This window comes from Phocoena sinus, chromosome 5, assembly GCF_008692025.1.
Source record: "Phocoena sinus isolate mPhoSin1 chromosome 5, mPhoSin1.pri, whole genome shotgun sequence".
NCBI classification, from domain to species: domain Eukaryota; kingdom Metazoa; phylum Chordata; class Mammalia; order Artiodactyla; family Phocoenidae; genus Phocoena; species Phocoena sinus.
Window position 1 is genome coordinate 122,559,461 of NC_045767.1, and position 72,089 is coordinate 122,631,549.

General features: G+C 36.9%; 1 protein-coding gene across 1 annotated transcript; it reads left to right on the forward strand.

Moving 5' to 3' along the window:
- Positions 1-7,155: 7,155 nt before the first annotated feature.
- Positions 7,156-54,994, forward strand: EIF4E (eukaryotic translation initiation factor 4E). Its single transcript, XM_032633029.1, has 7 exons — positions 7,156-7,209; positions 39,095-39,201; positions 45,966-46,061; positions 48,296-48,359; positions 50,051-50,164; positions 51,639-51,778; positions 53,897-54,994. The coding sequence occupies exons 1-7, from the start codon at positions 7,192-7,194 to the stop codon at positions 54,009-54,011; spliced, it is 654 nt and encodes a 217-aa protein (XP_032488920.1). The 5' UTR covers positions 7,156-7,191; the 3' UTR covers positions 54,012-54,994.
- Positions 54,995-72,089: the final 17,095 nt, after the last annotated feature.

A 72,089-nucleotide genomic window follows, 5' to 3' on the forward strand; every position in this document is an offset into this window, starting at 1 on the left:
CCCTCCTTACATTTTGAAAAACGAAAGTTTAATTTATAGATCCAAACCAGCTTAAGCTGTTGTCCCATCCCCTAACATGAAATGTTTTGCTGAAGTCCAGCTCCAAGTTAAAAAGCAAATAAATAACAAATTCCTCTCTGGGTATGGGTGTGATTTCTTTTTTTTTTTTCTTTTGATGGAGCTGAACACAAGGCTTTTAAGTAATACTATCTTCTATCAGATATCTAGTTTAATCTCCCAAAATAAGAACATAGTTCCGAGTTTCTTTATGAGTACTTTAAATACTTTTACCCCCTAGGCAGTTTCAGAAAATAGCATGAATTTCCTATATTTAACATTACCTTTTTTCAGCTCTTTGAAAAAAAAGTTTTATTGTGGTACAGTTGACATGCAGTGTAACATTCCTTATTTTTTTGGCTGCGTTGGGTCTTTGTTGCTGCACGCGGGCTTTCTGTAGTTGCAGTGAGCGGGGGCTACTTCCTTGCGTTGCGCAGGCTTCTCATTGCGGTGGCTTCTCTAGTTGCGGAGCACGGGCTCTAGGCGCTCAGGCTTCTGTAGTTGTGGCTCGCCGGCTCTAGAGTACGGCTCAGTAGTTGTGGCGCACGGGCTTAGTTGCTCCTCAGCATGTGGGATCTTCCCGGACCAGGGCTCGAACCCGTGTTCCCTGCATTGGCAGGTGGATTCTCAACCACTGCGCCACCAGGGAAGCCCAACATTCCTTTTTAAGACAAAAAAATAAACAAAAGTTAATAAGTTAAAATATTTAAATATTTTCAGTCAAGTATCGCTCTGCTCTTCAAGTATTAATTACATTTAGCTAATCCTTTTTGTAACTAACAAAACAATAATTTCCCCTTAGTTTTAAAATTTCAACAATGACTGCTGACATTTTCCTATATATTGCCCAAATCTCTTTCAGAATGTAAAAATTGAGCTCTAATAAAGGGATAAGATCGTGTTTACTTATCTTGCCATCTTATTTTACTGTAAAATAAAATAGGTATTTAACTCTCATGTGAACCTATTCTCTTACCTTTCAGGGAGGAAAAGCATATAAGCCTATATGGAAAAACATTTAAGCAAGGTCAGATTTTTTTTTTTAAGGTTCTGTTTCCATAAATTGCCTGGCAATTAAACTAAGTTTGTTTCATAAATCTGCCCAGCATAGTCATTTTTTTTCATTTTCCAGAACTCACTTTTTATAAGCTAAGTACATCCAGTCTGCTAATATGCATATCTAGATCAAACTCTTTTCCCCTTCTTAAAACCTGATAATCTCAGGCACTGATATGATAAAAGTATAGACCCGTTTCTTAACGTTCCATTTCAGAGCTGTGAATGCTGTTGGTCAGTTTGTACTAAATGCATCCACAGACCTGACAAAAGCTCTCCCCAAATAGTAAGTCTTTAATAGTGATTTGTCATTTTTTAAAAAGATATAAATGGCTCTCTTGCAAGTATTATTACCATTATTTTATTATTTATTTTTAACAAAACAATAATCACGGTTTTCCATTAGCTACTTGAAACACATAAGGTGATATCTGAGAATTTTTAGTACATCCTATGTTTCTGAGCAATGTCTTGAATGAGGATTGGTATCTCTCAAACTCTGAACTTAAAATAAGAGTTTAGAGGCAGGTGAATCAAAAATTTCTAATTCACAGGTCTCCAAAGATGCTGTTGGAGTAGAAAGGCACATGGCAAGTCCTGGGGAAGGTAGCCAACCAGACCATTCCTGTAGATTGGTGTTTCCTCAGAGAATCATCACAATCTGAGGACACAGAGAAAATCCAGTCCACAGGGGTAGTTTTCTTTTAGCCAAGCTCATAGAGCGTAAGTAAAACAAACTAAAAATTTAGTGCCAGTTAAGATGGACTCTGAGCAATATAACTAGTCTAGACATTCATGTATCCATATCAGCCCTACATATATACAAATCAATACCAGAAGATATGTTCATCATATGGTCGCTTGGTAAACCTGGAACCAAACAAGGAGAATTAGTTCTGGTGTCCTCAAGAAACCATTCCCAATGAGGGCCAAATGGACCAGAGATCCATATTTTTGCACCAGGGCACTCTGTCCTCAGAACAAAACTAGGTGGTCAAATATTGTCATTCTGGATTCCTCTTTTATAGATGGTAAGCAGACCAGCTCCCACCCATTAACATATTTCTTTAGACAAGTTCAATATAAGCACTTACTCATGTATGTAACAATGAAAATCCAATCATGCTTCCCTGAAGTTCCACCCAAATCTCTGAATTTTGGGTGTTTACAGTCTTGTGGGTTATTTCTAAAAGCTACTGATCTCATCCCACTACATTAAAATTTTTTTCTAATTTCAATTTTAAAAGGTAAATTACATTTACTTATAGTATCTTATTGTTGACCCAGCATACTCCTTAATTTTTCACATACTCTTTGCAGATTATTTCAGACAATTATCTTTCTTATTAGGCAGTCCAATTACAATCTAGTCAATATTATATAGTGTTAAGAGCCCTGAAGACAGAACTGTGTTCTTGGGAAAGTTATTTAACCTGTTTCCTTATCTATCTCAGAATGTTGTTTTGAAGATAAAATGAGGTATTATCAATGCACATAAACTGTTTAACATGATACCTGGTATATAGTAATTTTCCTATTACATTGTTCGTCCTAAGGCTGGAATTCTGTGAAGTTTTAAAAATTTTGGTTTTTCCCAAATATTTGTTGGCATTCTACCTACAAATCATCAAGGACCTAACATTTTGCTAGTGGAGGCAACCAATGATTAATTGAATAATATTTAATATAATACTGGGTTTAGAGCTAGAGTTATAAAGTGGCCTGAAGAAAAATAAAGCAGGGTAAGGAGATAAAGAGTAATGAGCATGGTAATTTAGATAGGGTGGTCAAGGAAGCCTTCCCTCAGGAGATGGCATTGGAACAGAGATCTGAATGAAACAAGGGAAGAAACGAAGTGACTGTCTCAATCGTCAGGTGAATGAGTGCTTGTTTTGGCTTGTTAGCTGCACCCTTTCTGTTCTTAGTCACACTTCTTTATATGAGTAGTGAACTATTTATATATCTATGACTTAGGATGCCAAACAGAACAGTCCAGAAAGGAAGTGCCTGGGCTTCCCATGTCCTTTAAATATCCTTCAAATATTACACATTTCCCATTACTAACTTAGTACTTCTTGAATTGTCAGTTTTGTAAATGAACTTAGTATTTTAAGTCCTTCAAAGAGATACAGGCATTTTGGAAGACGCTATCAGAGGAAAGCAGCTCTGGTATGGAAGAAAGAATCTTGGAGTCAAGAGAACTGGGTTTGAAGTCCAGCTCACCCATTGGCTGTGTGGACTTGCCTGTGTCCCCTACTTTACTGAGTCTGTTTCTTTATCTATAAGATGGGGGTGATAATTTTTAATTCACATATTTGTTATAAAGGTCAAATGAATTAATTGATATGAAAAATATGTGGTATGTTATAAGAAATCAATAGTTGACTCTGAAAGCTTGGAATATCCTTAAAGATAATGGGCGGGGGTTGGTTCTCTGCATAGAAGAATTCTTAAGCATATTACACTATACAAAAAGTAGAAATAATAAATTTATGTTAATATAATATTACATCATGGTAATTATAGTTACATTGAGTGCTTACTATATTCTAAGAACTATTCTAAATAAGTTACATGGATTAACTCATTTCTCACACTAACCATGCAAGGTAAGTACTGTTATTGTGCCTATCTGATGACAAAATGAAGCACAAAGAGACTAAATAATCTGCATGTGGTCACAGTAAAGGGGAGAATTGGGATTATGAACCAAGAAAATTGGACATTGGAGCTCATGCTCTCACATACTAAACTATATAATTGTAATTTAAAGGATTATTTATCCTGTTTGAAGCCATCATTTTAGGTCTTTCCTAAAGTAACATCACTGTAGAAAGTGACAATAACAATTTAAAAAATAGAGTATAAAGTATAACCAAGTTTAAAAAGAGAGTGAAAAAGGTTTTTAAAAAAGTTAGTGTTAACTAGAGGTTGGTTTAGATTATATCTAAAGTTAATACCCAAAATGAAAATATTAAGGATCATTTACTTTATTATGCGATTTCATATCTTCAGTCTCAAAACATATTCATTTTAAGAAAAAACGATTGCTTAGTACTAATCCAAGTCTAAGAAATGCAGCTAATTTAAACAGAATGTCTAAAATTCCAAGGCCTGTTTTTTTTTTTAATCCTAGACAGTGTAGTAGTAATATTTTTGAGGAATTGATCATAGCAGGTGTGATCAGTTTGAACCACAGTTGAACAATGCCCAGCAAAACAATGATTTTGATTATCTAGGAAACCTAAATAAAATTCCAATGACAAAATACATGATAAAAATGATGTGCTGTTTTTATTATGATGTGTTCTATTAAATTATTTAAAGTCTCTTTACCATGAGTTAGATCTATAAAGACTAGTGTTATACCAGCTTCAGGATTATATTATGTAGAGAAAAGATCATGACTATTTACAGATGCTAAATGATAACCAATCATTCCAGGCATTTATTTATTATTTATTTTCCAGGATTTTAAATAATAGTTACCATGATACTATGCTGGGCCATTAGTTATGTATGAACTAGATAACTCCAACAAGTAGAATAGTGTTTCAATACCATATCCCATTTCAAATATCTTTTTTATTACTCTTTCCTTTAAGTACAAGCACAAATATGGTAGTAATGTAACAAATGTACTTTTTTGTGCATTAATAGATTAATAAAGAATAAAATATTTCGCCCATGAGCCATGGCCGCTGAGCACGCGCGTCCAGAGCCTGTGCTCCACTACGGGAGAGGCCACAGCAGTGAGAGGCCCGCGTACCGCAAAAAAAAAAAAAAAGAATAAAATACTTCAGATTGGCAAAAGCAAAACAACCATATACACACATAGATAAAAACCTAATCACCAAGTCTTTGACAGGGTAGAGTCTAATGGTAATATTAGGAAAAGACACATGAATGTGTCATAAAACACATGCAACAAAGCTCATAGAAAATGGAGAGAAATTAAGCTCCAAAGAGGAGTATATATATATATATACTTCTACTATACATGTATAGTAGAAGTACTAGGATGATTGAGAAAAGTGAGGTGTGTTTTGATCAAGAGAAAAGTTAAAAAAATGGAAGCTATTATTAAAAGGAAGTTTTAAGAACATCACTGGTTTTCAGTCCCACTGAAATCTCTTTAAATCTCTTTTGTTCTATTATCTAGCAGCATTGGGAAAATAATACATATATACTATCTCTTCAAAGAAGATAACAGGATACTACTTTTAAACAACAGAAAGTATCACTGAGGTCGACTATAATTACTTTGGATAGGTTAACTAAGAGTAGATAGTCTAAATAGAAATTCATTTATCCATTTATTTTATGTTTTCAGAATTCTTTCTACTTTAAACCTACTAGAGCTAAGTTGGTCAAAAGCTTTTATTAATCGTGTCTGACATCCAGGTAAACCAAAGCATATGATCAGGCAATGGTTTTGAGTTATTACAGCCTCAATTATGTGTTAGCCAACTCAAGCGACCATTATGTAGTCAGTAATAGGTATGACACAGCTCTGGACATCAGCAACACTGTAAGCAGGCAGGCACAGGCAACCTGCTTATACTGATTTTTCTTGTGTTAACATTCTTAAGAAGCATGGAAAACAGTAATCGTATGTCTTCCTCATTAAAACCTTACAGTAGCGCTCTACTAGATTTCTTTACCTCTGTTTTTTGTATTAATAACCGTGCAGAATAACACTGTCTTGAGAAATGACAACACAGCATCTTACAGGGAAAGGAAATATAGGATGCCACTGTAAGGATAAATTTCTAATTACCAGTGATTATTGTGAATATAACACTATTTTCCTGAACATTAAAGTCTCCATGGAGGGTAGCTACAGTTCAAAACAAAATTGTTTTGAAACTTTAAAATTGCATTGGTGTACATGATAATGTAAGAAAGTGCACAAAAGAAAAAATTTAAACATTGTTTAAAAAAAAAAAACAGGGGAAGCCGCTGATCCTTAGGAAGGCACGAGGTTGACTATTCTGAAGCATTTAGGGAGTCCGATTCATTTTCAAAGCTGGTTACAATCATTAGCATAGCACACCCTTGTGAGGGAAGTGTATTATCATCTGTGGTTCATAAATGAAAAAGCTAGGGCACTGAATGATTAAGTCACTCGCCCAAGAAGAATGAGTCAACGTCGAGTCATAGTTGACCCGGCCTAACGACTCCTGACAGTCAATCCAGGGCTTAGTCAGCGGGGGCCAGAGTGGCTTCCCTGGCTGGCACCCGGACTTGGGCTATTTCCGATCACGTTAAAGCAGAACAGTGGAAGCGAGAGGACCCAACTTGCAAATGATTTTTACTTCCACGGAAGCCTTAGCCTTGAGGTCTTAATCTCAGGAGTTGGAACAGGAAACGCTGTCGGGTGCACTCCCCTCCCCCAACCTGTGGCAAGTGGGTACTGTGGGCGGCCCCGCCACCCCTTTTGGCAGTGATGGCCATGAATGACCACCAGCGTTAGCGGAGCCGGGGGACCGGGGAGGGTTGCCTGCTTAAACGATTCTCCATCGCCGCCTCTATTTGAAACTAAGAGAAAATGGTGTGCAGTCAAAAGATAATTAAATGAACACACAGGCAACTTGTTCTAGGACCTCAACTAAGCAAACGAAGCCTTATTGTGCGTGCTGAGCCTACGGTTCCCAACCTTTCGGGAAAGATGGGAGGACAGGGCGACAAAGGGTACAGCAGGCATGCCTGGCAGTAAGTGCGACAGTAGCTATCCAGGCGGAAGAGCAGAGTACTGAGAACAACCCTCCAGCACGCGTGTGTCCGCCGCGCCGAGAACCGCGCACGGTACCCATCGACCACGTGACCAGTCCTTTTTTTTTTTAAACTTCTTTGCCTAAAAGAAAAAAAAAAAAACGAAAACGAGAAAGACAGGAGAGAGACTCCACTTCCCAGAAGCCTCTCGTTAAACACGCCGCCGCAGTCTTGCGCAGGCGCCGCCAGGGCCAAACGGACACGTCCGTCACGTGAACAGAAGCCGGCCAATGCGGTTTGAATCTCATTTTTTTCCTCTCACCCCCCCCTTCAGGAGCGGTTGTGCGATCAGATCGATCTAAGATGGCGACTGTGGAACCGGTGAGTATTGCTTTTGGCCCCCACCCCCACAGGCCCGCACGCTCCGTCTCCCTTCGGACTCGGGGACCCCGCGGGACCGCGTTCCCGGTGCGCACGCTACCCCTTGCCGCCCCCTCCCCCTCTTCGTGGGCCTGACCTCCCCGCGGACAACTGGGGGCGCCCCGGAGGTTGGCCGCGACGGCGTGTAGAGCCCACGTTCTGGTGGGGGCCCGAGAGCTCGCGGAGAGGTGTGGGGGAGGGGCGGCGCCTCAGGCGGAGCCGCGAGGGGGTTCGAGGGTAGAGGGCGACCTGGGCCCTGGGCTAGGTGTGTGGGAATTGTGTCTTCGGGATAGGAGGGCGCTGGGCCGTCTCCGAGCTGGCGCCCGGATCCGCAGGGAGGGTGGGCGGCGAACCGGCCTGGAATGAGATGGAGGGAGCCTTGGGGCAGCCTTTCTGTGTCTCCCTCCCTCGCTCTAGCCCAGGGGCTCGGGTGCGGGGCGCGCGCCGGAACTCCTTAGACTGGTGGGCCAGGGAGCCGGTGGGCGCGCGTTGCCCTAGGGTGAGTTGGGCGGGAGTGGTGCCGCGGCGTGCGCGGAGAAGCTTCGACCTCGCCTAGGGGAGCCGAGAGCGGCCAGCGCATGTTACGCCGGCGCTTCCGAGAGTTGCCGGGGTGGGCTGCAGGGGAGGCGAGAAGGGTTTGGAGTGGGAAGGAGAACCCCGTGTCACAGGGTAAAGCTCTGCGAGTAGGATGAAGGGTGGTGGTGGTGGTTAGCAGGGGGATCACATTGTCCTCGCCCCTCCATGCTGGAGGCTGGGCTGTCATGGAGGAGGGAAGGGGGAGGAGCGAGGCCTACGGATAGCTGCTGCTGGTCTGGTTGCCGGCCGGACCTGCTGCATTTCACACGCGCCCGTCTCCCATTCATTCATCGTTTCCGCGCAGTGCTCACGCCTCAGAGAATGCGAGTGGGTGTAGATCCGTCTGTTCTTCCGAGTCTGTCTTTTTCGTCTGGAAGGTTCCTCAGGCACAGTTTATTGGAAATAGGAACTTAACTTTTAAAGTTACTTTTCCATTTGATTTTCTCTTTTTCCGTTCTACTGGTTTCTCTCCCAGTTTGGGCACCATCTTAAACTTCTTTCAAGCAAGCTGATCCCAGAGCACCAAGTTGATTGATAACCGTCCAAAGGAGGGAGTATTTTTGTCATAGTTTGGGTTTGCCGGCAGTGGCTCACTGAAACTTCTAGGTCTGTGTTGCCGTTTCAGGAATGTCACATCTAAGTGATATTTTAGAGGCATAATACATTAACCAGAAAACCTTTGATACCCTGGAACCAGTTCTGGACCTTGGTTGCCGGATATTTTCATATATCTTTAATGGTAGTTTGTGATTTTGATAATGGCTTCCCAATTTGCTTTGACTTTTTAAAGACTTTTATAACTATTAAAAAATTAGTTATGAAAAGCTCTATAGAATACAAAAATGCTTATTTTTCATTACATTGATGTAAACACTATCCTTACCTTGTTGCCAGAACTTAAGGCACATTTCCTGCTTGGTTACTTATTCTTTTATTGGTACCAGTGTTTATTTACATTCCTGGAAATTAGATTGACTACAGAACTTTATTAAGTTGCTGATACAGTTAAATGATTTTTAGAACATTAATGTTAAATAGATAAAAGATAAATATGTAAAACTTGAACTAAAAACCCTTTAATGGGCTCTGATATTACTTCTGACTGGATCAGCTCTCCTACCGACCGTACCAGCGTCAGTAAAAGCATTACAGCTGGTAATAAGGGCAAGGCTAAAATCTCTAAACAATAAAACAATGTAGTCTGTGAAGTTTCAGTAACATTTAGGGCCTTTGGGTTTTGCAGGCTATGCTGTTTTGTTTCAACAACATGGAACAAAACTAAAAAGTGTTGAAGGACTGTTTTGAGTCAGTAAATATTTATAGCTCCTGATACGTTTAGGACCTTGTACCAAGTGTTCTTTAGGATACAGAGTTATACAAAATGTGATTCTATACCTTGTTCAGTGTAAATTTTAGGAACTTAATTTCCAGTGATCTAGTCAGTGATTCAGTATAGCATTCCTTCTAGTGCTGACCCCAGGGAGATATCAATGCTGCATTTAAATTTGGGGAGTAGGGAACCTAAAAACTTAGTGTGTGAAAGTCAAAAGCCAGATTGAAGCTATAATAGAGTGAGGATGCATGTAAAATAATCTTGTGTTTATTTTTAGTGAATAATGCAACTTTAAAGTACTTTTAATGCACCTTTGTCCACAGGTTAGTCATTTAGAATTCTTTTTGACAATTTTAAATAGTGGTATATATATATTTTTAAGCAGCTGATTAGTATTTGCTGCAATTGAAGTATCCATGTATAAGCCTACAAAAAGCATATTTGTTCATTGCTATTTCAGCTAGCTTGTGAGTTTCCTTATTTTTTGCTGAGCATAATCAGAAGCACCTAGAGTTATGGGTTTTTTCTGCTTGTCCCACCTTTGAAGGCATTCAGGGAATTTTTATTTATGGAAATTAAGTAAAATATCAGTCATTTTCAGTTTGATATTGTGCGCTTCTCAAGTGTGTGTGTATAAGATCATTTAGATTAAGAAGTGGCTTACATGGAATCTAAAAAAATTATACAAGTGGACTTATTTACAAAACAGGAATAGATTCACAGACATAGAAAACAAATTTATGGTTACCAAAGGGGAAAGGGAGGAGGAAGGGAAAAATTAGGAGTTTGGGATTAACAGATACACACTGTATAAAATAGATAAACAACAGGGACCTACTGTAGAGCACAGGGAACTATATTAAGTATCTTGTAATAACCTATAATGGAAAAGAATCTGAAAAAATATATACGTACATATATACACACGTGTGTGTGTATATATGTATATAACTGAATTACTTTGCTAATACGCTGGAAACTAACACAACATTGTAAATCAACTATACTTCCAAAAAAAACAAAAAACCCCACAACAAAACACACACAGACACATAAAAGAAGTGGCTTACATATACTAAACTTGTTGACAAGCTTGATAGGTATATTAAAGGAAGCATTTTACCTCTTAAGAGGTAATATGGCAAAGTTTTGAACATTGGGATAAACAATACTCTCCTATTCTGTTGGCATTTAAATTGTGGTTAGGTCAAAGTTAGACTTTGTGGGTAGATCAAAGTTAGACTTAATACCAGTTGGCGAAGGTGGCAGGCCATCTTGCCTCCAGTGGGTCGTGGTTTTTGGCAGCTTTTATCTTAATTCTGCATTCTTCATTATTGGGGTTTTTTTGACTTGAAGTTCTTTTAAAGGTAAGAGATTTTGGTTTCTTTAGTTAAACTGAAGGTATATAATTTTACTTGTTTTTACATTGTATCTCTTGAATTTTTTAAACTGTACATTAGTTTCATAAATGGAATCAACTTGGACAGTCAGCTGATCTAATGTTACCTTTTTTTATCCTTTAGAAACATGTTTTGTATTGCAAAGAGTTTATTAAAAGTAAATAAGTCTTAAATACGTGTTGACAAATATGTTGTTATATAATGCCATGTATTTTTGCTAACCAAAGACTATTGATTAACAAGCAGACCTTGCAAATTAATATGCATATTTTTGCTTTAAGAAAGAACCCAGGGGCTTCCCTGGTGGCGCAGTGGTTGAGAGTCCGCCTGCCGATGCAGGGGACGCTGGTTTGTGCCCCGGTCTGGGAGGATCCCACATGCCGCGGAGCGGCTGGGCCCGTGAGCCATGGCCGCTGGGCCTGAGCTTCCAGAGTCTGTGCTCCGCAGCAGGAGAGGCCACAAAAGTGAGAGGCCCACGTACTAAAAAAAAAAAAAAAAAAGAAAGAACCCAGTATATCAAAGTTCATTCATAAACCAAACAAATTTAGTTCTGGTGTTTATATTTTAGATTTCACTTTGTTTTTTACTCTGAATTAAAATTATGCCTAATTATTTGACTTAGAGAAGTCCAGTTTAGAAATAGACATAGTTTTACACACCAAAGTTGCAGAGAATAAAATGTTTAATGAATTATGTAACCTTAATCCAATTTGGACAGAAAATTCTATGCAAAAATTTTTTTTTAAGTATTCTATTTAATTTATATAAGGTTAAGAATATAGGAGAAGTACCAGCAGTCCTGGATGTAACAAGCAACCTGTGAAGTACTTGTTCTAGCAATGGTAATTTCTTCTTTTCCTTCTCTGCTACTATTAGAAATTTCCTTGCTCCTCTGGTACCTCTGAGTTGCTCCATTTTTGTCATAGAGAGATTTTTGAGAAGTGGAAACGAGCCTGAATTATAGTCTAATTTTAATATCTGTGTGACCTTGAAGACTGAAATTTCTAAGTCTAGCTGAAAAATGGGAATAAGATATAGTGGTTTTGATTTTCAAATGCACTCTTCAGGGATGAAAATTTATCAGTTATGAAGAACTAGATAGGGGACTTCCCTGGTGGCACAGTGGTTAAGAATCCGCCTGCCAATGCAGGGGACATGGGTTCGAGCCCTGGTCTGGGAAGATTCCACATGCCGCGGAGGAACTAAGCCCGTGCACCACAACTGCTGAGCCTGCACTCTAGAGCCTGTGAGCCACAACTGCTGAAGCCCACATGCCACAACTAGTGAAGCCCGCGTGCCACGACTACTGAAGCCCGCGTACCACAACTACTGAAGGCTGTGAGCCTAGAGACCATGCTCTGCAACAAGAGAAGCCGCCTCAGTGAGAAGCCAGTGCACCACAATGAAGAGTAGCCCCGCTCACAGCAGTGAAGACCCAACACAGCCAAAAATAAATAAATTTATTTTTAAAAAAAGAACTAGATAAAGTTAATATTCCATAGGTGTGCTGCATGTAGGTGTATCCACGCAAAGTTGTACTCACCTTTTCCTCTCTTTGCTAGGAGATTTACATAGCCGACTTTATCATTTCTTTGCCATTATTAAGAAATACAAGGCTTATGACCCATAACCCACAGATAGTCTTCCCGCTCCTTACTGTAAAAATCACTAGTGTTTCTTTTAAAGTTCCTGTATGTGCCTAGAGAAAAAAGAAAGGATGGCTTTTGTCTCTTAAGTACTAAGTAGTCCCTTCTAGAACCTGAGAATGTGGTCAGAAAAATAAGATTGTTTTTCCCAGTTGGAACTTTTGATACATCTTCCATAGGAACAATAGGAAGCTGTAGTTTTGGCTTACTGTGTTCAGTAAGTTTCTGTGGAATTATGACAAATTATGACCCAGCATTGAATTTCCAGGGCTATAGATTTAGAGTTCTAAGCAACTGAATAAAAATGATACTTTAAACACAGTCTGTAACAGTGATTTTTAATGTAGGTGATCTTTATATCTTAATAATAGCTAACACAAAGCACTTACTGTATGTCAGGCACCTTACTAAGTGCTTTACATATATTTATTCATTTAATTTTTAACAGCAAATCGATGAGGTAGGTATTATTCTTATTTCACAGTTGAGGAAACCAAGGCACGGAGAGATTAAGTAACTTTGTGTGACTAACTTGCCCAAGATCACAGAGCTAATAAGTGGTGGGGTGGAGTTCAAACTAAAGCAACCATGTTCCAGAGTGTGTGTTTTTAACCATGACACTGTCTTTCCCATAGGCATTTAACGTGTGTTCCTTGTGTGACTTGGAAAGATTAATTTGATAAACTTAATAGATATTTTGCTACAGCTCTAAAAGAAAATATGTGGACATTTATTTTTAGTTTCTGTTGTACTACAGTGTTGGCTAACTGATATCCAAAGTATAGAATCTTAAGAAAATATCACCAAGAAGAAAATATCACCTTGGTGTCTAAATTTGAGGACTAAACAAGTAGTTATACTGGCCATACTGGTCCAGAAGTTTGTGCATTGATTTCTAAAGAAAGTGAATGGTCACTCTTCTTCTCCCCCTTTTCATTTGGTTTCTGGACCTGTCAATTCATATGTTTTGCCAGTTAAAATATTTTGCTAGTGAAAACAGTGTAGTGAAATTGAAAAAAAAATTGCAAACGTGGAATTTACTCTCATCTACCTTTGTACTTTTAGTAATTTTGGTGAAAGGTCTGGCAAAGAGTCAAGCAGTTGTTTTGAAAAAGTTTCAGTTGTATGTTGCTAGTCTTAAAAGCTAAATTATTTGGGGAAGGTAGAAGTAGTAAGACCATAAGATTTCTCTGAAACTCATGTCTTTGCAGTAATCTTTACTTTTATTTATTTTTATAAATTTATTTATTTTTGGCTGCGTTGGGTCTCCGTTGCTGCGCGCAGTTTTTCTCTAGTTGCAGCGAGTGCGGCTACTCTTCCTTGTGGTGTGCAGACTTCTCATTGCGGTGGCTTCTCTTGCAGAGCACGGGCTCTTAAATGCGCAGGCTCAGTAGTGTGGCTCGCGGGCTCTAGAACGCAGGTTCAGTAGTTGTGGCGCATAAGCTAAGTTGCTCCACGTGTGGGATCTTCCAGGACCAGGGCTTGAACCTGTGTCCCCTGCATTGGCAGGCAGATTCTTAACCACTGCACCACCAGGGAAGCCCTGCAGTAATCTTTAAAGCTAAAATGTCTTTAGTTACATATTTTAAATGTGTTCATACAAAATGCTATACAGAAATTAGAAATTACAGAAATCTTTCTGTGCTCTGCTTATTACAGTGACAGTCAATAAGTTTTAGTATTTATGTGAACTAATATTAGTATTGCTATAAAAAATTCGGGGTTTTACATGGGTCATCTTAGGGCAACAGCTTATGTAACCACAGTCTGATAACATAAAGTATTAACTAAGGTCAATATTTTAATAGAAAGATAAAATATCGTAGTTTTTTGTAAATCTTAATATTGTGGGATAAATACTTTTTATAGGTGAGAAATTCATATTTCAAGTGATTTTTTTTTTTAATTTTAAAACTTTTTAAAATTAAATTAAAAAAAAGTTTCTACCGAGGTCACATAGTTCCTAAGTGAGAGAGGTAGAACTCCAACCCAGGTCCTATCTTCAAGCTTTATTACTATACTTAAAAAAAAAACTAAAATTCAACCAAAACTAAAATGTCCAACTCTTTGCCTTCAGCAAAACTCTTACCTTATGGATAAAATTGATGCATAGGTCATCATTATACACAAGTAAACATAAAATCATATCTGAAAGGATGTATCAGATGGTTTATGGGTGGTGGCATGATGAGATTAGGAGCGATACATTTTATTTTTTCTTTTAAACTGGTGTGACGTATTTTAAGATAATATTTAGTAAAATCTCTTTTGGGTTTTGGTTTATAGATAATGGTATTTCAGCTTTTTTAAATAGCTTTTTTCTTGAAGATGAGTAATAAATGCTCGTGTTCCAAAATTCAGATGGATCCTTTTAGCAAAGCAAAGCTAAAGCTGGAGCTTGTGACCTCATTTTCAGAATAATGTTTTTAAATTAAATAAAATACATAGGATTACAAAGGAAACTAATTATATTGAAGTACAGTAAGGATTAAGTGAGTTAACATGAAACATTAAGGGTGCTGTCTGGCACAGGCAAAGTCCTGTCTTACTGGTGTGAAAAACCTATCTCCTATTTTCTCCGGTCACCTAGTTCTCCTCTCCAAAGCATCCAGTGTTAACCAGTTTTTTTGAGGATTCTTCTTAAAAAAGGCTGTCCAAGAGAACTTTCTGTGATGATGGAAGTGTTCTATATTTGTGCTGACCAATACGGTAGCCACTAGCGGCACTATTGAGCACTTGAAATAAGACTAATCCAACCCAGGAGATGAATTTTAAACTTGTATGAATTGTAATTTTTAATTAATTGAAATTTAATTCCATATGTAGCTAGGGGATACCAAATTGGACAATGTGGCTGTATACATATCCTATACAATGTATGTATATACAATGTATGTATACATATACATACATACAGACATATCCTGCTGTATACAAACACATGTTATATTATAACTTTGTAAGGTACAACTGAATATGACAAAGACCAGTTTGGTTGGGCAAGTTATTTTTTAATTTTATTCTAGAAAATGTCTCTCTGTATTTTAGTTTTTAATTTTTTTCTCTCTGTATTTTAAACTTTCAAAGATAATTATTTGGTCTTGTATGGACAATTAAAATTGTCCTAAAATTACAATTGTCCTATGACCTTGTTTTGCTGTTTAAGAAAATGTGTGTGTGAATAGCCCATTGTATACATTGTCCACAACTCAACTTTTGTACAAAAGAGTGTACAATGAAGTCTTCTCAAGCTGATCCCATCCAGGTGGATCACTTCTAGGGGCAACCACCATGGTCAGTTCATGTCTTTCTGTAGAGATTTGTATTCAGTTGGCCCCCCATCCATGGATTTCCATCTGCGGATTCAACCAGCTGTGGATCAAATTTTGGAGAGCTGTCTGTACTATGCCATGTTATATAAGGGACTTGAACATCTATAGATTTTGGTATGTGAGAGGATCCTAGAATCAGTCCCCCACAGATGTCGAGGGACAACTATATATACAAGCAAATATGATTTGCAGTTGACTCTTGAACAACATGGATTTGAACTGCATGGCTCCACTTATACATACACGGATTTTTTTCACTTAATATGTACTAAAGTACTATGTGATCTGCGGTTGTTTGAATCTGCAAATGTGGGACCTTGGATGAGGAGGGCTGGCTGTAAAGTTATGTGTGGATTTAAGACTGTGTAGAGGGTCAGTGCTCCTAACCCCTACGTTGTTCATGGGTCAGCTGTATATTCTTTCAAAAAAATAAATGGTAGCCAACTCTTTACACTATTCTGGCACATTGTGTTTTTCACTTAGTAATATATTTTTTAGAGCATTACATGTAAACACAAAGCTTTCACTTTTTTTCTGATGGTATGTATTAACATGGTTTGGTCTTAAAACATTTTTATTTCTATACTGATGAACATTTGCTAGGGTTCAATTAAGGCATATAAGTATATTCAAGTTTATGATATTCCTGTATAGATTGTAAAAGGGAATGTGATCGTTAATTTGGGGAATTATAGTACCGTTTGTGTTTACTGGTGTGGCTATGTGATCCATACCAGGTGAGCCAAGGACTAGGTGATAAATTGAACAATTAGAAAGATTGGTAACTACTATTATTATTTGAGAAAGGCAAAAGAAAATTTACAGGTATGGAAGATTGTTAGTTATGCCCCCTAAAGAATCATACTTCCCTGTATCCATACCTTTGAGTAGTCTACAGCCCACCCCCATCCCCACTGGGCTTAGCCATGTAACTTGCTTTGGAACCATTTGCTATTTCAGTACTGTGATGAATAACCCTTTACCTGTGTCATTCTACACATGGGGTAGTATATCTGTAAGGTGAATGTTTTGGCAACAAATTGAAAATTAAAAAACTGGTCAAATAAAACACTTCTGTGACTCTTTTTGTCCATCATGCTACAATTGTTTTTTTTGTTGTTGTTGTTAGAGATCCTCTCTTTTCTAATAGCGAGATGCTTATATGTAGAAAAAATGTGAAATACATTTGTACGTAAGTTTTAGAGTAATAACCTGAAGACCCATGTACCCATCACATAAGACAACGTCAGTACCTCAGTTTTTTTTTCTTAATTTTTATTTATTTTTGGCTGTGTTGGGTCTTTGTTGCTGTGCACGAGCTTTCTCTAGTTGTGGGCAGCAGGGGCTACTCTTTGTTGTGGTGCATGGGCTTCTCATTGCAGTGGCTTCTCTTGTTGTGGAGCATGGGCTCTAGAGTGCAGGCTCAGTAGTTGTGGTGTGCAGGCTCAGTAGTTGTGGCTCACGGGCTTAGTTGCTCTGCAGCATGTGGGATCTTCCCGGACCAGGGCTCGAACCCGTATCCCCTGCATTGGCAGGCAGATTCTTAACCACCGCGCCACCAGGGAAGCCCCAGGACCTCAATCTTACACTCTTTGATCACATTTTCATTTCTTTGCCTCCTTCCCTACTCACTGTCCTGACTTTCATGTTAGTCATTCCCTTGAATTTTTTTTTTTTACAGTATAATTATCTTTAGAGTTTAATCTCCAGTGTGCATATCTTTCAGCTAAGTATTTTAGTTTTGAGAAACTAAAAACTTAGATGATGTGTAGGGAAAGAGTGGTATTGCTACTGTTACAGGTAGGTTCTTAAGATAAGCTGAACACCATTTCTGGGTTATAGTTTGGCTTCAGCTTCCTGGAATTTTTACTAGAGCCCATCTTGGGAAAACGAGTGGGCAAGATCATGAACATGTTCTGGGAAACAAAGGACTCTACAGTTATCTGCTGGGGCTGTGGTATGGGCCAGGCAGAGCCTTCAGTTAGGAGAGTGGTCTCTTCGAGTGAGCTGCTCTGTATCTTGTTTAAGAATAGGTTAATTCTGATGTGAAATTCTGAGCTGTTCCAGGGAGCAGGGCACAGAAGAGGAAAAAGGAGCTTTGTTAACATATATATATATATATATTTTTTTTTTTTTTTTTTTCGGTACACGGGCCTCTCACTGTTGTGGCCTCTCCCGCTGCGGAGCACAGGCTCTGGACGCGCAGGCTCAGCGGCCATGGCTCACGGGCCCAACCACTCCGTGGCATGTGGGATCTTCCCGGACCGGGGCACAAACCCGCGTCCCCTGCATCGGCAGGCGGACTCTCAACCACTGCGCCACCAGGGAAGTCCATGTTAACATATTTTTAAGCTGAGTTACGGGTACATAAATGTTCAGGCCAGGGACTTCCCTGGTAGTGCAGTAGTTAAGAATCTGCCTGCCAGTGCAGGGGACACAGGTTTGAACCCTGGTCTGGGAAGATCCCATATGCTACGGAGCAACTAAGCCTGTGCACCGCAACTACTGAGCCTGTGCTCTAGAGCCCTGCGAGCCACAGCTACTGAGGCCCGTGTGCCTAGAGCCCATGCTCTGCAACAAGAGAAGCACCGCAATGAGGAGCCCATGCACCACAACGAAGACTCAATGCAGCCATAGATAAATAAATAAATTTTAAAAAATAATAAATTTACAATTTAAAAAATACCCAAAAAAAAAAATGTCCAGGCCAGACACATGGCAGTCGTTTTTTAATAAAAGGTACAATAGTAAGCCTCTTGGTCATAACAGCACATGAATGTAGCCTGAATCACATTGCTCCAGTCTAGACCGTTGGCTCTCTATATCTGGTGCACACCTGTCTTTTTTGGATCTCTTTTGACTATGTTCCTTATTTGCTCTCATATGACTTCTGTGTTGCACTCCTCTGTTTGCTGTATCTCTTGTTTTCCTCTTATTTGGTTACTTGTTTCACTTTGGTGGATCACATCTTCCAGAACTTTTTTGAGAAAAGGTACATGAGGGTTATTAAAGATTTTTGAGACTATGCCTATTGAACAATATCATGTCTGTAGTTTGGCTGGGTGTAGAATTCTTTTCTTCAGAATTTTGAAGTTCCATGGTCATCTTCTCTTGTAACTGTTGATAACTCAGGAATTATTCTGATGACTCTTTTTTTTTTTTTTAATGTGACCAGTTCCCTTCTACTCAGCAGAAATTTATAGAGTCTTTCCTTGTCCCCATTTCACAATGACATGCTCTAGTATGAGTGTTGTCATCTATTGTGCTGGGTACTTATTGGACTTTAATATAGCAACTCCTGTCCATCACTTCTGAGAGATTTATTGGTGATTTTCCTCTCCCGTTTCTCTTTGAAACAGTTATTCAGATATTGGATCTACTGCAGTGGTTCGTTAGTGTCTGCGAGCTCTGATGCAGTCTCACTCTCATTTAAATTTTGCTCTCATTTTCCATCTCTTTTTGTTTGGTTTTCTGGGAAATTTATTTTCCAACCTTTTCTGCCTCATAATTTTAATTTCCAGATGTTCTCTCTCTCTAGTCTTCTGAATGTTCATTTTTATAGCTTCCTGTAATTGTGTGCATGCAAAATCTTAACATCCTTTTGAGGATATATATAGGTACATATTTTTAAAGGCATTTTCTATTCCCTGCCTGTCTGTTACCTCCAAATTGCTTATTTTCTTTTTATTCTTGAACTCATGGCAGCAAGCCTAGGGACTTGGAGTAGGGGGAGGGGATGGAGGGATCTAGTTATTTCCCGAACAACTTTCCCTGGATTCTTTTTAATTTACTCCCTTCCTTCACTCCCAGTTCTGAAAGGTGCTGCCAGGAATTCCATCTACATTCCAGTTCTTTTTTTTTCTGCTCTTCCCATGGTTGTGGGCTTTTTTTGGGGGGGGGGGTAAATTACTATAGTTTTAGTGGGGTTTTGAGAGGGAACAGAATTAAAACCATTTATTTTTTGAAACATTTGAGTGTCTATCATGTGCCATGCACTCTTGAGTGCTTAACCCACCTCTCTCTTAACCTAAGAGTTCCTGGATTACTGAATATAAAAGAAATAAAGAACTAACACTTATTACCACATTTTAAAAGTAACTTTTTGTTGCATTCTAGTGGTAGTTTTTTTAGTTTTTCTTCAGGCAAAAAACGCCAGGAATAATAAACCTAGCAAGTTCTTTGCAGCATTCATATACCCAAATGCCAGAGCCTTCAAGTGCCCAGGAATTATAAACCCTAACAGTTAGTTTGCAGGATTCATAAATAAAAGCAGTACAGCTCTGAGAACTACAGTGGAGGACTTTAATAAGTGAAGAATCACTTAATCACATAATTTGCTTTTGAAAGAGTTAATGTTGGAAAGATGTTAATTTTTCCTGAATTTTATGTGTAAATTCAGTATAAACTGAGTCAAAATGCCAGAATCTTTGCCAGTGGGGTGGGAAGCTACACTTTATTTTTTTGAATTTTTAAATTTAATTTATTTTTTTATACAGCAGGTTCTTATTGGGAAGCTACACTTTATGCTGGGGTTCTCAAGCTGGCCTTAGGGCTGCTTTTGTGTGGCCTGCTAGCTAAGATTTTTTTTTTTTTAATTTATTTTGGTTGCATTGGGTCATGGGCTTCCTCTAGTTGCAGCAGGTGGGGGCTACTCTTCATTGCTGTGCGCACACTTCTCATTGTGGTGGCTTCTCTTGTTTCGGAGCACAGGCTCTAGGCGCGTGGGCTTCAGTCATCGTGGCACGCGGGTTCAGTAGTTGTGGTTCGCAGGCTCTAGAGCGCAGGCTCAGTAGTTGCGGTGCACAGGCTTAGTTGCACCACGGCATTTTGGATTTTCCCGGACCAGGGATCGAACCAGTGTCCCTGCATTGGCAGGTGGATTCTTTTTTTTTTTTTTTTTTTTTTTGGCAGGTGGATTCTTAACCACTGTGCCACCAGGGATGTCCCAAGAATGGTTTTTATTTCAAAAAGTAAAACAAAACAATGAATAAGTGATAGAAGTTTACCAGCCTAAAATATTTTACTCTCTGGCCCTTTAGAGAAAAAGTTTGCAAGTTTATTTGAAAGAATAAACAAATGAGAATTAGCAGTAAATTTTTGAAAAGGAGGAGAAAAGGGGAATGGAGAATTTGCCTTACATGGAGAAAAAAACATTATTCAACAAAGGTAACTTATAAAAATGTGATATTGGTGCAAGTGGGAACTGACATCTTTGGAACAGACTGAACAGTCCAGGAGTAGAGTCTCTGTATATTTGGGCTTCAGTATAATTTTGTTACAATAAATTTGGAACGTTTAGGTCTGTATGAAGAAAAAATCTGCAATCCCAACAACATGTTCTCTGGTTAATATTTTGCTTTACTTGTTTGTGGATTCTTTTTTCTCACCATGACTCTCTTTGTGTCTATTTCTTTTCCTTTGACTTTTTTAGAGCCATTTTAGGTTCACTACAAAATAGAAAGGAGGGTACAAAGCGTTCTGATATACCTCCTGCCCCAACATCCACAGTGTCCTCCACAATCAACATTCCACACCAGAGGGGTACATTTGTTACACTGGATGAACCTACGTTGACATGTCATTATCACCCGAAGTCTGTACATTACATCACGACTCACTCTTGGTGTTGTATATTTTGTAGGTTTGGACACATGTGGAATAACACAGTTAGCATTATAGGTTTCATACAGAGTACTTTCACTGCCTAAAAATCTTCTGTCTGTTCATCCCTCTTCCTCCCTAACCCCCAGCAAGCACTAATCTTTTTGCTGTCCCTGTAGTTCTGTCTTTTCCAGAAATATAGTTCTTATCATATAGTTATCATACAGTCTATAGTTTCTTTTTTTTAAATATTTTATTTTTTATATATTTATTTTATTTTTCTATATATTTCTTTGGCTGTGTTGAGTCTTCGTTGCTGCCTGTGGGCTTTCTCTAGTTGTGGCGAGCGGGGGCCACTCTTCGTTGTGGTGCGCGGGCCTCTCATTGTGTTGGCTTCCCTTGTTGCAGAGCACGGGCTCTAGGCACGCGGGCTTCAGTAGTTGTGGCACGTGGACTCAGTAGTTGTGGTGCACAGGCTTAGTTGCTCCGTGGCATGTGGGATCTTCCCAGAGCAGGGCTCAAACCTGTGTCCCCTGCATTAGCAGGTGGATTCTTAACCACTGCCCCACCAGGGAAGCCCAGTAGATAGCCTCTTAAGCCTCCTTTCATTTAGTAATATGCATTTAAGATTCCTCCATGTCTTTTCACAGCTTGTTAGCTTATTTCTTAGTGCAGAATAATATTCCATTGTCTGGATGTACCACGTTTATTTGGGACTGGTTAAATTAAAAATAAAGTGCCCTCCCCCACAAAAGTAAAGTTCTCATTATTCAGTCCTGACATCTTTTTTCTGTTTTTATGTTAACATTTTTAAATGATTTTCCAAACATCACTTCTAGTGCCTATATTATAAACACCATGATTTATCTGTTACCTTTGGTCGTATTTTTTAATATATATATTGCCTTTAGTTTTCCTTCCTGATATAAAATATATAAAGCTTTTATTGTCCTGACAGTTCCTTTGAAGAAATCTCTTAAAAGTATAACTGGGTTAAAGAGTATAGAAGTTTTTATATTTGGAAGTTTGGATGGTTCATTAACTTAAGTGAAAGGATATAGTCATACTCTATAAACCTGGGGACATTTGAAACAGTGACTGTAGTACCTGGTTTTCTAATTTTTAAAGAAATATTGGTGGATTTCTTTTTTTTTTTTCTTTTGCGGTACGTGGGCCTCTCACTGTTGTGGTCTTTCCCATTGCGGAGCACAGGCTCTGGACGGGCCCAGCTGCTCTGCAGCATGTGGGATCTTCCCGGACCAGGGCACGAACCCGTGTCCCCAGCATCGGCAGGCGGACTCTCAACCACTGCGCCACCAGGGAAGCCCGGTTGATTTCTTTTGAAAAATGGTTTAAATACTTGGAGAATAAAAGGATAAATCTAATTTTTTTATTAAACCATAGTTTACATTGAAATTTTAACTTTTAACATTACAGAACTTTAAAAAAACTAACACATGGAATTTAAAAAGAATTAAACTGCTTATTTGTTTAGCTGACATGTTAAAATTGACTTTAAAAAATATTTATTTTTTTAATTGTTTGATTGCACCGGGTCTTAGTTGTGGCAGGTGGGCTCCTTAGTTGTGGCATGCAGACTCTTAGTTGCGGCATGCATGTGGGATCTAGTTCCCTGACCAGGGATTGAACCTGGGTCCCCTGCATTGGGAGCGTGGAGTTTTAACCACTGTGCCACAAGGGAAGTCCCTAAAATTGATTTTTTTAAACTAATATTTAACCAGTATCATTAAATTTTAGTTATGCTTTTCAAAGTTTTAAAAGGAATAAACTTTAAAAGAAGCAGCAGTTAAATTCTTTAAAATGTTTGCCTTTCAAATTGTAATTATAAATCTTTAAAGAATGAATGAAATAGAAATCATCATGTTACGGGAACCAGTATAATTTTGTGCAATGTAAATGTTTGTCCTAACATCATTTTAATGTTATTTTGAAGCACTAATTTTTACTTTTGTATAATGTTCAACTTATATAAATTTCTCCTTAGTTATTTAAGAAATGTGAATCTTCTGGTAGCCTTTGATTTAAGTAGTATTGACATTTAAATTTCATTGTTAACCTAATCATTCTTGATCATACATGTTTGTTATTTCTTATGTCTCTGTCACACTTCCTGAATTTGTAGTCTTGCCTTAAGCTACATTAAGATGTGCAGAGTAATTTGGTTGACAGATATTAGTGTTCCTTTAGGAATTAGTTTATTTTAAATGTAACAAGATGCCTACAAGTCTTTCTAGTTTTAAAATTATATTCTAGAAGATAAGAAATTCAAATGTGACCTATAGGAATTTTTTTATTAGGAGAATGTGGTTAAGTGTAATTTGCTGACTATCCAGAAATACAAATTTTTAGCTGTAGCATAGCAAATTTAACTCTGTTCACTTAAAAGCCTAGGGCTAGTCATCAGTTTTAGTCAGATAATTACTATTATTACTTAAATAATAAATTGAACAGCTATAAAATTTTGTAGTAATTTTTAGACACAACACAATTTGTGCAGATGGTCAAAGCTCTTCCCTCTGTACCTCAGCTTTCAATATTATTGTTTAGGTGTCATATTATATTAGTAAAAAGGAATGTTATAAAGTACTGTCTTGAATCGGAATTGATATATGGGATCTCACAGTCTTTACATGAAAAATAAATTCTCCATTTGAGCAGTGTTCTAAACTTAAAAGGTTTGTATTTTGCTGAATCTATATATGTTGTTTATCTACTTAGGCTTTTTGGTTTATGGCGCAAAGGTCACCAATTTGATCCTTTATTACAGACAAGGAAGAAGACCTGCAAAATCCACAGCTGCACTTTTCCTGATGAGTGATGCCAGATTAGCTGGTATTCCTTTACTATAGGTATATTTGAAAACTGACACTGAAAACAGTTGGTTTAATTATTTGTGATAATTTTCACTGTTTACACCAGATTTTTTTTTCATTCCTTACAAGGCAGGTGGTGAGGCTTTATTTGTTTTTGTGTACTAGTTAATTAATTATACTAATTTACATATGGGAGAGTGCTGGGAGAAATGTATCTTTACTAAAAAGAGACCTGGGAACTGAATGTTTGGATACTAAAAGGAAGAGTAAAGTATCCTGAAGTCTATTTACATATGTTGTATTAAAAAATAATCTTCTTAGAGTTAATTATTTGTATCCATAAAAGGTAGCCTTTATATATGCTTACCTGTATTTCTAAGATATTTTGATCTCATAGGCATTTAGTACACTGTCTTGCATAACATAAAATCAGTATAATCAATCATTGGTATTTACTTGCTTTTTCCCGTAGTAGTGGGATTGTGTGTGTGTGTTTGTGTGTGTGTGGGTTTGAAGAGTGAAGTGTACCATTCATGCCTTTCTTCTAATTTATTGGCAGTGGCATGCACTTAGAAGATAGTGAAAGTGTTGAGCCTGAGGCTGTGGTACAAAGCATAGTACATACTGTAGGGTTATGCTGCCTGGAAAGAGTACCTTGCTAACAATATATAATTTATTATCCAATTTGGGGCACTTGTCAGAGTGAACCAGGGTTTTAGTAATAATAATTATGCTGAAACGACAAACAGGTAAAATTTGGACACATAGTATCCCTAGCTATGAATCTTGACAGTCCTGCAATAAAATGTAGACTATAGATAAGACTTGTTAACTTCCCAGGGCTTAAATTTGAAGAGTGGAGAGAGTAGTAGTTTCACAGTATTGTGAAGATTGAATATACTGAATAATGTATATAAAAATATGCAGCCCGTTGCTTGTTAGTAAATGCTTAGTAAATGTTACCTATCAAGTAAAAATTCATAGTTTGGTAGAAGTGTGAGGATTGGTGTTAACCACTTTAAAAATCATAAAACACTACCATCTTTTCCTGTTCTTACTTTGCTAACCCTTCTGTTCATTTTTTCATATCTTTAATGCCTTCAGTTTACTGAAATGTTGGGTTAGTAACTGGTAGAGATAATTGTAGCTGCCTTGGCCATAATAGCATTTATATTTTTATTAAAGCCACAAATGGTCTTTGCCATTCAGCTAAAAAATAGTGAAGCAAGGAAGGGGAAATATAAGGAAGTGCTACTGGAGATGGGTTACCAATAATATTGTTATCTGTTATTTGGTACTATGGTGTTTTGCCCCACCAAACCATATATCTGTGAATGGCAGAATTGGGATTACAACCTGGGTAACATGGCTCCAGAGTGTGTAATCTAAACCAGTGTCTCTCATACTTCGGTAGAAAACTAGTTTGTTTTGTTTTTAAACAATTTCCAATCTAATGTTTTGTAAAATGATAACAATAGGATAAAGAGATGAAAAAAGGCATACAAAATGTAAGCCTGAATTTTATATTATTAGTTTGAACAGACATAAATATACTGTCAAATTACCATAAAATTTCTAAATGTTTACTTTCCATTTCTATACTTAACTTGGTTGTAGACTAGAACCTGCAGAAGGTCTGATTTTGAGTGCTTTAAACCATTTTTAGTGCCAGGGAACTATTGATATTTGTGTACTTTTTTGTTTTTGGCTGTGCCGTGCAGCTTGCCAGATCTCAGTTCTCCAACCAGGGATTGAACCCGGGTCAAGGCAGTGAAAGCCCAGAATCTTAACCACTAGGCCACCAGGGAGCTCCCAGTATTTGTGCATTTCAAATGAAGCCTTAGGTGATTGGTTGTCATGAGGGGAAGAGTCCTTATATTTCTACGAGAGATAGTTTGTGTGTTAGGGCCAAGGGTTGCTAAGAAATCTTGAATGTTCATAGCCATGGAAAAAGTACACCTTGGTTTTGGAATTTAAGCAGTGTAGATTTGAACATGGCTAGAAGGAATCTAAATTTTGTAGTCAGATTAGAGAAAACCCCACAGAACTGATGCTAGGTCCGGGAAATATCTAGCTTTATACTCTTAAGATTGTACCACATGGTTAATAATTGTGACTGATACATTTGCTGATTTTTGCAGAATGCAGTAAAACTGCTTGAAATTTTTTGCAGCTAATTGTTAGACTTGTCCCACCCTTGCTCGACTTTATTTCTTCCCCTTCAACTTTACTTTCTTCTATTGGTGTGACAGCTACTTAGCCCTGGGACCATGAAATTATATTGTACATTAAAAAATGTTTTTAAATTGAGATTCAGTTTATTTACAGCGTTTTGTTAGATTCTGGTGTACAGCACAGTGATTCAGTTTAATATATGTATGTATGTACTTCTCCATACTCTTTTCCATTATAGATTACTACAAGATATTAAATATAGTTCCCTGTGCTATACAGTAGGACCTTGTTGTTTATCTGTTTTATGTCTAGTAGTTTGTATTTGCTAATCGCAAGCTCTTAATTTATTCTCCCCATCCATACAATTTTATTTGAGTCTCATAAACTCAGCAAATCCAAAACCAGGTTTAATAACTTGTACTTAAACTGGTTGTCTCTTCTATTCCCTTACTTGTTATTTGTATTTAATCACTTTGACCTGTTAATTAGTGGCTTCCATTGCTTACATGTGGAAAGGTACAGTTTTAGCCTGACCTTTGAGGCCTTTTACAGTCTTGCTCCAGCCTACCATTCTAGCTCTATCTTTGGTTTCATGAACCCTCACTTTCAGACTCCCTGGTTCATTACTGTCTTCTAGGTAAAACACTGTACCATCTCATGGCTTTACTCGCCATTCTTCCCACTTGAAAAACAGTGGTTTTTCACTTGCAGATTGTTTTTTAGGTTAAAATTGTATTTGATTACTTTGAAAGTAGTCATAGTCTTTTTTTTTTTTAATCTTTTTCTCAATTCACTTTTTCAAAAAATATATTTATTTGTTTATTTTTGGCTGCATTGGGTCTTCATTGCTGTGCACAGGCTTTCTCTAGTTGTGGCAATCGGGGGCCTATTCTTTGTTGCGGTGTGCGGGCTTCTCCTTGTGGCTTGAGAGTAGCCATAGTCTTTTAAAGTAGCCTTTCCTGGTTTGGGTAATTTTCGAACCTAGAAGTATTGATAAAACATTGATATTTAAAAAGTAATTTCCAAAGAAAATTGCTTATGGGGGAGACCACCAAGCTGAGAGAGTAGGTAGAGGGATGTTGTGGGACTTTCCAGTAGAGAATTTTGTTTTTAAACTGGATGTAGGGAATTCCCTGGCGGTCCAGTGGTTAGGACTCTGCGATTTCACTGTGGAGGGCAGTGGTTCAATCCTTGGTTGGGGACTGAAATCCCGCAAGTCGCCTGGCGTGGCCAAAACAAAAAACAAAAAACTGAGTGTAAATTTAAAACTACTTTACTGTCTGCTTTGTAGGAAGCAACCATAAAAATGACAAGTTTGTAAAAAGTTCCCATATAATGTGATAACCTTGTTTATTGCTTCTTTGATGATCTCATATAATTAAAAAATATCTAATTAAATCCATTTTAAACATATCCCGTGAAAACACCTGTTAAGGGTTTTTAGGGAGAATTTTGTGAAGTTGGTGCTACAAGTATCCCATAGTACTCCTCTTCCGACCTGTTTTTTGGTGATCCTAAGTCTTAGATACCTAACTAGTTAAAGCCTTACAAAGAATTTTAAGAGGAGATATAATTTCAAAAATACTTTAATTTTATTTTTAAAGTCAATTTATATTAAAAGTACTTAGCAGGGCTTCCCTCGTGGCACAGTGGTTAATCCCTCGTGGCACAGTGGTTAAGAATCCTCCTGTCAGTGCAGGGGACACTGGTTCGAGCCTGGTCTGGGAAGATCCCACGTGCTGCGGAGCAACTAAGCCCATGTGTCACAACTGCTGAGCCTGTGCTCTAGAGCCCACAAGCCACAACTACTGAGCCTGTTTGCTACAACTACTGAAGCCCGCACACCTAGAGCCCGTGCTCCGCAACAACAGAAGCCCACTTGCCGCAACAAAGAGTAGCCCCCGCTCGCCGCAACTAGAGAAAGCCTGCGTGCAGCAACGAAGACTCAATGCAGCCAAAAATAAATAAATAAATATTTAGCAAATTAAGACAAATAATGAATAATTTGAACATCTATTATAGTTAATTGAGGTTTATGCTTAACTCGGGATTGACCTGAAAGTTTTGTTTTTTTGCCACACCGAGCGGTTTGCAGGACTTTAGCTCCCGGACCAGGGATTGAACCCAGGCCATAGCAATAAACGTGCCAAGTCCTAACCACTAGACTGTCAGAGAATTCCCCTTTCTAGCGTTCTTTTAAAAATGTATTTCATCATTCTTATTTGGCAATGTCCATAATTATAAGTCATTTTTGATCAAAGAATTTTATTTGTTTGGCTAAACCAGGTCTTAGTTGTGGCACACAGGATCTTTGATGCGGCGTGAGGGATTTTTCGTTGTGGCATGCGGGACCTAGTTCCTTGACTAGGGATTGAACCCAGGCCCCCTGCGTTGGGAGCGCGGAGTCTTAACCACTGGACCACCAGGGAAGTCCCTGATCGAATAATTTAATATAGCACGGCCATCATTCTGGATATTACTTCTCATTGTATATACTACCATGGATTCAAAAGGTATAGGGGGGCTTCCCTGGTGGCGCAGTGGTTGAGAGTCCACCTGCCAATGCAGGGGACGCGGGTTCGTGCCCCGGTCCGGGAAGATCCCACATGCCACGGAGCAGCTGGGCCCGTGAGCCATGACCGCTGAGCCTGCGCGTCCGGAGCCTGTGCTCCGCAACGGGAGAGGCCACAACAGCGAGAGGCCCGCGTACCGCAAAAAAAAAAAAAAAAAAGGTATAGGGGATTGGAATTTCCTCATAGAATAGACCACCCCCATAGAATTAATCTGAAAGTTTAAAATAACATCCTACATGGCTATTACTGTTTTGCTTTATCTAAGTTGAAAATAAGAAAAAAAGCATCCTGATTATTTCAGAGTTAAGAGATTTTAAACAAAAAAATAAAACAAGTTGAAAGAAATGACAGGAAATGATTTTATAATAAGACGTGTCTGAGTAGTCTCAAACAAAAATAATGTTTTCCTCTGCAATAATTTGCAACATAATTGCAGACTCAAGAAGCTTACAGAGTGGCAGACTTCTCAGGTTGTGCAGTGGTTAAGAATCCAGTGGTTAAGAATCTGCCTGTCAATGCAGGGAACACTGGTTCGAGCCCTGGTCTGGGAAGATCCCACATGCCGTGGAGCAACTAGGTCCGTGCACCACAACTACTGAGCCTGCGCTCTAGAGCCCACAAGCCACAACTGCTGAGCCCATGTGCCACAACTACTGAAGCCCATATGCCTAGAGCTCGTGCTCTGCAACAAGAGAAGCCACTGCAATGAGAAGCCTGCGCACCGCAATGAAGAGTAGCGCTCCGCTCACGGCAACTAGAGAAAAGTTCATGCGCAGCAGCGAAGACCCAACACAGCCAAAAATAAAATATAAATAATTTTTTTTTTAAAAGTTTACAGGGTGGGGACTTCTCTAGCAGTCCAGTGGTTAAGACTTTGCCTCCCAATGCAGGGGGTGCGGGTTTGATCCCTGGTCGGGGAGCTAAAATCCCACATGCCCCAGGGCAACTAAGCCCACATGCCACAGCTAGAGAGAAGCCCACACAGTGCAATGAAAGATCCTGCGTGCTGCAACTAAGACTCAATGCAGCCAAAAAATAAATATTAAGAAGTACATGCGTTAAAAAAATTTCTGTTGATTATGAATGGATTGTTGTGATAAGTATATGACCATAGCAAAATACGACCTGAGAAAATTTGTATTGAGAAAATATGCCCTTTTAATACATGATTTTTAATATTAATGTTTTCATAAGTAATTTCCATCATGAAAATGATTCTGAATCTTACTAGATTTGGTCTGTGCCATGTGAATGAGTATTTTTGTAGAGTATTTGAGTATTTTTTATTCTGTCATGGAAACAGTTGGCTATTAATCACCTTTGCTTTATTAAGAGGAATTAAGAAATTCAAATAAGTTTAAAAATTTAAACATCTATTAAACTGTAGATAATAATTTAAAAGGCCAAAAAAGATGGGAATTCTGGCAGTCCAGTGGTTAGGACTCTGCGCATGCCACTGCAGGGGGCACAAGTTCAATTCCTGCTTAGGGAACTAAGATCCCGCATGCCTCACAGTGTGGCCAAGGGAAAAAAAAAATCTAAAAAGGAAACATCAATACTACACTTATATTAAAAAAGGGCTTCAAATACTGAAAAGATTGTTTATGGTTAATAAACATTTTTTTCAGTGTTTTAGAGCATTTGTCTTAATCTAGCACATTTATATAATATTAAAAGCAAAGACTTTTTAAACTAGTATACTTACTCATACATCTACACAATCATTTAAAGATGAGTAGCTATATTTATTTTAGTTACAGGAAAAACCCCAAATTATATATTATTAATATAAAGGCTAATATTTCAGCTAACGTAGAATGTAAAATTCAAAGGAACGCTTTTTAAGGAAGTGAACATATTTTTTTCTGAGTTATTACCTGCTTTTAGTTCTTACATATCTAGAGACTTTTGATACCATCTAAGCTTTCCACCATTCTCCTAATGGTGAAAAGAGTAGAATAAGAGAAAAGAAAGGAAAGTACTAAAGGAGTTAGGAAGTGACATTTTGTACCCTATGAAACTTGTAATTACTCATACTGTGATTGTCTTTTACATGCTGCTGACGTAAAAGGTGTAAATAAGTGCTGTGAAAGTATGGTTTGTAATGAGGATTGTGAACTTATGAGTATGTTTTGCTTATCATTTGTCTTTTTTTTTTTTAAAGATGGTAGCCAATTCTTTTAAATTTTATTTATTTACTTTTTGGCTGCGTTGGGTTTTTGTTGCTGCGCGCAGACTTTCTCTAGTTGTGGTGAGCGGGGACTACTCTTCGTTGCAGTGCATGGGCTTCTCACTGCAGTGGCTTCTCTTGTTGCAGAGCATGGGCTCTAGGTGCGCAGGCTTCAGTAGTTGTGGCACATGGGCTCAGTAGTTGTGGCTCGCAGGCTCTAGAGCTCAGGCTCAGCAGTTGTGGTGCATGGACCTAGTTGCTTTGCGGCATGTGGGATCTTCCCGGACCAGGACTCGAACCTGTGTGGCCTGCATTGGCAGGCAGATTCTTAACCACTGTGCCACCAGGGAAGCCCTGTCTTTTAATTTAGGTAAATAAGAGAATTTGCAGTATTTCTTAAGTTTGGGAGGAAGAGTATCTTTTTTCTTTTTTGAGCACCTCACGAGGCATGTGGGATTCCAGTTCCCTGACCAGGGATCAAACCCGTGTCCTCTGCATTGGAAACTTGGAGTCCCAACCACTGAACCGCCAGAGATGTCCCAGGAAGAGTATCTTTTATTCACACATCCAACCTCACAAATCCATATATACCCAGTCCTTTGGTAGGACCATCATTATTATGTTAAACTACACAAGGCATCATTATTATTATTCCTTTAACCTGTTAATAGTTTTTCATATGTTTACCCACGCATTTACCTTTTCCAGTGATTTTCATTCTTTTTTGCACTTCCATTCTCTTATCTGGGAACTTTCCCCTCTAGCCTGAAACTTTCCTTTGGTGTTCCTCTTACTTTGGACCTTGGGTGTGAGAGTGTGTTTTTGTATGTGTCTGTGTGAGTCTGACTTGACTTCTCTATTTCTGAATGATATTTTTCCTAGGCACTGAATTCTTTTTTCTTTTTAAAAATATTTATTTATTTATTTGGCTGTGCCAGGTCTTAGTTGTGGCATGTGGGATCTTTGTTGTGGCGGGTGGGATCCTTAGTTGCAGCATTCGAAATCTTTTTTTTTTTTCTTTTTTTTTTAGAGAAAGAACAGTTTTATTTACGACACTGTTTATAGTCACCTTTCAGCATCTCAATATTCTAAGATAGTATATAATGATTTACATAATTTCTCTCTATGACATAATTTGCTTCAAAAATCTTGCTTCCAGAAGAAAATTCTTATTACTTAACATGAATCCCTATAATATTTATTGTAAAAATGCCAATTCTACTATTAATAATAGAGTAATAAAGTCAGTAATATGTCTGTGTAATAATATGCAGTGAATAACAGTTTATCTTGTCATCAACTTAATAAAGTCCAAATATTCCCAAAGCAGCAAGGATTTTGAGAATTACAGAGTCTGGACATCAATGCTTCCAATTACCCAGTTGTCCACTAGAAAGCTGGTACAAACTGGCACTAACATTTTTAAGTGACTTTTACATTTAAAAATATCAAAGAAAAAATATATGGTATTCCAAGCATTGTTCTTTATAATATTTCAACTTTTTGCATTGATTAAAATACAGTTTGAGACAGAGTAAAACTGTGTGCAACAATTTCCAGAAATACATATAGTATCCATACATATGAAAAGATCCACCTCAATAAAACAAAATAGTATTTAATATTTTCAAACATTCAGAAGCATATGAATGCATTAGAAAAGGTCTTTAAAAGCTACATAATAAAGCAGTAGTTAAATCAGGAGAGGGATCCTAGGTTTCAGTAAGGTCAAACGTGAGTTTTTAATTTCTGTTGATTTTTATTTTTTTTCAAAAATCAAATATATATATATTTTTAGACAGTAAACATCTATTTTTGCTTCTTTCCAATGATACACATTTGATCACTTTTTTTTTTAAAGAGCAGGTTCTTACTAGTCATCAGTTTTATACACATCAGTGTATACATGTCAATCCCAATCCCCCAATTCATCACACTGCCCCCCCCACCCCCCGCAGCTTTCCCCCCTTGCTGTCCATACATTTGTTCTCTACATCTGGTCTCAATTTCTGCCCTAAAAACTGGTTCATCTGTACGATTTTTCTAGGTTCCACATATATGTGTTAATATACGATATTTGTTTTTCTCTTTCTGACTTACTTTATTTTGTATGAAAGTCTCTAGATCCATCCACATCTCAACAAATGACCCAGTTTTGTTCCTTTTTATGGCTGAATAATATTCCATTGTATATATACCACATTTCCTTTATCCATTTGTCTGTCGATGGGCATTTAAGTTGCTTCCATGACCCGGCTATTGTAAATAGTGCTGCAGTGAACATTGGGGTGCATGTGTGTTTTTGAATTGTGGTTTTCTTTGAGTATATGCCCAGTAATGGGATTGCTGGATCTTATGGTAATTCTATTTTTAGTTTTTTAAGGAACCTCCATACTGTTGTCCATAGTGGCTGTATCAGTTTACATTCCCACCAACAGTGCAAGAGGGTTCCCTTTTCTCCACACCCTCTCTAGCATTTGTTGTTTGTAGATTTTCTGATGATGCCCATTCTAACTGGTGTGAGGTGATACCTCATTGTAGTTTTGATTTTACGTTTCTCTAATAATTAGTGATGTTGAGCAGTTTTTCATGTGCTTCTTGGCCCTCTGTATGTCTTCTTTGGAGAAATGTCTATTTAGGTCTTCTGCCCATTTTTGGATTGGGTTGTTTGTTTTTTTAATATTGAGCTGCATGAGCTGTTTCTATATTTTGGAGATTAATCCTTTGTCTGTTGATTCATTTACAAATATTTTCTCCCATTCTGAGGGTTGTCTTTTCATTTTGTTTATGGTTTCCTTTGCTGTGCAAAAGCTTTGAAGTTTCATTAGGTCCCATTTGTTTCTTTTTGTTTTTATTTCCATTACTCTAGGAGGTGGATCAAAAAAGATCTTGCTGTGATTTATGTCAGAGTGTTCTTCCTATGTTTTCCTCTAAGAGTTTTATAATGTCCGGTCTTCCATTTAAGTCTCGAATCCATTTTGAGTTTATTCTTGTGCATGGTGTTAGGGAGTGTTCTAATTTCATTCTTTTACATGTAGCTGTTCCGTTTTCCCAGCATCACTTATTGAAGAGACTGTCTTTTCTCCATTGTATATCCTTGCCTCCTTTGTCATAGGTTAGTTGACCATAGGTGCGTGGGCTTACCTCTGGGCTTTCTATCTTGTTCCACTGATCTGTGTTTCTGCTTTTGTGCCAGTACCATATTGTCTTGATTACTGTAGCTTTGTAGTATAGTCTGAAGTCAGGGAGTCTGATTCCTCCAGCACCGTTTTATTCCCTCAAGACTGCTTTGGCTATACGGGGTCTTTTGTGTCTCCATACAAATTTTAAGATTTTTTGTTCTAGCTCTGTAAAAAATGCCATTGGTAATTTGATAGGGATTGCGTTGAATCTGTAGGTTGCTTTGGGTAGTATAGTCATTTTCACAATATTGATTCTTGCAATCCAAGAACATGCTATATCTCCCCGTCTCTTGGTATCAACTTTAATTTCTTTCATCAGTGTCTTATAGTTCTATGCATACAGGTCTTTTGTCTCCCTAGGTAGGTTTATTCCTAGGTATTCTTTTTGTTGCAATAGTAAATGGGAGTGTTTCCTTAATTTCTCTTTCAGATTTTTCATCATTAGTGTATAGGAATGCAAGAGATTTCTGTGCATTAATTTTGTATCCTGAAGCTTTACCAAATGCATTGATTAGCTCTAGTAGTTTTCTGGTGGCATCTTTAGGGTTCTCTATGTATAGTATCACGTCATCTGCAAACAGTAACAGTTTTACTTCTTCTTTTCCAATTTGTATTCCTTTTATTTCTTTTTCTTCTCTGTTTGCAGAGGCTAGGACTTCCAAAACTATGTTGAATAATAGTGGTGAGAGTGGACATCCTTGTCTCATTCCTGATCTTAGAGGAAATGCTTTCAGTTTTTCACCATTGAGAATGATGTTTGCTATGGATTTGTCATATATGGCCTTTATTATGTTGAGATAGGTTCCCTTTATGCCCACTTTCTGGAGAGATTTTATCATAAATGGGTGTTGAAAGAAAGGTTTTTCTGCATCTATTGAGATGATATGGGTTTCATTCTTCAATTTGTTAATATGGTGTATCACATTGTTGATTTGCGTATATTGAAGAATCCTTGCATCCCTGGGATAAATCCCACTTGATCATGGTGTATGATCCTTTTAATGTGGTGTTGGATTCTCTTTGCTAGTATTTTGTTGAGGATTTTTACATCTGTATTCATCAGTGATATTGGTCTGTAATTTTCTTCTTTTATAGTGTCTTTGTCTCGTTTTGGTATCAGGGTGATGGTGGCCTCATAGAATGAGTTTGGGAGTGTTCCTTCCTCTGCAATTTTTTGGAAGAGTTTGAAAAGGATGGGTGTTAGGTCTTCTCTAAATGTTTGATAGAATTCACCTGTGAAGCCATCTGGTCCTGGGCTTTTGTTTGTTGGAGGATTTTGAATCACAGTTTCAATTTCATTACTTGTGATTGGTCTGTTCATATTTTCTATTTCTTCCTGGTTCAGTCTTGGAAGGTTATACCTTTCTAAGTGTTTGTCTGTTTCTTCCAGGTTGTCCATTTTATTGGCATAGAGTTGCTTGTACTAGTCTCTTAGGATGCTTTGTATTTCTGCGGTGTCTGTTGTCACTTCTCCTTTTTCATTTCTAATTTTATTGATTTGAGTCATCTCGCTCTTTTTCTTGATGAGTCTGGCTAATGGTTTATCAATTTTGTGTATCTTCTCAAAGAACCAGCTTTTAGTTTTATTGTTCTTTGCTATTGTTTTCTTTGTTTCTATTTCATTTATTTCTGCTCTGATCTTCATGATGTCTTTCCTTCTTCTAATTTTGGCTTTTGTTTATTCTTCTTTTTCTAATTACTTTAGGTGTAAGGTTAGATTATTTATTTGAGATTTTTCTTATTTCTTGAGGTAGGCTTGTATAGCTATAAACTTCCCACTTAGAACTGCTTTTGCTGCATCCCATAGGTTTTGGATGGTCGTGTTTTCATTGCAATTTGTCTCTAGGTATTTTTTGATTTCCTCTTTGAGTTTTTCGGTGATCTCTTGGTTATTTAGTAATGTTTAGTCTCCATGTGTTTATGTTTTTTATGGTTTTTTCCATGTCATTGATTTCTAATCTCTTAGCTGTGTCATGTGGGATCTAGTTCCCTGAACCCAGATTGAACCCGGGACCCTTGCATTGGGAGTGCAGAGTCTTAGCCACTGGACCACCAGGGAAGTCCCCTCCTAGGCACTGAATTCAGTGTTGACAGTTTTTTCCCTTCAGCACAAGGATGTTATTCTGTTGTCTGATGGTTTCCATAATTTCTTTTGAGAAGTTAGCAGTTATTGTTCCTTTGAAAGTAATGTGTATGTGTCTTTTTAAAATTTTTCTTCCTAACTGCTTTTAATATTGCCTCCTTTAGTTTTCAGTAGTTTGAGTCTAATTTGCCCAGGTGTAGTTTTTTGGTTTTTTGTTTGTTTGTTTTGTTCTTTTTGTGGTGGACCATTTTTCAAGTCTTTATTGAATTTGTTACAATACTGCTGCTTTTTTTTTTATGTTTTGGTTTCTTGGCTATGAGACATGTGGGATCTTAGCTCCCTGACCAGCGTTTGAACCGGCACCCCCTACATTGGAAGGCGAAGTCCTAACCACTGGACCGCCAGGGAAATCCCCCAGGTGTAGTTTTGTTTGTATTTATACTGCTTGGAGTTGCCTCAGTTTTTAAATCTGACTTGAGTCCCTCATGTAATTTGGTAAATTTTGGTTATTCTTTCTTTCTGTATTCCTTCTGTCCCATTCTCTTATCTTGTCCTTGAACTTTTTAACCATCTTGACATTTCTTACTATCTGTTTTCCCCTCCTCTGTGATTATTTGAATGTTTTCTATTGACCTGTCTTTGAAGTTCACCAGTCCTACATTCTGCTGAGTCGAGTTTCTTGTTTATTCAATAAGCTCTCAATTTCATACATTGTAGTTGGCAGTTCATTAGTGTCTATTTGATTCTTTTTAAAAATTGATTTCAATTCCCTTTTCAAATACTCCTGTTTTTTCTATCCTTTTTCCACATCTTCTGTTTTATTTATTTATTTGTTTGTTTGTTCATTTGTTTATATTTTTGGCCATACCATGCGGCTTGTGGGATCTTAGTTCCCTGACCAGGGAATGGACCCAGCCCTGGCAGTTAAAGCACCAAGTCTTAACCACTGGACCACCAGGGAATTCCCTCCATCTTCTATTTTACCATAGTAGTCATAGTTATTAAGACTTTATCTGCTAACTCAGTTATCTGGATCATGTATCTGTTATCTGGATGTCTTTCTATGGACAGTTTAATCTCTTGATCATTAGTTGCTATAAAAAATTTTCTTTGCATGTCTAATAATGTTTGATGGTTTGCTAGGTATTGTAGATAATATTCATAGAGGCTCACACTTCTGTTATTTTCCTCCAGAGTATAGAGTCTGGTTCTTGGGAGCAGTTAATTGATTTATCAGTAGATTACCTTGATCCTGTCACGGATTAGTTTTAGGATTTGTTAGGCATATGTATTTCACTTGATACCTAGGACATGGCCTTTCTAGGATTTCATCTGAAAGTTGAGGATTTTCAACCATCCACTCTGGCTGGGTCTGAATTAGTCTTCCTGATGCTGTTCAGGCTCTGAAGTCTTGGCTCAGCTGTTCCCTGCTAGACTACCCGGAGTTGCATTCCGAACATCTCAGTTTAGGAGTCACAGCCAAGGACTTCAGGGATTTTTACATAGATTTTTGAGGCTCACTCCTCTGCAGCTCACTTTTCTCTGGTACCCTGTCCCCCAAACCCCCTGCCTTATCAGTCCCTAACTGTTGGCTGTTTTCTCTGTTCACTCGGACTACCTCTGTCTGGAGACCATCACTAATTTTAAGCTAGTAGAGTAAGGAATGGCATTTGGTAATGATCATCTATGTGACGATGTAAATTGATTGTGATGAGGAAATCCTGGTAAAAATGATTGGTGCTCTGGTGCTATTAAGGCATTGGCTACTCTGTGTAAATTTTATGGCCTTAACTACTCTATGTAAACATTTACATTTATTCAGTTAAGTAATCAAGCCTGTAAGTTCTTATCGGTGTAGCGTTGTGATCATTGGCATTACAGTTGTGAGCAAAATCAAGATAAAGCCCTTGCTATGAGTGACTTCATAGGCTAGTAAAAAGTACTTACTGGAGGTGTCTTGTTGATAAGAAAAATGTATTTTATTTTGTAAAATGTGTATCACCTGTCCCTGAAGTCTTTTTTTTGGATCATACATCTCTGATTTACAGAATGTTGTTAATGTGAACATATATCTGTATTGGTTTGCTAGTTGGATTTAAATCTGATATCCAAACCCTTGTTGCAGTGCCCTCCTTTTTTGTATCAGCTTTTGTTTCAGCTTCTGGTCCCTTTTCTTAGCTATCTGTTGATACCAATTTACAGTAGGGTGAAGAGTTACATGGATTAGTGTGGAGAACACTTATTATTCCCAGCCTCCCTTTTTCCCTGACATTTTTAGATGACAATTATGTCTAGCCTAGAAGAATTTAAGTTCAAGCCAATGTCCAGCTTTTTTGCTTAGGGCCAATTGAAAATGACAGAAGTTGCTGAACTTTGTCACCATATATAATAACAGTGTAACATGAAAGCAAGGACCTGTGTAGTATTGCCTTGATCACTTTATAAAGATTTTTGTGTTTGTGTCATTGTGATATAGTTAATATACTCTCCAAACTTTAGTTGTATCTCCCCCACTCCCACTATGCACTGTTTAGTATGTTAAGAAAGGTACTTGATTTTCCCAACTTTTTTCCATGGTCTCTAGCAATCTTATATTAAAATGTGTAAGTGGAAGGTAACAATATACAAAATTATTATTATTATGTTTTTAAATTTGAGAAACCTTTTGCTCATAATGAAGAGATGCTAGAATGAAGAGTCTGGTGCTTAGAGTTTGATCTGTGGTCTATTTTATCCAGTGCTTCTGCTGTTAATTCATTCTCCTTAGAAAAAATATGGACAATATTGGTTCAGATTTATTTAGAGTATTGCTGTCGTAGGAATTAATTTTTCACAGCATTGTGAATTAACTATATTTCAATAAAAATTTAAAAATAAAGAAATTTCTTAATGTTATTTCTTCATGTTAAGAAGTTCATAATGTTTAATTATTTTCCACTAGGAAACCACCCCTACTCCTAATCCCCCACCTACAGAAGAAGAGAAAACAGAATCTAATCAGGAGGTTGCTAACCCAGAGCACTATATTAAACATCCTTTACAGAACAGGTAAGCTTTCTGACACATAGGTGTTCTGACTTAGGCCGCAAGGTAAATGGTGAATGGGACAGGTTTGGAGGGAAAAGTTAGATGAGACTAGTTTTAGATAGGTGAAGGATTCCATTTTCATTTGGATGACCCATGTCTAGCAAGCAGTTTTATGTGTGAATCTTGCACTCAGATAGTAGAACTTTGAAAGAGTGGTTTGAAATTCATTGGTAATTGATGGTAATTGAAACCACAGTAGTAAATGAGTTCTCACAACAGAGGCTTGGAATATTAGCACATAGGTGATTTTTCTTTTTTCTTTTTTTTGCGTACGCGGGCGTCTCACTGCTGTGGCCTCTCCCACTGCGGAGCGCAGGCTCCGGACGCGCAGGCTCAGCGGCCATGGCTCACGGGCCCAGCCACTCTGTGGCATGTGGGATCTTCCCGGACCGGGGTACGAACCCACGTCCCCTGCATCAGCAGGCGGACTCTCAACCACTGCGCCACCAGGGAAGCCCATAGGTGATATTTTTGAGTAAGAATGCCTATGAAGAGAACAGTCTTGTGGTTGCCAAGTGGGAGGGGTGTGGGGGAGGGGTGGGCTGGGAGTTTGGGATTAGCAGATGCAAACTGGTGCATCTAGAATGGATAAACAGCAAGGTCCTACTGTATAGCACAGGGAACTATGTTCAATATCCAGTGATAAACCATAATGGAAAAGAATATGAAAAAGGATATATGTATATGTATAACTGAGTCACTTTGCTGTATAGCTGACATTAACATAACATTGTAAATCAACTGTACTTCAGTAAAATTTTTAAAAAAAGAATGCCTTTGAAGGGTATAGACATATAAACTGTATAAACTAGGAAAGAGTGCTTGGTCATGGAAACCAAGCAGATGGTTTATTTTAAAGACAAGATAAGCATATTTGCCACAGAAAGGCCAAATGTTCATTGGATTGAACAATAAGTCCTTGCTAACATTGGAGAAAGTTTAGTAGATCAGGTAATGGAAGAAGATTGGCATAGTTTGAAGAGTGAATAGAAAGTATACAAATGTATAGAGCAGGAATAGGCAATTTGAAGTTGGTCTGTGAAGGAGAAAAGAGAGCTAGGGGATGTGGAGGCTGGAGATTGGTTGGTTGTATTTAAGAGAAGTTAGGTGAGGAAAAGAGGAGTGTTTAGGATGAGTTAAGTTTTCATAGTTACTGTGTAGTAGTTTAATAGTTCAGTATATGGTTTTTCCTATCTCTACCCTACCACTTCCCAGTATGTTTGTGTTTTTTACTTGATTGTCTTTCTGGCTTACATGATGAAAATTAACACATTCCCTGAGAGCTGATGGTGGGAAGAAAATGGCAACTCAGAAACATTGTAAGAATCTGGAGGAAAGTAAATTGGAATTAACTTTTGAGGATCTTTAATTCCTTTCATTAAAGGAGTTAACTTCTGAGGATCTTCAGTTCCTTTCATTCTCCCCACTCCCAGGCCTTTTACTCTCTTTACCTTAAAGATCCCATGGGACTGTCTATAATTTAGTTTCATTTATCTGAAAAATGTGTCGTCCCTTTATTTTTTATCATTTCTTCGTTATCATGGTAGACCTATTGAAATAATAGTCCAAATACATTCAGTAGTTTTTTTCATAGGAGACCTGTGGTTCAGCAGTTCTCTAGACAATGGGAATTGTCAGCCCATGAGTGAGATGTCAAAGGTCAAATAGTCCATAAAGGGTAAAAATTCTTCCTCAGGAAAGCATTGTGCCAAAGATAATAGTTGAACAGTTGATTAGTGGCAATTTCATTTAGCTAACCTAGCAGCAGTACCCAAACTTTTAAAGTATGTTTTTTCATCTTTTCAGTGGTATATAAAAAGCTAGCTCTGTCTTCTGACTGTGAACACAGTTCTTAGTGTTGCTGTTTTGTGGGGAGAAGTAATCAAGGCATGTATCCCTCATAGCTTAAGTGAAATCTGAGAAGAGATTCCTGTCCTATCAGTGAACAAACTGATTAAATCCTAAAATGAAGTTTGTGAAGATTTCAATTTCTCTTATCAATTCTATTTCTTGTGTAAAATAGTATCATATGGAAAACTATTTTAAGACATTTTTGGTTCCAATTTTGGTAGTTTCTTCATTATTTACTACTTGTAAATATTGCAGAATTATGTTTTCTTTTTTAAAAAACCACTGTATTATTATAAGAAAGATTAAATTATTGGGGTACAAAGTATATAAAGTAAAAGTTCTCCTCTTTTTTCTGATACCTTCTTCCCCATTTTGCTTTTCTCCATTCCCCAGAATAGTCAGTGTTAAAAATTTCGTTTGTATTTTTCCAAAACCTTTCAATATGCGTATATATACTTTTTTTATATAGATGGCCATACTGTTGAGTTTTTTTGTTTGTATATGCAGGTTTTGACTCATTATTTTAAACCACTGCCTTGTATTAAATGAATATATAGTCACGTATTTTATCAGGCTTACATTAATGTGTATATAGATTTTTTTTCTATTTACAAACAGTGCTATAAAGTATACACCCTTATATATTTTTTTGCAGTTGTGTGAATATATATAGGGTAAAATTTCAGAGTTCTTAGGTTAAAGACTACCTTTTAACTACCTTTGTAGAGATTGCCAAATTATCCTCCTTTATCAGCTTATTAGACTCTTAACAGTTTGTTACTGGTTTCTACATCCTTGGCAACACCATCAATCTTAAATTTAATTGCCTGTCAGATTGGTTCTAGTTTGATTTGTGAAAACAGTGTCTTATTGTTTTAAATTTGCATTTCTTTTATTGAAATTTCAAAACATTTCTGTTGAAAACAATCGCTTATTTGTGTTTTTACCTGTGAGCAGTCTGTTCAGTTCTTTTGTCTATTATTTTCTTTTGGGTTATCTTCCCAAGTTTATTTCCAAGCATTGTGTATTAGGGATGTTCACCCATTCAAGGGGGGGATTAGGTTGAAAATGCATTTCCAAATCATTTGTCTTTCAACATTGTCTAAGGAGTTATGTTATTTTAGAGGTTTTTGATTTTCATGTAATCAAATACCAGCTTTCTTCCATGGTTTCTGGGTTTCATGTCAGTCTTAGGAGAATTTTACTCACACAATTATCCTATTTAATAGCTGCCTAGCAGTCTCTTGCATGTATTATATTATTTATACTTTATTTAAATCTTAACTTCTTTGGGCTCATGACCCCTTTACATTCTTAAAAATTATTGAGGATTCCACAGTGCTTTTGTTATGTAGATTTTTATCTATTTTCATTTGCTATATTAGAAAATAAATGTTTTAAAATGTAAAATTATGTATGTACTTAACCCATTGCATGTTAATGTAAAAATAATTTTTATGAAAAAAATTTATTCAAAATAAAAAATACGTAGTGGAAGAATACATAAAAAATACATAGTGGGAAGTATTTTTGTAAATCTTTTTAAGTGCCTGACTTAATAGAAGTCAGCTGGATTTTCATAGTTGCTTCTGCATTGTCTTTGGAGATAATTTGTTTCAGAGAAAGTATGAGAATAAAATACAGCCTCAGACAGGTACATGGTTGGAAAAGGGAGGAGAAATTTTAATAGCCTTTTAAAATAATTATGACTGTCTCCTTCCTTTGATGCTAGGTTTCTTATATGTTAGTTGCATTGTAGAATCTGAAACCATATCCAAGAGCTTTTTCTACTCTGTTACATTAAAATCCATTGGTCTATCTTGCATTTGGAATGTATCCTTCACCCATGCACGCCTCTGGTCATTTGGATAATATTGGTTCAGTGAGTTTGCAGATCTTCCAAATATTGGCACTTTTCATTATATGATATCAAAACAATAACATTAATTATTATCACTACCTAAACTCATCAGAAATATCGTCAAGTGTCATTAAGTTGTTAAGTGCACAGTGACACATGCTTTCCAAAATTCTGATTTTCTCCTGAAAGCTCAAATTTTAGCAGCTGGCTCAGTCTGTTCATTTTTCAAGAAATAATCATGGTTGATCAGCCAGTCTTCTTCCAAGTAAAAGTGGTGTTCTTTGAAAAAAGTAACTAGTTCACCTCACAACTCAATTGCCTAAGCATTGTATTGATATTTGGTATGCAGAAATATTTTTTGTGCAGAAAAAGACGTGTACACAGATTGAAATTTAATGAAACCAGTAGTTTTTACTGCTGGTTTCCATTCAGTGGCATTCTTAACTGAAACTGACATTATTACTGTGAGAGTTGGTGATAATAAAGGATACAGTGACTACTAGTACAAATTGGTGCCACTGTATAATTCTTGCTGTGTACGGCACCAGTAGGTTTACCAACCGTTGCTTTTGCATCATCAGTGCAAATATCAACACAGTGAAAAATAAAATGTCTTAGCATTTTTATGAAATAGTTTTTACTCATCAGCACTCCTTGAAAGGGCCTTAGGATCCCGTAGGGGCCTGTAAACCACATTTTGAGAACTGTTGGTAGGCACTTAAGATGTTTCCAAAATTTTCCAAAATTAAGAACATTCCTGTACAAACATTTTTGCTTAGTTATCCAATTATTTTCTTAGGATATATCTTTATATGTTTAATGGCTGAATGCAATTTTTTTTTAAAAGATGGAATTAAATTTTATTCTTTATTATTTTTAATTGAGGTGTAACAGTTTCAGATGTACAACATGATTCAATATTTGTATGTATTGTGAAATGATTACAGTAAGTCAACATCTGTCACAATACATATTTATACATTTTTTTTCTTGTGTTGAGAACTTTTAAGATTTAGTCCCTTAGCAACTTTCAAATTTGCAATGCAGTATTATCACCATGTTGTACTTTACATCCCCATGACTTATTTATTTTACAACTGGAAGTGTGTATCATTTGACCACCTTCGTGCATTCCCCCACCCTTGTGCCTCTGGGAACCACCAATCTGTTCTCTGTATCAGTGAGCTTGGGGTGGTGTTTTTGGAGTTAGTTTGTTTTTTTAAAGTTTTTTTGAAGATTGCACATATCAGCGAGATCATACAGTATTTGTTTTTCCTGTCTAGTGTCTGACTTATTTAACTTAGCACAAAGTCCTCAGGGTCCATCCATGTTGCAAACAGTGAGATTTCCTTCATTTTTATGATGGAATAATCCATTGAAAATGTATATATATATACACCATATTTTCCTTATTCATGCCTTGATGGACACTTAAGTTGCTTCCATGTCTTTGCTTATCATGGGGTGGGGGGGTGCACATATCTTTTTCAAGTTAGTGTTTTCATTTTCTTCTGATAAATGCCCAGAAGTGGAATTGCTGGATCCAGTGGTAGTTCTATTTTTAAATTTTTGAGGAAAGACTGAATTAATTTTAGAAATCCAGAGTATAATACTTGACACTGTGTGTGTATGTTTAATAGTTTTTCTGCCTTTGCTTTTTTAAAAAAATTTTTTTCCTTGAGAGTGGGTTGGCAAATATACATTATCAAGTAGGTGCTGAAATGCATTTCATTTTTATGTCTGAGATTATCAAGCATTAACCATAAAGTTATGAAATATATGTCCACTTGGAAACCTGTCTTCAGACAACATTTTTATCAATGAGTAAGTGAAATTTCCTTAGAGGTGGTATAGTAATTCAGAAAATACAATTTTACTAAAGATGAATCATATTGGGATGATAATATTTAAGCATAACTTTTATGTGACATGAGTTTGTCTTGAAAGTATTAGAATAAAACTTTTTTAGACAAAGTATATACAGATATATAGAAACTACTATGCATTATTTCAGAATATATCTGTGGTAACATTACTCAATGAAACCCTGTATTATATTCCCGTTTGTATGAGTCGTCCCCCCCCCCCCCCCGCCCCCATTCCTAGTGCTCTCATTTCTCTCCTCTTGTTTCTCTGTAAATTCAGCTTCCCTCTTCCCCACTTAACCTTTCCAGTTAAGCGCTCCTGGTCTGTTTTTCTTAAATAACTGTGCTTAATTATCTCTATCATAGCACTTAGGACATTGTAATTGTCTCTGTACAACATTTCTGTGAATTCCCTGTGGGATGAGCCTCATTGGATCTCTAAGTATAGCAGAGAATCTGTTACATAGTAGGTACAAAACACATACTTTTCATTTTATTTATCTATTTATTTATTTTTTAGCCACACCACATGGCTTGCAGGATCTCAGTTCCCCAAAGCCCCAAATCCTAACCATTAGGCCACCAGGGAACTCCCAAAATATATACTTTTTAAATGAAAGAAATAGAGAAAACTACTCATTTGCTATTATAAATAAAATTTTTATTTATTTTATTTATTTTTAATTGTGGTAAAACACATATATAAAATTTACTGTCTTAACCATTTTTAAATGTACAGTTCAATAGTGTTAAATACCCCCCCATTGTTGTGCAACCAGTCTCCCATCTTGCAGAAAAACTTAAACTCTGTACCCATTAAACAACAACTCTCCATTCCCCTTCCCTTTTAGCCCCTGGCAACCACCACCCACTCTCCATTCCCCTTCCCTTTGCGCCCCTGGCAACCACCATTCTACTTTATTACTCTAGGTGCCTCATACAAGTGGATCATACAGTATTTGTCTTCTTTGATGGACTCTTTTCACTTTCCTTCCTTTTTAAGGCTGTTTAATATTCCACACTACATTTTGTTCATTCATCTGACAATAGACACTTCCCCCTTTTGGCTGTTGTGAATAATGCTGCTTTGAACATGGATGTAAAGCTACGTCTTTTTTTTTTTTTTGACACTGACTTTCTGTTTTTAGATGGGCACTCTGGTTTTTTAAAAATGATAAAAGCAAAACTTGGCAAGCAAACCTTCGGCTGATCTCTAAGTTTGATACTGTTGAAGACTTTTGGGCGTAAGTAACCATTCATTTTAGGATGTTTTGTTGTGTAATTTTTCATTTTAAGTTGCATTCACAAAATGAAGGGTAAGGTGTGAACAGTTAATATTCACCTTTTTGTATGTCCATCTTCTCACAACTGTTTGAATTGGTGATTATTCCTCATCAGTTTTAGAAAGCTTCCGTCTTGTCGTCTTTTAGCTCTGCCTATTCTCTATTCTTTGTCCTGAGATCTCTTTCGTTGAGAATCCTTTATTGTTCCTAGAATTTCCAACAACTTTTAGGAGCTTGTCCCCTTTCTTGGTTGCCTAGATACATTTGCCCTATTCTTAGGTATTCCAGAGCTTTCTTAGGCCGTTATTTCTGCAGATTCTTTCCAGTATAATATCTGGATTTCCTGTGATAGAGATTCCAAGATTTCAAAGGCTGAACTGCTCATAATTCAGGGTTTGTCAAAGAATGACAATATCTCTGATGATAGTTTATTAATTTCATTATACTTCGTGATCAACATCAAGAAGAATAGTTGAAATATTTTTGAGATTTTGTTTCAATTTAGCAAATAGTTAAGATTTCGGGGTCTTAAATCTTTGCATGACTTCAAAATATAATTTAAAATGACAAAGTTCATTTCAGGAAGTTTTGGAATATTGATTCTTTAAAAACAAAGTTGATTTAGTATGTCTATTTGCTTGAAAAATGTATGGGGAGAAACTACTTGAGAACATGAAAGATACAACTTGTTGAAAACATTTTTAAGAGCTGTAAATTACCTAGCAGTTATCTAAGTATTCTAATTTGTTCAGCTGGTGTATTTTGGATCATAGCAGTAATGTGATTCTTATGTTAATGTTAACTCCCTGAGTGTAACATACAGACTAACAGATTGTGATTAGAAAATTTATGCATGTAATGTATACTTCCTCCAGGGCAGAAACAATTTTCTGTATATTTCTAGTGCTTTGCCCATATTAGGCATTTAGTATGCATTTGAATCGCTGAAAGCAAAGCATAGAATAATAAGAGAAAACTGTATATTGAGACCACTTTGAGTGGTCACTTTTAATTGAAAAAATTTTTTTAGAAATTTTTAAAAATTTAATTTAGATATTTCACTAGCCTGAAGGTAGAAGCCTAGATCATTTGATCTCCTGAAGTCTGTCACAGGAAAATTGTTATAAAACGGGCAACAGAGTAAGAATGCTTTGCCTGTCTCCAATATTTTATACAGAAGTGATGATCTTAGCTATATGACTAGTGACCATGGATGGTGTTATTATCCTTAGTTAGATATTACTATTTGGGAAGTAGTTTAAAAATACAGATTCTGTGGTTCCATCCTACTTACTTAAGGAATTAAAATCTCAAGAAGTAGGATAAGGAACTATATTTTTATTTTTGGTTGCTATTTTAATAAATTTATTTTTGGCTGCGTTGGGTCTTGCTGTGCGTGGGCTTTCTCTAATTGCGGTGAGCGGGGCCTACTCTTAGTTGTGGTACATGGGCTTCTCATTGCAGAGGCTTCTCTTGTTGTGGAGCACGGGCTCTAGACAGGCGGGCTTCAGTAATTGTGGCACACGGGCTCAGTAGTTGTGGCGCACGGGCTTAATTGCTCCGTGACATGCGGGATCTTGCCAGACCAGGGCTCGAACCTGTGTCCCCTGCATTGGCAGGCGGATTCTTAACCACTGCGCCACCAGGGAAGTCCTGTTTTGTTTTTAAAAGCTCCCCCAAAGATTATTATGCTGACTTAAACTAGTAATGGTGTGTGGTGTTTGGGAACCATTGATCTGTCCCGCTCTTGGATACTTTGAAGGATAATAATGTTGACTTATTTTAGTCATGCAATCCTGATGGTCAGGGAGTTTGTCTTGCTTTCTCTTGATTTGTCTTTTTGTGTGTTTAAAACTGCTCATTAGCCTCACGGATTCTTTCATCTATTTAAAGCCACCTCATATCTCTCCTTTCAGTTTCTTGTATATACATATGTATGTATTAAGTTAACTAATACATCAAACTTGTCAGAATAAAATTATTAAAAATATTTTCTTGAAAATCATCAGATGTTGATTCTTGAAGCTGACTGTTACTGAGATCTGTTTAGTCCATTTCAGAAATTGACTTCATGGGGGCGGGAAGTAAACATGAGTTTTTATCTTATTTTTATCATATTCTCTGAATGTATATGTACGCACCTAAACTTTGCATTACATATGCTATGTTTATAATTGTTCTTTTCTTTTATCTAGTCTGTACAACCATATCCAGTTGTCTAGTAATTTAATGCCTGGCTGTGACTACTCACTTTTTAAGGTATGTTTAATTGGTGACTTCATATATTTATTATAAGACTGGACCATTCAGGTATTCATTAAAAAATCTTGCCATAAACTTAGGAATAGTTAATGTTGTGGTGCTTTGAGAATAATTAAATTAGCTTTACTAGGTTTTAGCATAAATATATTTTGCCCTATTTTAGTATAAACATTGGGTTGGCCAAAAAGTACCTTTTTGGTAGAAATAAAAGACACATTTTTTTAAGTAAAAATAAAATACACATTTAATTTAGTTAAACCATGTTTTAAAGTAATAGAACTACATTTGAAGCCCCATAATTCATAGGTCTAGTTGTCTAGTTAAATTAGCATTGTTCTGTTTTGCCCTTCCTCAAAACGTCTAGTGTTTTTCTTCTCTAATTGTTTTTGTTTTTCTTCTCTAATTGTATTTATTCAAGGCATGTTTTTCATTTTCTCCAAGAACTTTATTGAACAACGCATTCAGCCTTTGGTGTGGTTGGTGGTGGTTCATTTAGCTTGCCCAGGATCTCTCCCGTTCTACATTATTGTACAGTATCCACTTTTCATCACCTGTCACAATTTGTTTTAAAAACGGAACGTTTTCATTACGTTTAAGTAGAGAATTGCATACTTGAATATGTTCAAGAAGGTTTTTTTCACTTATGTGGAACCTAAACATCAAAGCGATTCACATAACCAAGCTGGTGCAAATGATTGTCAGCACTTAATTTTGAGTATGTTGGCTCTCTTCTGTGTGGTATTACGTTGATTGTTCTCAGTTAATGTCTCGATTTGATTGCTATCGACTTCAGCTGGTCTGCCTGACCGTGGAGCATTGTCCAGCGAGAAATCTCCAGCACAAAACTTTGCAAACCACTTTAGACACATTCAGTCAGTCACAGCACCTTCTCCATACACTGCACAATTCTTTTTTTTTGCATTTTTACCTTTCTTGAAATAATAAAGCCGAAAATATTTTTTTCTTCTTCCATCTTCAGTATTAAAACGGCTACATGAAAATTCACCAATTCTGATGTCTTTTTTTAAATGCACGCTGATATGACAGCTGTCACATACAATCTAACGAAATTGTTTTGAATGAAGTTAAAGACAACTGAGTGCTACTAGATGCATCTTAGGGAAAAAACCAAATGAACCTTTTGGCCAGCCCAGTTATTGAAATTAAGTGAGAGTCAGACTGTATGGGCACATACTGTGATTGATTTTGAGGAGAGCTTTGAAAATCCAAATGGGTCATCCAATCCGTTTCTTCTTTATATATTTGAGTAGACTGAAGTCCAGAGTTTGTCAGGAATTCTTAACCTGGAGTGTGTGGGTCCTTGAGATATTTATGAGTTTTGTCAGCTGGTAGTGGGTGGGACAGTCATTAGCTCCCTGAAATTGTGTAAGTTTTTAATATATTTTCTAGGTATAGAAATGTATATAGCTTCTCAAAGGTATCTGTTACTCAGAATGTTTTAGAGCCTCCAAATTAAGTGAAACCCAGGGTTTGATAGTTAATAAGTGCCCAAGTCAGTACTCTAATTTTGCTTTAAGTCTTGTGTGCTTTTTTCCCCACTACGTCAATTAGCAGTTTTTATGGGTATAAAGTAAATAGTTAATAGGGTTGTTGCTTGCTGTTTCTAGTGGTGATCTCAAGTTAAAGTAACAATATTGTCTCATATTGTTGTCTCCCTAACCTTGTAGGATGGTATTGAGCCTATGTGGGAAGATGAGAAAAACAAACGAGGAGGACGATGGCTCATTACATTGAACAAACAGCAGAGACGAAGTGACCTCGATCGCTTTTGGCTAGAGACAGTAAGGTTTTAAAATTATAAAGCTGTTTTGGAATACTAAAACTTCACTTATGTTACATTTTACATTGGTTACTTAATTCAAGATGAGATAAGGATTCCCACTCTAGCTAAGCCAGCACTTAATTTTGTTCTGTCCTGTGAATCTTGTATACTTCTTACATACTAATACAGTGAAACTCCCTACCACATATTACACATCCAGAAAGTGATCGGCAGTTGACTCACCTTCCAGAATAAGGTCATCCTGGTCATCTCATTAAGTTCAAAATTATGTAACCTCTCACATTTTGTATGATGTAAGTTTTTTTACAATCCTCTTAGAGTATTGCTCTGTATATTAAACTTTTTAGATCAGTGAAGGAAACAGTGAAATTATAGCTTGATATCATTCAGCTTATGTGTTGTGATGTAACTTGGAACTTTTGGCTTCATATGACATTTATTAAATATGAGATAATAGGCATTTTCTCTAGTGAAAGTTTTCAAACCCCAAGCTTTTAGGAGCAGGGATTATAGTCTCTTTTGTATCCCTATCACTTGACAGTGTCTGGTTTATAGTTAGCCCTTACTAAGTTGAGCAATAATAAATATTTCAGTGAATGGCTTTTTAAAGAAGAAACTTAATTTTGCGGGAATTCCCTGGCAGTGCAGTGGTTAAGACTCCCGGCTCCCAATGCAGGGGGCCCGGATTCGATACCTGGTCAGGGAACTAGTTCCCACATGCATGCCGCAACTAAGAGTTCGCATGTCGCAACTAAGGAGCTGGCAAGCTGCAACTAGGGAGCCCGAGAACTGCAACTAAGGAGCCCGCTGGCCGCAACTAAGACCCGGTGCAACCAAATAAATAAATAAGTTTAAAAAAAAAAAGAAACTTAATTTTGCTTTCGGGAGAGATTATCAGTAATTACCATTTTAGAATTCTGCATTAAAAAGTCATTTCAGTTTTGCAGGATGACAAAAGTTCTGGAGATTGTTGGTGGTACAATGTGAATATACTTAATGCCACTGAACCATACACTTAAAAATGGTTAATATGGTAAATTTTATGTCATGTATTTACTACAATTTTTTTAAAAGTTAGAAAATGTTCATGAAAATTAAGAACAAGAGGCAATTAAGCAGCTTTTTCAGTTATTCCATTAATATTTGCTGGCAAGTATAAGCAGCAGCAGAGCAAAGTGAATATTAATAAAATAATTCACCTTTTATGTGCCCTGACATCAGTTGCCCAATTTGCTAAAAAAGTTAACAAAACTGATCATGTTCTTGGTATTAAAGAATCAAATTAACAAATTTTTTAAAGGCCAGGACAAAAAACTATATATAAATATAATTTAGGCATTCAGAAAGTCGACTCTTGATTTAAAAACTGTTTTTCAGTTTTGTATATATACAAATATTTGAGACATTTGCAGCTTAATAAGCTGTTTATCATCTATTGAATGTAACTTGAGATTTGGGTTTTTTCTTTTAAGCTGCTGTGCCTTATTGGAGAGTCTTTTGATGACTACAGTGATGATGTATGTGGAGCTGTGGTTAATGTTAGAGCTAAAGGTGATAAAATAGCAATATGGACTACTGAATGTGAAAACAGAGAAGCAGTTACACATATAGGGTAAGTTTTGCTTTTTGTGTGCTTCTTTTAAAATAGATGACTAAAAGCAGAAGTACTTTTTAAATTAAAAGTATTTATGTAGATCATTATTTTCGTTGTTTACGTGAACACTTTTATAATCTTGAACTGCTGTGTATTGGTATTCAGTGCCTTATTCATATTTTTTTCACTTCTGTAAAATTTCTTTTTCCTAGCAGTGGGGTATATAATCACTATTTTAGCATGTAGCATTTTATTATTTAGCATATGAGAATATGTCTTTTTTACCCTACTTTAAAACCATAATGCTAATGTATAATACTCAATAATTTGGTGAATATTGGCATTTGCCATTGAAGTTTAAGTGACAGTAGCTTGGTTTTGTCCATATTTAAAACCCACATGTATAAATTTTAAAACTTTTTTTTGGCAAATATTACTATTTGCAAAAGTTGCCTGTCATCCCCGCTCCGCCCCCCCCCCCCCCCCCCCCCGCAAATGTCAGTCAGTGTTAACTAGGATTTTCTCTTTACTATATTTAAATTAGTAAAATTGGACTTTAAATTTTGTGTTAAAATTAAGTACCAGTCATAAGTCACAATATGTTTAGTTTGCCTCTTTGCGTGTTGATTTTTCAAACATTATGAATTCTCCTGTGAACATAATTCCTTTCTGGATTAAAAGGTGTGGGGATTTTCCAGGTTTCATTCTCCACGGGGTTTCTTATAAGAGAAGGTTGATTGTTGATTCGTCACCATATTCCTGATCTTTCTGTCAGCCTTAAAACTTACTGACAGTGGGGGTCTCCTATTTCTTTGAAAATGTGTTAAAGAAACTAAGTATGAACTTCTTTCCTCGGAAAGTTTTTTATTTGTGTCAATATTAAACAGTTTTGAAATCTCTATAAAACTTTTGGCCTCACTTTTTCAAGGAAAAATTTTTTTTCACCCTTTTAAGTTGCATGGCTCAGTGCTCATTCTGGCATTTTTAGTGATTAAGTATAATTGAAGGTAATACATTATATCCTAATGTAAATCTGATAATAGTTATAATTTTAGTTATAAAATTATTTTTAAATACCCTATTCAAAGGAAGGTAGTAAAGTCTTCTGAAGGGTAGAGTATGAATAAAATTTCCTGGTATCATACTGCTAGAGTATTTAGCTCCATGAAAATCTCTTTTTTTGTTGTTTGCCATATATATCTCTTTATTTTTGTTTCATTTTGGTGCCTATTTTTAAAATTTTGCTATTTTTTCTCAGATACCAGATTCCTAACTTGACCTATGATGTTCTCATAAGATCATATGATGATCTGTCCCCAGTTTTACCTTGTCGGCCTTATCTCTCATATTTACCTTTCTTGTGAGCTGTAGCCACACAGCCTTATTTTTGTTCCTTGGCCTTCAGATGTGCTTCATTCTCTTAGCATTATACTTTGACCTCATGAGTTTTTAAAAGGAGAGAGTTCTCTGATTTCAAAGAGGAGATTAGATCCTCCTTGTTAATAATATCACAACCCCTGTGCTTTACCCTCTTTGATACTCAGTCACATCTTATTTGAAAATTAGGTTGTAGAGTTAATATATAAGGCAGAAATCATGTTATGTTCTAAATTATCCTTAAAATATCATAAATCGCCTTCACAGTGTTTGATTTTTGTGTGTGCATTCTTGTCGGTAATAAGTAAGGTAAATGTAATTGCAGTAACATACAATATTTACTAAGGTTTATATGTAAAATATAATTGAAGCATTTTAGATCAGAAAATTAAAATGTGCATGTAATTGATTTTGAATACATTAATTATATATGTGATACAGCTCCACCGTATGTATTTGTGATTATTTGTTTGCAAATAATCAAATACTCTAAACTATAAACACCATGAGCCTAGAGAGTGTCCTTGCTTTGCTTATTATTAATTTACTGATAATTATCACAGTACCTGATACATAGTAGACTCTCAAATATTGGTTAAGTGATTATGAAGAGTAAAGTTTGCTAAAAGGAAAAAGGTGTGCAATTTCCTATTTCACTCTCTAGGTATTATTTTTTAATGTAAAGAGTAATAATACTGGATTTGGGGTGTATGTTTGAATAAAAATTAATGGCTACTTTTCTTCTTTTTCATCTTCTAGGAGGGTATACAAGGAAAGGTTAGGACTTCCTCCAAAGATAGTGATTGGTTATCAGTCCCATGCAGACACAGCTACTAAGAGCGGCTCCACCACTAAAAATAGGTTTGTTGTTTAAGAAGACACCTTCTGAGTATTCTCATAGGAGACTGCGTCAAGCAATCGAGATTTGGGAGCTGAACCAAAGCCTCTTCAAAAGCAGAGTGGACTGCATTTAAATTTGATTTCCATCTAAATGTTGCTAAGATATAAGAGAAGTCTCATTCGCCTTTGTCTTGTACTTCTGTGTTCATATATTTTTTTTTTTTTAATTTTGGCTAGAGTGTCCACTATCCCAATCAAAGAATAACAGTACACATCGTCCCCAGAATCCATAAATGTGTTCCTGGCCCACTCTGTAATAGCTTAAAAGAATTAACGATTACAAACACATTTGACCCATCTACAATATTAAAGAAAAGAATTTGCATTTCTATACCTTACAAGAGAACGATTCTGTTTATGTTCCATTGTATGCAGGAGCATATTTTGCTGGTTTGAAAGAGTATGATGCATACAGTTTTCTAACAATTTTCTTTGTTTCTTTTTACAGCATTGTCTGTGCTGTACTCTTGCTGATGGCTGCTAGATTTTAATTTATTTGTTTCCCTACTTGATAACATTAGTGATTCTGATTTCAGTTTTTCATTTGTTTTGCTTTTGTTTTTTTCCTCATGTAACATTGGTGAAGGATCCAGGAATATGACACAAAGGTGGAATAAACATTAATTTTGTGCATTCTTTGGTAATTTTTTTGTTTTTTTGTAACTACAAAGCTTTGCTACAAATTTATGCATTTCATTCAAATCAGTGATCTATGTTTGTGTGATTTCCTAAACATAATTGTGGATTATAAAAAATGTAACATCATAATTACATTCCTAATTAGAATTAGTATGTCTGTTTTTGTATCTTTATGCTGTATTTTAACACTTTGTTATACTTAGGTTATTTTGCTTTGGTTAAAAAATGGCTCAAGTAGAAAAGCGGTCCCATTCATATTAAGACAGTGTACAAAACTGTAAATAAAATGTGTACAGTGAATTGTCTTTTAGACAACTAGATTTGTCCTTCCTTTTATTTCTCCATCTCTATAGAAGGAATTTGTACTTCTTATTGCAAGGCAGTCTCTGTGGTGTCTTCTCTTGTAGTGTCTTCCACGTGAATAGCGTAAGTTTGGAGCATTAGTTTGATTATTACGTTTATTTTAATTTTTAATAAAGTGAATAGGTAGCATCATATATGGAATTAAATTGATGTGGCTATCTTTTTTTTTTTTTAATAAAGTAAGAGGCACAGTCCTTCAGTCTTAGGTAAATAATGTACTCTTAATATGTTAAAACTCATGAGAATTGTGACCTTGGTGCATCACCATTTGATTGGTAGGAATAACAGTTGTAAAACTTGGTTGCTGCATTGAGACGTTATTTTTCAAGTGTCCAAATGACACCATAGGGAAAGAGTTAACGGGTGGTGGGGGGTGTATGCATTAAGAATTTTGTTAGTGTTGCTGTCTAAATAGAATTAGAATAAACAGGTTATGAATGCTTGTATTTATAATGATGAATTGGTGTAGTATAGATTTATGTAAACTTGAAAACTTGATCTACTCTTTATAGGCATCATTTGAAAGCAAATTTGAAAAGTTTGTTTATAATTATTGTATATTTCAGATCCCGTAAAATGAAATATGGCTATATTGTAGACAAAAGGGTAAGTTGAACTGTAGGTAGAATGAGAACCATTAATTGAGAGGAAATTTCATCTTTAGATGGTGATTATGAATTAATCATTTTAAAGCTGCTAAGTTTGACAAAAATCCTATATAAAATAAACATGAAATTAATAGTATTGATTTTATTGAGGAATTTAAAACAGGTTAAAGTTTACCACAAGCTACCATCTGAGTACTTGCAATACCACAAACACCCCTTGTTCAGTATTCTAGAAATAACTGAGTCTTTTGTGTTTATAATCTGAATATACTGTACCTAGTAATATCTGTTGTTTAAGGTTGGGTGATTGTTTAAGGTGATTTATTGTCTTTGTTGATATACGTAGTTGTGAGCACTTCAAGAGCTTGCTTAAAAGTGACCGTGGAGGTGGTAGTGTGTGGGCAATGGGTGGCATTGGAGGAATATATCTATTAGAAATTAATGCTTAATTTCCTTAATTCTAGGATGCAGTCCATTTTAAGAAGTACCAGCTTTGGCGGGTAGAGGAGGAATAATGCATTAAATGTACACAGTTCTAAATTTTTAAAAATCCTAATTTATAGCATTTGATTGTCCTCATTATTACCATCTGAGAATCACATTCGGTTTTAAGTCTTTTTCCCAGTATGGGTGGGGAGGAATGATTCTGAGTCACTTTTGGCAAATGCCACTTAAGTACCACAATGACTTGCAAATTTCCTAACCTTATTAGCATCTTTTCTAAATATAAGATTAGATTGTACATGATTTTCTAAGTTACTTTTCCCTCTCTAACAGGATATTATAAATAAATATATTTTCATAGTAGATTATTAAAATAATCTTTAATGGGTAAATAGTAGTTCATTGTAGGGATGTGCCATATTTCATTTAACCAGTTTTGTTAATAATTCCAGTTCTACAGAAGGATTTGAGGCATACTATGTAAGAATCAAAAAGTTAAAATCCTTACTTAGTACTTATATGCTAGGCAGTGTTCTAAGCACTTCACACGCACTTTAACCTGCACAATAATCCTTTGATGTAGGTGCTGTTATCCCCCTTTTACAGATGAAGAAACAAGCAGTGAGGATTTAAGTCGCTTAGTATGGATTTGAATCCTGGAAATTTGGTTTTGGAGATCCTATAAAGCACATTATACAGTCTCAGTGATATAGAGCCTACCTGATGGGCTATAGTAAATTGCACCAGATTGTAGTAAGTTTATAAGTCAGGACATTTTAAATTTTACTTCCTTTGGTAATGAAACGTATAATAGATGGAGTGTCCCCCGAGGCCACTCTGTTCGCAGTCAGCTAAACTAATCATTTGGGGTTTTTTGAGAACATGGAGACAAAGGTACAGGAGTTTAGAGGTGCATAGATTAAGTGAATATTTTCGTATACAGTTTTAAGTGTCTATATCCTGTATCTTCTAAGCTAAATGGCAAAATAAAGCAAAGTTTTCAAGTTGAGCTGAGATTCTTAAATGCTGAAGTTTGCATTCAAAAGTACAATTTTAATTTACTAAGGCAGTGTGATAATGTGATGTTTTACATTTTAAAATTAAAACAAGTTAACGACAAGTCTCTGTGCTACTTTTTATCTCTTAATTGTTATGGATTGTCTTCATTATTGAGTAGAGGAAAAAAAGAGCTGAATTTTCTCACTCAGAGTTAGACCTGGGCAAATGCAAAATTTCAGGTCAGATTGACATTAAAAAGCAAAACCCTAGGTCAGTGCTATCTGGTGTCTCTCTGGACCAGTATAGAAATTAAAGTATAGAAATTAAAGAATATCTAGAAACTTCTACGGAAATTTGATATTGCTGTGACACTAAAGTATGTGGTTATTTCTCTACTAACGGATTTTTAAAAATATATTTGTGACAAGAGTGCAGTTCGGGATTTAAAAGTGGTCCTTCATCACATATAATTTGAGAGACACTACTCTTAGGTTTTCCTCAGTAGCCAAGACCAGGTCATTTGCCCATCAGTCTCTAAAAACATCCAGCTTACTATCTCTTCACTCCTCATCTCACAACTAATGGACTTGGTGTCAAAGTTTCAGCCCTAGTCTGTAGAGTCTTTCAATAATACTTTCTGGTATCTTGCTTATTGTGAATTTCAAAGTAGAAATTCCTAATACCTTGGATAGTTTTAGACTTCAATAGTCTTGTGATTATTTCTTCCACTGCTAGAAACAAAAGAAAAATGAAATTGTGGGCATGAGATCACATGTGCTATGTCTTTCCCAATTCAGAGGAACCAGTTTCCACATTTTAATCTTGCCCCCTTTTCTTTTACTTCAGAACTTACAAATTCCTCATAGTTTTGTACAGAAGTTACATACCTACGTTTCCTCCAAAAAATACATATTGAGTACCTCCGTTTACTGTGCTCTAGGTGCTGGAAAATACAGCAGAAAACAAAAGACTGGTCCCTGCTCTAAAATTTTAAAAGCAGACATCTATTCAGAATAAATAAATCTTTCCACAGGGTTCTGCAAATAGTTTATGTTATTGAAATAGAAACTCCTAGGGTTTCTGTTACTGGGGATTAGTAGTCTAGAGGTAAATATAAAATGAAGTTGTTTGCTCTGAACACCCTTCCAGCTCTAACATTGAGTCTAAACAGATCACACTATATAGGAGGACTCGACCAAACCCTCACATGTAAATCACAGCTTTTGCAAGACTTAATTTCTACTTTATATTACTGAAACCTGTGTGATTGTCCAAGTAAAGTTTTGTGGGTGTGGCTCTTTTTTTGGTTATGAGATTGTACTTAACATACTTTTGAATTTGTTGAAGCATTTTAAATGATTGTGTCTGTATTGGTGTGGTTTTATACATAGCAGTTCTCCCTTTATTCACCTTCTAAAATACTGATTTTTTTTCTTTAATGTTTGACATAAAACATAACACATGCCTATTTTGTTTTGACTGTAGAAGGGTAGAAGGTGACAATTTCCTGCCTCCTTCAATCCTACTCTTCTTTTTCAAGGTACCCCTCAAATTTCTTGTATATGTCTGAATTTTCTGTGCATACACCAGATGTATGTGTGGGCACATGTGTGTAACTTTTTTCTTTGGACACAAATCATTTTATTGAGAATTATCAATAGCATTGTTTCCTCATTCAATAATCTTGGACAGTTTTACACATCATAACGCATATAAGACATTTTTAATTGCCTAGTGAGTGATCCATTATATGAATGTATGCCTTATTGGAGGACTGCCTGTCTTCCTTCTTTCCTTGTAATTTTTGCCTTTACAGTCTCCCAATGTAAGTTATAGTCTTATCTTTGTATAGTGTAGTTTTGTGATATGTGTAAGTTTGCTTTTCTTTAGCAGTACTGTATGGCCCTATTCTCTACCCATTCCACACCCAGACCGTTCTAATCCACATGCAAGGATCATCATCAATTTTGTAATTGTGTTCTACAGAATGCTGCTTTGCAAGTTTTGCAGTTGTGGTCCTCATATTTTTCTGATTGACTTTTAATTGTTTTATTTTCTTCTAGTGAGCCAACATTGTTTTAAAATACAAATAAAATAGTTTATTTGCTAGATAGTACTTCTTCCAGAAAACAAGCATTAAGCTAGCAGTTCTATTTTAGACCTGTAAATATTAAAAAAGCTTGAATCAGGTAACACTGATATAGGACCTAGTTTTGTTTTCAAGCCTTGTAATGAATTTAACTTCACAATTTTTGAACTGAGAGCATTTCCCAAACACATCTTTATATTGTCATAACAAGTTTCTTTTGACATTTGTTTTTAAGCGTTTTTTGTTTGGGGCTTTTTTTGGTTTAGTTTTGTCTTCAACCTTTAACTCAATTTTGGGTAAGTGGTTTGTGCATGATGCTTGACATTTTGTTTCTGGTGTAAGATAATTTATAAGGTATGTGAGGCATAAGATTTTGTCCCAACTTGACCCAGCTTTGCATTGTCTTGTTATGTCAAAGTGTTAATTAGGTGTATTCCATATACATTCGGGGCTTTTTCTGTGTTCTAGCAGTGCCTTCTAGATAATAACCATAGTTAAATATTGCAGTGTTCTGTGCTTCTCCAAGCATATGGGATTTGTATTGAGCCAGAATGATATTTAAGGGAATCATAAGTTCCTATTGCATGCAACGTTTCTCCTTTCATTAATTATTAATCATTTACCATCAATTATTTACCTCCTCTTCATGTTTTTTTTAAGTGTTGCTATTTTATAAGGGTTCTATCTTTAAATGTTCATATCTTCCATCTCTACTATTCTTAGGTTATCCATACTGTCAGTGGCTTTCAAATCTCTGTCCTTATCCATGACCACCTTCTTGTGCTTCAGATCATGCTTCTTCCTGCCTATTGGACTTCTCTGTCAGGGGTCAGCAAACTATAGCTCATAGGTCATATTTGGCCTGCATTCTGTTTTGTAAATAAAGTTTTATTAAAACATGGACTTACATGTTTGTTCACATGTCTGTGATTTTTGTGTGTGTGTGTCCTATAATGGCAGAGTTGACTAGTTGTGACTGAGACAGCCCTGCAAAGTGTAAGATGCTTATTACTCTGGGGTACGAAGTTTGCTGATCCTTACTCTAAATGTTTTGTAGTGACAGTGTCAGCAAAACCAAATGTCTTATCCTATTTTCTTCTCCTTTTCACTTCCAGCAAGTCCCTAACCCCATTCCTACCTGATGGCTTTACCATTAATCCAGTCAACAGAGTGTGATTTACATCATTATTTTCTTCTCTCCCCTCTACTTAGACAATGTCCTTGAGTCCACTGCAGTTTCTCCTGATTGTCCCTGGTACTATCTGGGTTCTTAGGCTAAAAGACATCCCAACTGACCTCCCTGCTTTTTTGCCCATGTCCTCAAATGCTCATTGTTTGTCTGTATGTTAAGATTTCTTTTACTATTTAGAAAGCAGCCAAGGTAATCAAGTTTTCTAACTGGGAAATACTGGAGCTTATGTACTTATTCTCAAAGTGATAGTTGGTGTTTTTAACTACAAAATGATTGCATGGTGGTTTATAAATCATCAAGCAAAGCTTGTACTCTACAGGACTGTCTTAATATATCTTTTGTATTACCTAAAGCAGCATGTGGTATGCCTCTGTTTGTTTCTTGCTTTATTATAGGAAGTAAAAAGCCAGAAGTGAAGTTAGCATGCAAAATCCATTCCATAAAGCCCATTCTAGTAACCAAATAAAATGGAGAAGCAAGTTATTCAGAGATGCTAATGTCATGCTTGGGCGACTGCCATTTGTGGGACACAATTTTTGTTTTAAGTATACAGCTGGCTATGTCAAAGGAAGATGGGATTCAGTACATACTCCACAGTAAAATTAAAGAATAAATAACAACCTCCTCCAGAAAAGCACACACATGCTTTGGTGTCAGAGAGCCTCAGTTCAAATTCTAGTTCAGCCATCTATTCAATGTATGAACATAGTCAAGTTAGTTGAGCTCTCTAAGCCAGTTTTCTCATCTGTGAAACAATGAGTGATACCTATATCAGAGGGCAATGGTGAGACTTAAACGACATCATTTGTATAAAGTATAGTGCAGTATCAGGTGCAGAGCAAATGTGTAATGAATTTTAGCCTTCTTCCATGGGTCTTCATTAAAAAAACCCTGTAGTGTATGTAATGCAGTGGTTGACATTCTATAGTAATTCTAGCTTTTATGGGATTAGGTTTTTTTTTAAACATCTTTATTGGAGTATAATTGCTTTAAAATGGTGTTAGTTTCTGCTGTATAACAAAGTGAATCAGCTATACATATACATATATCCCCATATCTCCTCCCTCTTGCATCTCTCTCCCACCCTCCCTATCCCACCCCTTTAGGTGGTCACAAAGCACCCAGCTGATATCCCTGTGCTATGCAGCCACTTCCCACTAGCTATCTGTTTTACATTTGGTAGTGTATATATGTCAGTGCCACTCTCTCACTTCTTCCCAGCTTACCCTTCCCCCTCTCCGTGTCCTCAAGTCCATTCTCTACGTATGTATCTTTATTCCTGCCCTGCCCCTAGGTTCTTCGTAACTTTTTTTTTTTTAGATTCCATATATATGTGTTAGCATACAGTATTCATTTCTTTATGGCTGAGTAATATTCCACTGTATATATGTGCCACATCTTCTTTATCCATTCATCTGTCGATGGACACTTCGGTTGCTTCCACATCCTGGCTATTGTAAATAGAGCTGTAGTGAACATTGTGGTACGTGACTCTTTGAATTATGGTTTTCTCAGGGTATATGTCCAGTAGTGGGATTGCTGGTTCATATGTAGTTCTATTTTTAGTTTTTTAAGGAACCTCCATACTGTTCTCCACAGTGTCTGTATCAATTTACATTCCCACCAACAGTGCAAGAGGGTTCCCTTTTCTCCACACCCTCTCCAGCATTTATTGTTTCTAGATTTTTTGATGATGGCCATTCTGACTGGTGTGAGATGATATCTCATTGTAGTATTGACTTGCATTTCTCTAATGATTAATGATGTTGAGCATTCTTTCATATGTTTGTTGGCAATCTGTATATCTTCTTTGGAGAAATGTCTGTTTAGGTCTTCTGCCCATTTTTGGATTGGGTTGTTTGTTTTTTTGATATTGAGCTGCATGAGCTGCTTGTAAACTTTGGAGCTTAATCCTTTGTCAGGGTTAATAGTCTAGTGTAGGCTGATGAAGTGATGAAATTGCAGTTCCATAAATGTAAATTGGGTGTGGGGCTTGACCACATTTTGAGATCCAAGTTTATAATCCAGCCCAGCATATATAGTCTCAGGGTGTAATGTAATGGTACTTAAGCTAACAGTTTGGGATGGAACAAAGTTATATTGTTAACCCCCCAAGGTTGCTATACATATGTATCAAATTGTATATATTATTTAGGATTTCTATTGTTCTGAAGCCACTCTGTGGATTCCTTAGGCTGAGTGTCCTTGTATTCCCAAATTAAGGGCCTCTGATCTAGGGGGATGGTAACGGCTGCATAAATCCTTAAACCAGTGATTCTTAAGGATCACTGTCAGACACAGCACCCCATATGTATAAGCAAATGTATCACCGCATGCTCTTATTATCCTGAAGTGAAATTGCTTACCGCTTGTTAAAATATAAATTCCCTATCTAGAAAATAATAGATAATAAGAGAATAATCAGAGGGGAAATTAGAGGGAGGTAGTTTTAAGTATAGCTATTTTAGCCCAAATGTAACTATATAATGAAAGTAGTCTGGTAATTGAACACATACCTAGTGTCAGTGTGAATGTGACAACTCTAAATGCAAGTTGTTAAGTTACTCTGAAGTGAACAATGCTTAGTACTAAGTTCTGGACAAAACTATACATTTTTTTAACTTAAGGTATTTCTGGAAAATTCAGAGTATATTAAAATTGTGCAAAAACTGCTTGGTGTTAGATGTTAGGTAATACAGTTAGATTCAAAATTTCAGTATTAAAAGTAGATTTTTAAAAGATTTACATGAATGCCTGGCAGGATAGTTGAATGTCATTTGGGATACCAGCTCTTAGGTGTGTACATCTGTGTATTGCTCATCCCTAATAATGCCAGATGTGCCTCACCTATAATTGTTATAATCAAAATGTCACATAAATTTCTACTGGTTATGGTAATAGTCAGTGGTACTGTGTCCCTTGAGAACCAGTCCTTTTCAGATTTCATTGTGCCTGATCCTAAGTGATTCTTGTGATCTTGTGATGATTATTGTGACCCAGGGACCATACTTTAAGGCATAATGATCTAGATCTGCAGTGTCCAGAACAGTAGCTCAGATATCGGACATTCCGTCATTGCAGAAAGTTCTAGTAGACAGCTGTGCTGTATAAATAGTTTCTCAAATGAGCTTTTTAATTAGTTTCAAATAGCAGTGAGTTTTACTTTTGTACCGGTATCGGAAGAACTAGTTATGTGTGCAGCCATATGCTTTAGAAGCAGTTTCACATTCTTTTTGTGAAAGTTGAGCTTGATAAAGACATGTGCCAGAATGGAATGTCACCATGTGACATGTGTTTGTGTCTTTTACGTTTTTTTCCCTGTAATTGATTCCTAGTCTCATAGTGAGTGGTCAGAAAAATGCTTGTTATGATTTCAATTTTCTTAAATTTACTGAGGCTTGATTTGTGACCCAAGATGTGATCTATCCTGGAGAATGTTCTGTGCGCACTTGAGAAGAAAGTGTAACCTGCTGTTTTGGGATGGAGTGTCCTATAAAGATCAATTAAATCTATCTGGTCTGTTGTGTCATTTAAAGCTCGTCCTTCCTTATTCATTTTCTGTTTGGATGATCTGTCCATTGGTGTAAAGTCCCCCACTATTATTGTGTTACTGTCAATTTCCTCTTTTATAGCTGTTAGCAGTTGCCTTATGTATTGAGGTGTTCCTATGTTGGGTGCATATATATTTATAATTGTTATATCTTGTTCTTGGATTGATCCCTTGATCATTATGTGTGTCCTTCCTTGTCTCTTGTAACATTCTTTATTTTAAAGTCTATTTTATCTGATATGAGTATAGCTGTTCCAGCTTTCTTTTGATTTCCATTTGCATGGAATATCTTTTTCCATCCCTTCACTTTCAGTCTGTACGTGTCCCTAGGTCTGAAGTGGGTCTCTTGTAGACAGCATATATATGGGTCTTGTTTTTATATCCATTAAGCAACGCTGTGTCTTTTGGTTGGAGTATTTAATCCATTCACATTTAAGGTAAGTATTGATATGTATGTTCCTGTGACTATTTTCTTAATTGTTTTGGGTTTGTTTTTGTAGGTCCTTTTCTTCTGTGTTTCCCACTTAGAGAAGTTCCTTTAGCATTTGTTGTAGAGCTGGTTTGGTGGTGCTGAATTCTCTTAGCTTTTGCTTGTCTATAAAATGTTTGATTTCTCCATCGAATCTGAGTGAGATCCTTGCAGGGTATAGTAATCTTGGTTGTAGGTTCTTCCCTTTCTTCACTTTAAATATATCATGCCACTCCCTTCTGGCTTGTAGAGTTTCTGCTGAGAAATCAGCTGTTAACCTTATGGGAGTTCCCTTGTATGTTATTTTTCTTTTTCCCCTTGCTGCTTTCAATAATTTTTCTTTGTCTTAAATTTTTGCCTATTTGATTACTGTGTGTCTCAGCGTGTTTCTCCTTCGGTTTATCCGGTATGGGACTCTCTGCACTTCCTGGACTTGTGTGGCTGTTTCCTTTCTCACGTTAGGGAAGTTTTCAACTATAATCTCTTCACATATTTTCTCTGGTCCTTTCTCTCTCTTTCTCCTCCTTCTGGGACCCCTATAATGCGAATGTTGTTGTGTTTAATGTTGTCTCAGAGGTCTCTTAGGCTGTGTTCATTTCCTTTCATTCTTTTTTCTTTATGCTGTTCCGCAGCAGTGAATTCCACCATTCTGTCTTCCAGGTCACTTATCCATTCTTCTGCCTCAGTTATTCTGCTATTGATTCCTTCTCGTGTAGTTTTCATTTCAGTTATTGTATTGTTCACCTCTGTTTGTTTGTTCTTTAATTCTTCTAGATCTTTGTTAAACATTTCTTTCATCTTCTTGATCTTTGCCTCCATTCTTTTTCCGAGATCCTGGATCATCTTCACTATCATTTTTCTGAATTCTTTTTCTGGAAGGTTGCCTATCTCCACTTCATTTAGTTGTTTTTCTGGGGTTTTATCTTGTTCCTTCATCTGGTACATAGCCCTCTGCCTTTTCATCTTGTCTGTCTTTCTGTGAATGTGGTTTTTGTTCCACAGGCTGCAGGATTGTAGTTCTTCTTGCTTCTGCTGTCTGCCCTCTGGTGGATGAGGCTATCTAAGAGGCTTGTGTAAGTTTCCTGATGGGAGGGACTGGTGGTGGGTAGAGCTGACTGTTGCTCTGGTGGGCAGAACTCAGTAAAACTTCAATCCACTTGTGTGCTGATGGGTGGGGCTGGGTTCCCTCCCTGTTGGTTGTTTGGCCTGAGGCAACCCAACACTGGAGCCTACCTGGGCTCTTTGGTGGGGCCAATGACAGACTCTGGGAGGGCTCCCGCCAAGGAGTATTTCCCAGAACTTCTGCTGCCATTGTCCTTGTCCCCATGGTGAGACCCAGCACGCCCCCCCCCCCCACCTCTGCAGGAGACCTTCCAACACTAGCAGGTAGGTCTGGTTCAGTCTCCCCTGGGGTCACTGCTCCTTCCCCTGGGTCCTGGTGCACACACTACTTTGTTTGTACCCTCCAAGAATGGAGTCTCTATTTCCCCCAGTCCTGTTGAAGTCCTGCAGTCAAATCCCACTAGCCTTCAAAGTCTGATTCTCTAGGATTTCCTCCTCCCGTTGCCGGACCCTCAGGTTGGACAGCCTGACATGGGGCTCAGAACCTTCACTCCAGTGGGTGGGCTTCTGTGGTATAAGTGTTCTCCAGTCTGTGAGTCACCCACCCAGCAGTTATGGGATTTGATTTTGCTGTGATTGCGCTCCTCCTACCATCTCACTGTGTCTTCTCCTTTGTCTTTGGATGTGGGGTATCTTTCTTTGTGAGTTCCAGTGTCTTCCTGTCGATGATTGTCCTGCAGCTGGTTGTGATCTGTAATTCTAATCTATTAAAGATGTTTCTTACTCAATCTCCCACAAGTATTAAAGTGCAGATTCAGTTATTAGTCGTTAAACAAATATTCATTGAGCACCTATTATGTGCCAGCCATTGCTAAGTGTTGAATAGAGCGAGAACAAGATAGACATGATTCCACACTAATCATGTTTATAATCTGTGAGTTTAATGTAAATGTGTGAAAATACACTTATTAAATGGTTCCTATGTGCCAGGCTAGTTTACACTAATAAAGCAGAACAGAAAATCACCTAATGAAGCTTTTGCTCCCATTGATTTGTAGATATGTTCGTTTTCTCCATGTATTTCTAATAGCTTTTGCTGTATACAATTCGATACAATGTTATTTGATGCTAGAATATGACAATTTACACTGTTAATTGAATGCTTTATCACATAGAGAAATGGCTAATTTTCCATTGCAGTAGACATCACGGGTGTTACCTGCCCTGAACTCTTTGCTTCTAGGAACTATTGCCTCTTTCTACTCCCTGAGGTCCATGTGGCTTTGGGTCTGACTCTTAAATGAATAGGTTTCATTTCAGACCAGTAGGAGTTATCTATGTGTGAACTCCAGATAGGCATTTTTAAACTCTTAATTTTGACCTAATTTCAAAGTTACAGAAAATTTGTAAGAATAATAAAGAATTTCCATATACCCTTCACCCAGATTCATCATATGTTAACATTTTACCCATTTTATTTTTATTTTGTTTTTTTGGCTGCACTGTGCGACATGTGGTATCTTAGTTCCCCAACCAGGGAGCAAACCCGTGCCCCCTGCAGTGGAAGTGTGCAGTGTTAACTGCCATGGAATTCCTGCCATTTGTTTTAAAGTACCTGAGAATAGGCCAACGTTCCCCCTCTGACCTAAACACTTCAGTGTGTTTCCTAAAATTTTTGGTGTATATTTTCTAAAAGCAAGGACATACAATGATCAGATCAGGAAATCAGCATTAGTACAGTAATATAATCAATAAATTTTATTCAGATTTTACCATCATTATTTTATTGGACAGTTTCCTTGATAGTAAATGAAAGCCTACATTTATACCTTGCTTTCAGCTGTCCTATCCCTTTAGTCTCTAATTTGGAAAAAGTCCTCAGTCTTCTGTGTTTATGGACATAAATTTTTTTTTTTTTTTTTTCAGTACGCGGGCCTCTCACTGTTGTGGCCTCTCCCGTTGTGGAGCACAGGCTCCAGACGCGCAGGCTCAGTGACCATGGCTCACAGGCCCAGCCGCTCCGCAGCATGTGGGATCTTCCCGGACCAGGGCACAAACCCGTGTCCCCTGCATCAGCAGGCGGACTCTCAACCACTGCGCCACCAGGGAAGCCCTGGACATAACATTTTTGAAGAGTACATGCCAGTTATCTTGTAGAATATTTCTCAATTTGGGTTTGAATAATATTTCCACATGATTAGAATCAGGTTATGAACTTAAGTATACAGCAGAAGTCATGTGTGTTTCTCAGGACATTTTACCAGGGAATACATGATACAGATTTTTTCCATTACTGGTGATGTTAACTTTGATCGATTAAGGTGATCTCTGTGGGTGTCTCCATTTATAAACTTGCTGATTTTTACTTTGTAGTAGTTAAGTATCATATAGCACAACTTCCTGTTTTTCCATAACAGTTACCCACAGAGTTTTAGTACCTATTGATGGTCTCACTTTCAGTTATGATCAGCAAATGGTGATTTTTCTACTTCCAGTTGGCTTCCTATTGTAAGAAATAGCTTTCCCTTGTTTAATTAATTTCAGTGTAGACTGAGGTTTCTGTTTTATTCAGTTGATAATCCTTTACTGTCATTATTTTGATGTTCATATTGTCCCAGATTCGGCCAGTGGGAACCCCTTCAAGCTGCCTCTTTATGCTTTGACATGCTCACATCATTGTTTCGGGTGCAAAAGGATGTCTCAGGCTTATCTTGACTCCTCTTGTACTTTCTCTACTTCAGCCCTGAAATTGATGATGTCTCCATGGAGCCCTGATTATTTTAGTAGAGAATGGAATTTAGTAACCAAGATCTGGGCAGTTGGTATACTCATTACTACCAGGGTGACATTGCTTGTAAGTTCTCACAGCAGGGCTAGGAAATAGAAATTTGTTTGTATACATACCCACAAATACCTTTTTTTTCTATAATCATGTTAATACACACACACACACACACACACACACACACACACACCCCTTAAATCCATGAGTTCACACCGATATCTCATTCCAACCCAATATCACAGGAGTCTTTTATTCTCTTTCCATATATGTTATTCTTTTCTGTGTACAATGAAGAAGCAGGATATCATCCCCAATATATTTACTTATTTGTGTAGCGCTAGAAACAACAGAAAATAATTTCATAATTGCTAGCCTATTCCTTTGCAAAAAGGAAACCTAAGAATTCAAGATATGTTTAGAGTTCATTTTTATCTTTAGATTTAGGGCATTTAGTTCAAACACTGTTCAGATCTTCCGTTTTCCCTCCCACCCGTCCCCTCTTTGGTGTAGCTATGTTACCTTTCAAAATATTTCATTCATTCATTTCTGTTTGTATTCCATTTTAGGACCTCCTGTCCCCATCATTTATTTCTCTCTTCTCCCTTCTCCCTTCTTTCTTTTTCATTTCCTTTTTTCTTCTTTTTCCTTACCTCCTTTCCTTTTCCCTTTCCCTTTTTTCCTCCCTCCCTTTACTCCTCCTCCTTTCTCTCTTTTCCCCTCCCCCTTCTTCCCTTTCTTCTTCCTTGCATGTATAAAACAGTAACATGGTTCCAAAAGTCAGAATGGTTTATAAAGTTAAACTCACAAAAATTACATCCTTCCCTCCCTCCTAATTCCTTCTGTCCTTTCTACCCCCTTCCACCCTTCCTCCTGTAAACCAAATTCATGCATCTCTGGGGTATCTTTATTTCTTTGGCACAAAGGAGTAGATGCATGTATATTTTCTTATTTCTCCTTTCTTATACAATGAGTAACATATTGAAGATATCTTTTGCATTTTGCTTATTTCACCTGACAGTGTGTGCTGGAAATTGTTCTACATCAATCCACAGAGATCTTATTTACAGCTACAGTGTACTACTCCATTGTCTGTCCCATAGTTTATTCAACCACTCTCCTATATATGACCATATGCTTTTCAGTATATGTAATTACAAACAATGCTGCAATGAATAATCTTGTAGTTAAATTTTCATGTATCTTCAGATTAAACTCCTAGAAATGGGATTGTTTGGTTAGAAGCTAAGTGTGTATGTAGTTATGCTAGTCCCTTCCTTAAGGTTTTCATCAATGTGCATTGATACCTGCAGTGTATAAGGGTGCCTGTTTCTCCACGGCCTCACCAACAGACTATGTTATTAATACTTTAGTGTTTGGGACTTCCCTGGTGGTCCAGTGGGTAAGACTCCATGCTCCCAGTGCAGGGGGACTGGGTTCGATCCTTGGTCTGGGAACTAGACCCCGCATGCATGCTGCAACTAAGAGTCTGCATGCCGCAACTAAGTGTCTGAATGCCACAACTAAGGAGTCCCCATTGCTGTAACAAAGAGCCCATGAGCTGCAACTAAGACCTGGTGCAGCCAAAATAAATAAATTTTTAAAAATACTTTAACATTTGTCAGTGGTAACAGGAGAAATGGTATAGTTTTAATGTTATTTTGAGTGATGTTGAATATATTTTACAGGCTGTGTGTATGTTTAAAGTTGTTCATATCTTCTACCCCTTTTATTACCAAGTTTTTCCATTCTGGCATTTTTGATAGCTCCTCAGGTAGTCACCAGGTAATTAAGTGTGCAGCCAGGATTGAAAGTTGCTGCTCTGTTCTTATAAAACTTCTCTACTTTGGCCACATTTGTAGTTCTTTCCCAAGATGTGTGTGTGTGTGTGTGTGTGTGTGTGTGTGTGTGTGCACACGTGCACATGTGCATGCCCCAGAATCAATATGGAGAGTCTTGAGAACTGGTTTTTTGGGGTTTCTGATTCCAGTTGTTACTGAAACCCATCTATTTCTCTACTCTTTCTACTTTTTATTTGATAATTTCTGCATTGTGTGAGCAAATAAATCTGCCACCCCTTTTTTTTTTTTTTTTTGTGGTACCCGGACCTCTCACTGTTGTGGCCTCTCCCGTTGCGGAGCACAGGCTCCGGACGCTCAGGCTCAGCGGCCATGGCTCACGGGCCCAGCCGCTCCGTGGCATGTGGGATCTTCCCGGACTGGGGCACGAACCCGTGTCCCCTGCATCGGCAGGCGGACTCTCAACCACTGCGCCACCGGGGAAGCCCTGCCACCCCTTTTTAAGTTAGTCGGATTTCACTTGCTATCAGAATAGCCTAAAGAAAATAACCATTTAATTCTTTTTTACTATAATTTTTCATATTCTCTGGAGGAGAATTCTTCATCTGATGGTTAGTTTTGCTGTTTGTTCACTTTAGTTCTGATAGTATTTTTGATGTGATCATTTAAAAATGTTAGTGAATTGCAATTTAAGAGTACTTTTCTGGCATTTCTTATATTTTCTGTTGCTGGGTCTTCTTGATAGCATCTAAGCTTTCGATTCCCCTTTGCCTGTGACAGCCCTCACTTCTTGCACTGGTCGTTCTAAAGAAGGAGATGCATCTTATGACACAAGTGTATATTTCCTGGTGCTCTCTGAGATCTGCCATGACTGTGCCATCTCTATTCACTTCTGCATAACTGTATGTGCTTTTGGCAGTACTTATCTATGTTTTGGTGTCTGTGGATTACACTTTTCCTATGTTTCATTGAGGAAAGTCACAGTTTCCCTCCTCCTATATTCTTGTTTTTTTTGAGTATCCAGGAGGAGAAAGGGAAAGATGGTGATTTTGATTCGATCAGCTATTTCACATCAGAAGTCGTTATTCCTCTTCACTGTTATTTCATTATGATTTTGGGAAGGAAGGGAGATAAATTTACCCTCAGTCTGTTATCTTCAATTTGAAACCATATTTTGGTCATTTTTAACCCTTTCTGAGATCATCTGTCTACAGAAGATTAATTTATTGTTATAATTGATAGCTTTGGTGATAGTCATCTTTTTATTTGTTTCTAAATGCTTGATTGCTACTTCTTTTTCCAGTGTTTTGCTTTAAACTATTTTCTTTGCTTTTGTCTTTCTAAAATGTGTATTTTATTTTTGATTCTTGCAGTGGTTAAAGTTTTCAAAGAATTCTTTAACTTGTGTTCTTTGTCAATGTTAACTATTACATCACAGGTAATATCTTTAGCCCTTATTTAAGAAAATGCTTAAACTTTTACAGTTTTAAGTCTTTTTCAGAGGATAGATTATTTTTATTACCTTTTTTACACTGTCAGTTTTCTCAATGAGTAGTAATTTTGACAATTTACACTGTTTTATAATCACATTTTCAGTATTTAATATTTATCTCTGATCCTGAGGTCATCACTTTTAAAATTAATGAAATCAGCTTCATTATTTTTTGTTTGTTTGTTTTTGTTTGTTTGTTTTTTGGGTTTTTTTTGCAGTACGTGGGCCTCTCACTGTTGTGGCCTCTCCCATCGTGGAGCACAGGCTCCGGACGCGGCCATGGCTCATGGGCCCAGCCGCTCCGCGGCATGTGGGATCTTCCCGGACCAGGGCATGAACCCGTGTCCCCTGCATCGGCAGGCGGACTCTCAACCACTGCACCACCAGGGAAGCCCAGCCTCATTATTTTGATCTGACTATATAAATGACAGTTGCTCAGTAAAAATTCAAGCCATTTAAACAATTTATAAAAGTATGAGAACTATTGTTAATATTTTGTTGGTCACATTTTAATACATTCATAATACCCACATAAACACAGGGCTGTTTAAGATATTGGGCTAT

Coding starts and splice junctions, on each gene's coding strand:
- EIF4E (XM_032633029.1), top strand. Junction 46,062..48,295: donor ACTGTTGAAGACTTTTGGGC/GTAAGTAACCAT, acceptor TCTTTTATCTAG/TCTGTACAACCATATCCAGT. Junction 51,779..53,896: donor GAAGCAGTTACACATATAGG/GTAAGTTTTGCT, acceptor TTCATCTTCTAG/GAGGGTATACAAGGAAAGGT.